Source organism: Schistosoma haematobium, chromosome 2 (genome assembly GCF_000699445.3).
Source record: "Schistosoma haematobium chromosome 2, whole genome shotgun sequence".
Taxonomy (NCBI): Eukaryota; Metazoa; Platyhelminthes; class Trematoda; order Strigeidida; family Schistosomatidae; genus Schistosoma; species Schistosoma haematobium.
The window spans coordinates 40137072-40198019 of NC_067197.1; the positions used below are offsets into that span (position 1 = coordinate 40137072).

The following is a 60948-nucleotide window of genomic DNA, read 5'->3' on the forward strand; positions in this document are numbered from 1 at the left end:
AAATTAGCAAATCAATGACAAAATAAACATCATCATCTTCAGCAACACCAACAACAATGCTATCAATAAAATCAATTCAATTCAACTCAACAACATGAACAAGACTATCTAGTTTATTGTCATGATGGAACATTGAAAAAGGTTAACACATTACAATCATTATTCAATTGGTATAAATTGAAAGCATCAGAAAAATAGAAAGATTGAGAGAAGAAGCTAAAGTCAGATGCAAGACTCACTCAATTGTTATTATCATTATTGGTATAATAGGTGGTTGGATCAATGATTTCCTTCATCTCCTCTCTTCTGAATTTCTCTCCGTTTTCATTTCTGTTTTTCAACTTCACTTATTTACACTTCATGGAAATGAGTGGTTTCATATAGATAATAGTAAATTGCAATAGTAACAGAAAATACTACTCACGTACTTATTTACTTACTCAATTAATTATTTTCTCAATTACGTTTTCACCTTCTTGTGTCTACCACCGACAATCGAACAACGGTGATCGACCAGAATTCTCCAATCCACTCAGTCCTCATTCTTTATTTTCCACATCCAACACACAATTACTTGAACTTGCGATGACCTCGTGGGACATGCAACATCATCAACGTTCGACTGGTTGTCTGAAACAAATAAAATTAGCAAATCAATGACAAAATAAACATCATCATCTTCAGCAACACCAACAACAATGCTATCAATAAAATCAATTCAATTCAACTCAACAACATGAACAAGACTATCTAGTTTATTGTCATGATGGAACATTGAAAAAGGTTAACACATTACAATCATTATTCAATTGGTATAAATTGAAAGCATCAGAAAAATAGAAAGATTGAGAGAAGAAGCTAAAGTCAGATGCAAGACTCACTCAATTGTTATTATCATTATTGGTATAATAGGTGGTTGGATCAATGATTTCCTTCATCTCCTCTCTTCTGAATTTCTCTCCGTTTTCATTTCTGTTTTTCAACTTCACTTATTTACACTTCATGGAAATGAGTGGTTTCATATAGATAATAGTAAATTGCAATAGTAACAGAAAATACTACTCACGTACTTATTTACTTACTCAATTAATTATTTTCTCAATTACGTTTTCACCTTCTTGTGTCTACCACCGACAATCGAACAACGGTGATCGACCAGAATTCTCCAATCCACTCAGTCCTCATTCTTTATTTTCCACATCCAACACACAATTACTTGAACTTGCGATGACCTCGTGGGACATGCAACATCATCAACGTTCGACTGGTTGTCTGAAACAAATAAAATTAGCAAATCAATGACAAAATAAACATCATCATCTTCAGCAACACCAACAACAATGCTATCAATAAAATCAATTCAATTCAACTCAACAACATGAACAAGACTATCTAGTTTATTGTCATGATGGAACATTGAAAAAGGTTAACACATTACAATCATTATTCAATTGGTATAAATTGAAAGCATCAGAAAAATAGAAAGATTGAGAGAAGAAGCTAAAGTCAGATGCAAGACTCACTCAATTGTTATTATCATTATTGGTATAATAGGTGGTTGGATCAATGATTTCCTTCATCTCCTCTCTTCTGAATTTCTCTCCGTTTTCATTTCTGTTTTTCAACTTCACTTATTTACACTTCATGGAAATGAGTGGTTTCATATAGATAATAGTAAATTGCAATAGTAACAGAAAATACTACTCACGTACTTATTTACTTACTCAATTAATTATTTTCTCAATTACGTTTTCACCTTCTTGTGTCTACCACCGACAATCGAACAACGGTGATCGACCAGAATTCTCCAATCCACTCAGTCCTCATTCTTTATTTTCCACATCCAACACACAATTACTTGAACTTGCGATGACCTCGTGGGACATGCAACATCATCAACGTTCGACTGGTTGTCTGAAACAAATAAAATTAGCAAATCAATGACAAAATAAACATCATCATCTTCAGCAACACCAACAACAATGCTATCAATAAAATCAATTCAATTCAACTCAACAACATGAACAAGACTATCTAGTTTATTGTCATGATGGAACATTGAAAAAGGTTAACACATTACAATCATTATTCAATTGGTATAAATTGAAAGCATCAGAAAAATAGAAAGATTGAGAGAAGAAGCTAAAGTCAGATGCAAGACTCACTCAATTGTTATTATCATTATTGGTATAATAGGTGGTTGGATCAATGATTTCCTTCATCTCCTCTCTTCTGAATTTCTCTCCGTTTTCATTTCTGTTTTTCAACTTCACTTATTTACACTTCATGGAAATGAGTGGTTTCATATAGATAATAGTAAATTGCAATAGTAACAGAAAATACTACTCACGTACTTATTTACTTACTCAATTAATTATTTTCTCAATTACGTTTTCACCTTCTTGTGTCTACCACCGACAATCGAACAACGGTGATCGACCAGAATTCTCCAATCCACTCAGTCCTCATTCTTTATTTTCCACATCCAACACACAATTACTTGAACTTGCGATGACCTCGTGGGACATGCAACATCATCAACGTTCGACTGGTTGTCTGAAACAAATAAAATTAGCAAATCAATGACAAAATAAACATCATCATCTTCAGCAACACCAACAACAATGCTATCAATAAAATCAATTCAATTCAACTCAACAACATGAACAAGACTATCTAGTTTATTGTCATGATGGAACATTGAAAAAGGTTAACACATTACAATCATTATTCAATTGGTATAAATTGAAAGCATCAGAAAAATAGAAAGATTGAGAGAAGAAGCTAAAGTCAGATGCAAGACTCACTCAATTGTTATTATCATTATTGGTATAATAGGTGGTTGGATCAATGATTTCCTTCATCTCCTCTCTTCTGAATTTCTCTCCGTTTTCATTTCTGTTTTTCAACTTCACTTATTTACACTTCATGGAAATGAGTGGTTTCATATAGATAATAGTAAATTGCAATAGTAACAGAAAATACTACTCACGTACTTATTTACTTACTCAATTAATTATTTTCTCAATTACGTTTTCACCTTCTTGTGTCTACCACCGACAATCGAACAACGGTGATCGACCAGAATTCTCCAATCCACTCAGTCCTCATTCTTTATTTTCCACATCCAACACACAATTACTTGAACTTGCGATGACCTCGTGGGACATGCAACATCATCAACGTTCGACTGGTTGTCTGAAACAAATAAAATTAGCAAATCAATGACAAAATAAACATCATCATCTTCAGCAACACCAACAACAATGCTATCAATAAAATCAATTCAATTCAACTCAACAACATGAACAAGACTATCTAGTTTATTGTCATGATGGAACATTGAAAAAGGTTAACACATTACAATCATTATTCAATTGGTATAAATTGAAAGCATCAGAAAAATAGAAAGATTGAGAGAAGAAGCTAAAGTCAGATGCAAGACTCACTCAATTGTTATTATCATTATTGGTATAATAGGTGGTTGGATCAATGATTTCCTTCATCTCCTCTCTTCTGAATTTCTCTCCGTTTTCATTTCTGTTTTTCAACTTCACTTATTTACACTTCATGGAAATGAGTGGTTTCATATAGATAATAGTAAATTGCAATAGTAACAGAAAATACTACTCACGTACTTATTTACTTACTCAATTAATTATTTTCTCAATTACGTTTTCACCTTCTTGTGTCTACCACCGACAATCGAACAACGGTGATCGACCAGAATTCTCCAATCCACTCAGTCCTCATTCTTTATTTTCCACATCCAACACACAATTACTTGAACTTGCGATGACCTCGTGGGACATGCAACATCATCAACGTTCGACTGGTTGTCTGAAACAAATAAAATTAGCAAATCAATGACAAAATAAACATCATCATCTTCAGCAACACCAACAACAATGCTATCAATAAAATCAATTCAATTCAACTCAACAACATGAACAAGACTATCTAGTTTATTGTCATGATGGAACATTGAAAAAGGTTAACACATTACAATCATTATTCAATTGGTATAAATTGAAAGCATCAGAAAAATAGAAAGATTGAGAGAAGAAGCTAAAGTCAGATGCAAGACTCACTCAATTGTTATTATCATTATTGGTATAATAGGTGGTTGGATCAATGATTTCCTTCATCTCCTCTCTTCTGAATTTCTCTCCGTTTTCATTTCTGTTTTTCAACTTCACTTATTTACACTTCATGGAAATGAGTGGTTTCATATAGATAATAGTAAATTGCAATAGTAACAGAAAATACTACTCACGTACTTATTTACTTACTCAATTAATTATTTTCTCAATTACGTTTTCACCTTCTTGTGTCTACCACCGACAATCGAACAACGGTGATCGACCAGAATTCTCCAATCCACTCAGTCCTCATTCTTTATTTTCCACATCCAACACACAATTACTTGAACTTGCGATGACCTCGTGGGACATGCAACATCATCAACGTTCGACTGGTTGTCTGAAACAAATAAAATTAGCAAATCAATGACAAAATAAACATCATCATCTTCAGCAACACCAACAACAATGCTATCAATAAAATCAATTCAATTCAACTCAACAACATGAACAAGACTATCTAGTTTATTGTCATGATGGAACATTGAAAAAGGTTAACACATTACAATCATTATTCAATTGGTATAAATTGAAAGCATCAGAAAAATAGAAAGATTGAGAGAAGAAGCTAAAGTCAGATGCAAGACTCACTCAATTGTTATTATCATTATTGGTATAATAGGTGGTTGGATCAATGATTTCCTTCATCTCCTCTCTTCTGAATTTCTCTCCGTTTTCATTTCTGTTTTTCAACTTCACTTATTTACACTTCATGGAAATGAGTGGTTTCATATAGATAATAGTAAATTGCAATAGTAACAGAAAATACTACTCACGTACTTATTTACTTACTCAATTAATTATTTTCTCAATTACGTTTTCACCTTCTTGTGTCTACCACCGACAATCGAACAACGGTGATCGACCAGAATTCTCCAATCCACTCAGTCCTCATTCTTTATTTTCCACATCCAACACACAATTACTTGAACTTGCGATGACCTCGTGGGACATGCAACATCATCAACGTTCGACTGGTTGTCTGAAACAAATAAAATTAGCAAATCAATGACAAAATAAACATCATCATCTTCAGCAACACCAACAACAATGCTATCAATAAAATCAATTCAATTCAACTCAACAACATGAACAAGACTATCTAGTTTATTGTCATGATGGAACATTGAAAAAGGTTAACACATTACAATCATTATTCAATTGGTATAAATTGAAAGCATCAGAAAAATAGAAAGATTGAGAGAAGAAGCTAAAGTCAGATGCAAGACTCACTCAATTGTTATTATCATTATTGGTATAATAGGTGGTTGGATCAATGATTTCCTTCATCTCCTCTCTTCTGAATTTCTCTCCGTTTTCATTTCTGTTTTTCAACTTCACTTATTTACACTTCATGGAAATGAGTGGTTTCATATAGATAATAGTAAATTGCAATAGTAACAGAAAATACTACTCACGTACTTATTTACTTACTCAATTAATTATTTTCTCAATTACGTTTTCACCTTCTTGTGTCTACCACCGACAATCGAACAACGGTGATCGACCAGAATTCTCCAATCCACTCAGTCCTCATTCTTTATTTTCCACATCCAACACACAATTACTTGAACTTGCGATGACCTCGTGGGACATGCAACATCATCAACGTTCGACTGGTTGTCTGAAACAAATAAAATTAGCAAATCAATGACAAAATAAACATCATCATCTTCAGCAACACCAACAACAATGCTATCAATAAAATCAATTCAATTCAACTCAACAACATGAACAAGACTATCTAGTTTATTGTCATGATGGAACATTGAAAAAGGTTAACACATTACAATCATTATTCAATTGGTATAAATTGAAAGCATCAGAAAAATAGAAAGATTGAGAGAAGAAGCTAAAGTCAGATGCAAGACTCACTCAATTGTTATTATCATTATTGGTATAATAGGTGGTTGGATCAATGATTTCCTTCATCTCCTCTCTTCTGAATTTCTCTCCGTTTTCATTTCTGTTTTTCAACTTCACTTATTTACACTTCATGGAAATGAGTGGTTTCATATAGATAATAGTAAATTGCAATAGTAACAGAAAATACTACTCACGTACTTATTTACTTACTCAATTAATTATTTTCTCAATTACGTTTTCACCTTCTTGTGTCTACCACCGACAATCGAACAACGGTGATCGACCAGAATTCTCCAATCCACTCAGTCCTCATTCTTTATTTTCCACATCCAACACACAATTACTTGAACTTGCGATGACCTCGTGGGACATGCAACATCATCAACGTTCGACTGGTTGTCTGAAACAAATAAAATTAGCAAATCAATGACAAAATAAACATCATCATCTTCAGCAACACCAACAACAATGCTATCAATAAAATCAATTCAATTCAACTCAACAACATGAACAAGACTATCTAGTTTATTGTCATGATGGAACATTGAAAAAGGTTAACACATTACAATCATTATTCAATTGGTATAAATTGAAAGCATCAGAAAAATAGAAAGATTGAGAGAAGAAGCTAAAGTCAGATGCAAGACTCACTCAATTGTTATTATCATTATTGGTATAATAGGTGGTTGGATCAATGATTTCCTTCATCTCCTCTCTTCTGAATTTCTCTCCGTTTTCATTTCTGTTTTTCAACTTCACTTATTTACACTTCATGGAAATGAGTGGTTTCATATAGATAATAGTAAATTGCAATAGTAACAGAAAATACTACTCACGTACTTATTTACTTACTCAATTAATTATTTTCTCAATTACGTTTTCACCTTCTTGTGTCTACCACCGACAATCGAACAACGGTGATCGACCAGAATTCTCCAATCCACTCAGTCCTCATTCTTTATTTTCCACATCCAACACACAATTACTTGAACTTGCGATGACCTCGTGGGACATGCAACATCATCAACGTTCGACTGGTTGTCTGAAACAAATAAAATTAGCAAATCAATGACAAAATAAACATCATCATCTTCAGCAACACCAACAACAATGCTATCAATAAAATCAATTCAATTCAACTCAACAACATGAACAAGACTATCTAGTTTATTGTCATGATGGAACATTGAAAAAGGTTAACACATTACAATCATTATTCAATTGGTATAAATTGAAAGCATCAGAAAAATAGAAAGATTGAGAGAAGAAGCTAAAGTCAGATGCAAGACTCACTCAATTGTTATTATCATTATTGGTATAATAGGTGGTTGGATCAATGATTTCCTTCATCTCCTCTCTTCTGAATTTCTCTCCGTTTTCATTTCTGTTTTTCAACTTCACTTATTTACACTTCATGGAAATGAGTGGTTTCATATAGATAATAGTAAATTGCAATAGTAACAGAAAATACTACTCACGTACTTATTTACTTACTCAATTAATTATTTTCTCAATTACGTTTTCACCTTCTTGTGTCTACCACCGACAATCGAACAACGGTGATCGACCAGAATTCTCCAATCCACTCAGTCCTCATTCTTTATTTTCCACATCCAACACACAATTACTTGAACTTGCGATGACCTCGTGGGACATGCAACATCATCAACGTTCGACTGGTTGTCTGAAACAAATAAAATTAGCAAATCAATGACAAAATAAACATCATCATCTTCAGCAACACCAACAACAATGCTATCAATAAAATCAATTCAATTCAACTCAACAACATGAACAAGACTATCTAGTTTATTGTCATGATGGAACATTGAAAAAGGTTAACACATTACAATCATTATTCAATTGGTATAAATTGAAAGCATCAGAAAAATAGAAAGATTGAGAGAAGAAGCTAAAGTCAGATGCAAGACTCACTCAATTGTTATTATCATTATTGGTATAATAGGTGGTTGGATCAATGATTTCCTTCATCTCCTCTCTTCTGAATTTCTCTCCGTTTTCATTTCTGTTTTTCAACTTCACTTATTTACACTTCATGGAAATGAGTGGTTTCATATAGATAATAGTAAATTGCAATAGTAACAGAAAATACTACTCACGTACTTATTTACTTACTCAATTAATTATTTTCTCAATTACGTTTTCACCTTCTTGTGTCTACCACCGACAATCGAACAACGGTGATCGACCAGAATTCTCCAATCCACTCAGTCCTCATTCTTTATTTTCCACATCCAACACACAATTACTTGAACTTGCGATGACCTCGTGGGACATGCAACATCATCAACGTTCGACTGGTTGTCTGAAACAAATAAAATTAGCAAATCAATGACAAAATAAACATCATCATCTTCAGCAACACCAACAACAATGCTATCAATAAAATCAATTCAATTCAACTCAACAACATGAACAAGACTATCTAGTTTATTGTCATGATGGAACATTGAAAAAGGTTAACACATTACAATCATTATTCAATTGGTATAAATTGAAAGCATCAGAAAAATAGAAAGATTGAGAGAAGAAGCTAAAGTCAGATGCAAGACTCACTCAATTGTTATTATCATTATTGGTATAATAGGTGGTTGGATCAATGATTTCCTTCATCTCCTCTCTTCTGAATTTCTCTCCGTTTTCATTTCTGTTTTTCAACTTCACTTATTTACACTTCATGGAAATGAGTGGTTTCATATAGATAATAGTAAATTGCAATAGTAACAGAAAATACTACTCACGTACTTATTTACTTACTCAATTAATTATTTTCTCAATTACGTTTTCACCTTCTTGTGTCTACCACCGACAATCGAACAACGGTGATCGACCAGAATTCTCCAATCCACTCAGTCCTCATTCTTTATTTTCCACATCCAACACACAATTACTTGAACTTGCGATGACCTCGTGGGACATGCAACATCATCAACGTTCGACTGGTTGTCTGAAACAAATAAAATTAGCAAATCAATGACAAAATAAACATCATCATCTTCAGCAACACCAACAACAATGCTATCAATAAAATCAATTCAATTCAACTCAACAACATGAACAAGACTATCTAGTTTATTGTCATGATGGAACATTGAAAAAGGTTAACACATTACAATCATTATTCAATTGGTATAAATTGAAAGCATCAGAAAAATAGAAAGATTGAGAGAAGAAGCTAAAGTCAGATGCAAGACTCACTCAATTGTTATTATCATTATTGGTATAATAGGTGGTTGGATCAATGATTTCCTTCATCTCCTCTCTTCTGAATTTCTCTCCGTTTTCATTTCTGTTTTTCAACTTCACTTATTTACACTTCATGGAAATGAGTGGTTTCATATAGATAATAGTAAATTGCAATAGTAACAGAAAATACTACTCACGTACTTATTTACTTACTCAATTAATTATTTTCTCAATTACGTTTTCACCTTCTTGTGTCTACCACCGACAATCGAACAACGGTGATCGACCAGAATTCTCCAATCCACTCAGTCCTCATTCTTTATTTTCCACATCCAACACACAATTACTTGAACTTGCGATGACCTCGTGGGACATGCAACATCATCAACGTTCGACTGGTTGTCTGAAACAAATAAAATTAGCAAATCAATGACAAAATAAACATCATCATCTTCAGCAACACCAACAACAATGCTATCAATAAAATCAATTCAATTCAACTCAACAACATGAACAAGACTATCTAGTTTATTGTCATGATGGAACATTGAAAAAGGTTAACACATTACAATCATTATTCAATTGGTATAAATTGAAAGCATCAGAAAAATAGAAAGATTGAGAGAAGAAGCTAAAGTCAGATGCAAGACTCACTCAATTGTTATTATCATTATTGGTATAATAGGTGGTTGGATCAATGATTTCCTTCATCTCCTCTCTTCTGAATTTCTCTCCGTTTTCATTTCTGTTTTTCAACTTCACTTATTTACACTTCATGGAAATGAGTGGTTTCATATAGATAATAGTAAATTGCAATAGTAACAGAAAATACTACTCACGTACTTATTTACTTACTCAATTAATTATTTTCTCAATTACGTTTTCACCTTCTTGTGTCTACCACCGACAATCGAACAACGGTGATCGACCAGAATTCTCCAATCCACTCAGTCCTCATTCTTTATTTTCCACATCCAACACACAATTACTTGAACTTGCGATGACCTCGTGGGACATGCAACATCATCAACGTTCGACTGGTTGTCTGAAACAAATAAAATTAGCAAATCAATGACAAAATAAACATCATCATCTTCAGCAACACCAACAACAATGCTATCAATAAAATCAATTCAATTCAACTCAACAACATGAACAAGACTATCTAGTTTATTGTCATGATGGAACATTGAAAAAGGTTAACACATTACAATCATTATTCAATTGGTATAAATTGAAAGCATCAGAAAAATAGAAAGATTGAGAGAAGAAGCTAAAGTCAGATGCAAGACTCACTCAATTGTTATTATCATTATTGGTATAATAGGTGGTTGGATCAATGATTTCCTTCATCTCCTCTCTTCTGAATTTCTCTCCGTTTTCATTTCTGTTTTTCAACTTCACTTATTTACACTTCATGGAAATGAGTGGTTTCATATAGATAATAGTAAATTGCAATAGTAACAGAAAATACTACTCACGTACTTATTTACTTACTCAATTAATTATTTTCTCAATTACGTTTTCACCTTCTTGTGTCTACCACCGACAATCGAACAACGGTGATCGACCAGAATTCTCCAATCCACTCAGTCCTCATTCTTTATTTTCCACATCCAACACACAATTACTTGAACTTGCGATGACCTCGTGGGACATGCAACATCATCAACGTTCGACTGGTTGTCTGAAACAAATAAAATTAGCAAATCAATGACAAAATAAACATCATCATCTTCAGCAACACCAACAACAATGCTATCAATAAAATCAATTCAATTCAACTCAACAACATGAACAAGACTATCTAGTTTATTGTCATGATGGAACATTGAAAAAGGTTAACACATTACAATCATTATTCAATTGGTATAAATTGAAAGCATCAGAAAAATAGAAAGATTGAGAGAAGAAGCTAAAGTCAGATGCAAGACTCACTCAATTGTTATTATCATTATTGGTATAATAGGTGGTTGGATCAATGATTTCCTTCATCTCCTCTCTTCTGAATTTCTCTCCGTTTTCATTTCTGTTTTTCAACTTCACTTATTTACACTTCATGGAAATGAGTGGTTTCATATAGATAATAGTAAATTGCAATAGTAACAGAAAATACTACTCACGTACTTATTTACTTACTCAATTAATTATTTTCTCAATTACGTTTTCACCTTCTTGTGTCTACCACCGACAATCGAACAACGGTGATCGACCAGAATTCTCCAATCCACTCAGTCCTCATTCTTTATTTTCCACATCCAACACACAATTACTTGAACTTGCGATGACCTCGTGGGACATGCAACATCATCAACGTTCGACTGGTTGTCTGAAACAAATAAAATTAGCAAATCAATGACAAAATAAACATCATCATCTTCAGCAACACCAACAACAATGCTATCAATAAAATCAATTCAATTCAACTCAACAACATGAACAAGACTATCTAGTTTATTGTCATGATGGAACATTGAAAAAGGTTAACACATTACAATCATTATTCAATTGGTATAAATTGAAAGCATCAGAAAAATAGAAAGATTGAGAGAAGAAGCTAAAGTCAGATGCAAGACTCACTCAATTGTTATTATCATTATTGGTATAATAGGTGGTTGGATCAATGATTTCCTTCATCTCCTCTCTTCTGAATTTCTCTCCGTTTTCATTTCTGTTTTTCAACTTCACTTATTTACACTTCATGGAAATGAGTGGTTTCATATAGATAATAGTAAATTGCAATAGTAACAGAAAATACTACTCACGTACTTATTTACTTACTCAATTAATTATTTTCTCAATTACGTTTTCACCTTCTTGTGTCTACCACCGACAATCGAACAACGGTGATCGACCAGAATTCTCCAATCCACTCAGTCCTCATTCTTTATTTTCCACATCCAACACACAATTACTTGAACTTGCGATGACCTCGTGGGACATGCAACATCATCAACGTTCGACTGGTTGTCTGAAACAAATAAAATTAGCAAATCAATGACAAAATAAACATCATCATCTTCAGCAACACCAACAACAATGCTATCAATAAAATCAATTCAATTCAACTCAACAACATGAACAAGACTATCTAGTTTATTGTCATGATGGAACATTGAAAAAGGTTAACACATTACAATCATTATTCAATTGGTATAAATTGAAAGCATCAGAAAAATAGAAAGATTGAGAGAAGAAGCTAAAGTCAGATGCAAGACTCACTCAATTGTTATTATCATTATTGGTATAATAGGTGGTTGGATCAATGATTTCCTTCATCTCCTCTCTTCTGAATTTCTCTCCGTTTTCATTTCTGTTTTTCAACTTCACTTATTTACACTTCATGGAAATGAGTGGTTTCATATAGATAATAGTAAATTGCAATAGTAACAGAAAATACTACTCACGTACTTATTTACTTACTCAATTAATTATTTTCTCAATTACGTTTTCACCTTCTTGTGTCTACCACCGACAATCGAACAACGGTGATCGACCAGAATTCTCCAATCCACTCAGTCCTCATTCTTTATTTTCCACATCCAACACACAATTACTTGAACTTGCGATGACCTCGTGGGACATGCAACATCATCAACGTTCGACTGGTTGTCTGAAACAAATAAAATTAGCAAATCAATGACAAAATAAACATCATCATCTTCAGCAACACCAACAACAATGCTATCAATAAAATCAATTCAATTCAACTCAACAACATGAACAAGACTATCTAGTTTATTGTCATGATGGAACATTGAAAAAGGTTAACACATTACAATCATTATTCAATTGGTATAAATTGAAAGCATCAGAAAAATAGAAAGATTGAGAGAAGAAGCTAAAGTCAGATGCAAGACTCACTCAATTGTTATTATCATTATTGGTATAATAGGTGGTTGGATCAATGATTTCCTTCATCTCCTCTCTTCTGAATTTCTCTCCGTTTTCATTTCTGTTTTTCAACTTCACTTATTTACACTTCATGGAAATGAGTGGTTTCATATAGATAATAGTAAATTGCAATAGTAACAGAAAATACTACTCACGTACTTATTTACTTACTCAATTAATTATTTTCTCAATTACGTTTTCACCTTCTTGTGTCTACCACCGACAATCGAACAACGGTGATCGACCAGAATTCTCCAATCCACTCAGTCCTCATTCTTTATTTTCCACATCCAACACACAATTACTTGAACTTGCGATGACCTCGTGGGACATGCAACATCATCAACGTTCGACTGGTTGTCTGAAACAAATAAAATTAGCAAATCAATGACAAAATAAACATCATCATCTTCAGCAACACCAACAACAATGCTATCAATAAAATCAATTCAATTCAACTCAACAACATGAACAAGACTATCTAGTTTATTGTCATGATGGAACATTGAAAAAGGTTAACACATTACAATCATTATTCAATTGGTATAAATTGAAAGCATCAGAAAAATAGAAAGATTGAGAGAAGAAGCTAAAGTCAGATGCAAGACTCACTCAATTGTTATTATCATTATTGGTATAATAGGTGGTTGGATCAATGATTTCCTTCATCTCCTCTCTTCTGAATTTCTCTCCGTTTTCATTTCTGTTTTTCAACTTCACTTATTTACACTTCATGGAAATGAGTGGTTTCATATAGATAATAGTAAATTGCAATAGTAACAGAAAATACTACTCACGTACTTATTTACTTACTCAATTAATTATTTTCTCAATTACGTTTTCACCTTCTTGTGTCTACCACCGACAATCGAACAACGGTGATCGACCAGAATTCTCCAATCCACTCAGTCCTCATTCTTTATTTTCCACATCCAACACACAATTACTTGAACTTGCGATGACCTCGTGGGACATGCAACATCATCAACGTTCGACTGGTTGTCTGAAACAAATAAAATTAGCAAATCAATGACAAAATAAACATCATCATCTTCAGCAACACCAACAACAATGCTATCAATAAAATCAATTCAATTCAACTCAACAACATGAACAAGACTATCTAGTTTATTGTCATGATGGAACATTGAAAAAGGTTAACACATTACAATCATTATTCAATTGGTATAAATTGAAAGCATCAGAAAAATAGAAAGATTGAGAGAAGAAGCTAAAGTCAGATGCAAGACTCACTCAATTGTTATTATCATTATTGGTATAATAGGTGGTTGGATCAATGATTTCCTTCATCTCCTCTCTTCTGAATTTCTCTCCGTTTTCATTTCTGTTTTTCAACTTCACTTATTTACACTTCATGGAAATGAGTGGTTTCATATAGATAATAGTAAATTGCAATAGTAACAGAAAATACTACTCACGTACTTATTTACTTACTCAATTAATTATTTTCTCAATTACGTTTTCACCTTCTTGTGTCTACCACCGACAATCGAACAACGGTGATCGACCAGAATTCTCCAATCCACTCAGTCCTCATTCTTTATTTTCCACATCCAACACACAATTACTTGAACTTGCGATGACCTCGTGGGACATGCAACATCATCAACGTTCGACTGGTTGTCTGAAACAAATAAAATTAGCAAATCAATGACAAAATAAACATCATCATCTTCAGCAACACCAACAACAATGCTATCAATAAAATCAATTCAATTCAACTCAACAACATGAACAAGACTATCTAGTTTATTGTCATGATGGAACATTGAAAAAGGTTAACACATTACAATCATTATTCAATTGGTATAAATTGAAAGCATCAGAAAAATAGAAAGATTGAGAGAAGAAGCTAAAGTCAGATGCAAGACTCACTCAATTGTTATTATCATTATTGGTATAATAGGTGGTTGGATCAATGATTTCCTTCATCTCCTCTCTTCTGAATTTCTCTCCGTTTTCATTTCTGTTTTTCAACTTCACTTATTTACACTTCATGGAAATGAGTGGTTTCATATAGATAATAGTAAATTGCAATAGTAACAGAAAATACTACTCACGTACTTATTTACTTACTCAATTAATTATTTTCTCAATTACGTTTTCACCTTCTTGTGTCTACCACCGACAATCGAACAACGGTGATCGACCAGAATTCTCCAATCCACTCAGTCCTCATTCTTTATTTTCCACATCCAACACACAATTACTTGAACTTGCGATGACCTCGTGGGACATGCAACATCATCAACGTTCGACTGGTTGTCTGAAACAAATAAAATTAGCAAATCAATGACAAAATAAACATCATCATCTTCAGCAACACCAACAACAATGCTATCAATAAAATCAATTCAATTCAACTCAACAACATGAACAAGACTATCTAGTTTATTGTCATGATGGAACATTGAAAAAGGTTAACACATTACAATCATTATTCAATTGGTATAAATTGAAAGCATCAGAAAAATAGAAAGATTGAGAGAAGAAGCTAAAGTCAGATGCAAGACTCACTCAATTGTTATTATCATTATTGGTATAATAGGTGGTTGGATCAATGATTTCCTTCATCTCCTCTCTTCTGAATTTCTCTCCGTTTTCATTTCTGTTTTTCAACTTCACTTATTTACACTTCATGGAAATGAGTGGTTTCATATAGATAATAGTAAATTGCAATAGTAACAGAAAATACTACTCACGTACTTATTTACTTACTCAATTAATTATTTTCTCAATTACGTTTTCACCTTCTTGTGTCTACCACCGACAATCGAACAACGGTGATCGACCAGAATTCTCCAATCCACTCAGTCCTCATTCTTTATTTTCCACATCCAACACACAATTACTTGAACTTGCGATGACCTCGTGGGACATGCAACATCATCAACGTTCGACTGGTTGTCTGAAACAAATAAAATTAGCAAATCAATGACAAAATAAACATCATCATCTTCAGCAACACCAACAACAATGCTATCAATAAAATCAATTCAATTCAACTCAACAACATGAACAAGACTATCTAGTTTATTGTCATGATGGAACATTGAAAAAGGTTAACACATTACAATCATTATTCAATTGGTATAAATTGAAAGCATCAGAAAAATAGAAAGATTGAGAGAAGAAGCTAAAGTCAGATGCAAGACTCACTCAATTGTTATTATCATTATTGGTATAATAGGTGGTTGGATCAATGATTTCCTTCATCTCCTCTCTTCTGAATTTCTCTCCGTTTTCATTTCTGTTTTTCAACTTCACTTATTTACACTTCATGGAAATGAGTGGTTTCATATAGATAATAGTAAATTGCAATAGTAACAGAAAATACTACTCACGTACTTATTTACTTACTCAATTAATTATTTTCTCAATTACGTTTTCACCTTCTTGTGTCTACCACCGACAATCGAACAACGGTGATCGACCAGAATTCTCCAATCCACTCAGTCCTCATTCTTTATTTTCCACATCCAACACACAATTACTTGAACTTGCGATGACCTCGTGGGACATGCAACATCATCAACGTTCGACTGGTTGTCTGAAACAAATAAAATTAGCAAATCAATGACAAAATAAACATCATCATCTTCAGCAACACCAACAACAATGCTATCAATAAAATCAATTCAATTCAACTCAACAACATGAACAAGACTATCTAGTTTATTGTCATGATGGAACATTGAAAAAGGTTAACACATTACAATCATTATTCAATTGGTATAAATTGAAAGCATCAGAAAAATAGAAAGATTGAGAGAAGAAGCTAAAGTCAGATGCAAGACTCACTCAATTGTTATTATCATTATTGGTATAATAGGTGGTTGGATCAATGATTTCCTTCATCTCCTCTCTTCTGAATTTCTCTCCGTTTTCATTTCTGTTTTTCAACTTCACTTATTTACACTTCATGGAAATGAGTGGTTTCATATAGATAATAGTAAATTGCAATAGTAACAGAAAATACTACTCACGTACTTATTTACTTACTCAATTAATTATTTTCTCAATTACGTTTTCACCTTCTTGTGTCTACCACCGACAATCGAACAACGGTGATCGACCAGAATTCTCCAATCCACTCAGTCCTCATTCTTTATTTTCCACATCCAACACACAATTACTTGAACTTGCGATGACCTCGTGGGACATGCAACATCATCAACGTTCGACTGGTTGTCTGAAACAAATAAAATTAGCAAATCAATGACAAAATAAACATCATCATCTTCAGCAACACCAACAACAATGCTATCAATAAAATCAATTCAATTCAACTCAACAACATGAACAAGACTATCTAGTTTATTGTCATGATGGAACATTGAAAAAGGTTAACACATTACAATCATTATTCAATTGGTATAAATTGAAAGCATCAGAAAAATAGAAAGATTGAGAGAAGAAGCTAAAGTCAGATGCAAGACTCACTCAATTGTTATTATCATTATTGGTATAATAGGTGGTTGGATCAATGATTTCCTTCATCTCCTCTCTTCTGAATTTCTCTCCGTTTTCATTTCTGTTTTTCAACTTCACTTATTTACACTTCATGGAAATGAGTGGTTTCATATAGATAATAGTAAATTGCAATAGTAACAGAAAATACTACTCACGTACTTATTTACTTACTCAATTAATTATTTTCTCAATTACGTTTTCACCTTCTTGTGTCTACCACCGACAATCGAACAACGGTGATCGACCAGAATTCTCCAATCCACTCAGTCCTCATTCTTTATTTTCCACATCCAACACACAATTACTTGAACTTGCGATGACCTCGTGGGACATGCAACATCATCAACGTTCGACTGGTTGTCTGAAACAAATAAAATTAGCAAATCAATGACAAAATAAACATCATCATCTTCAGCAACACCAACAACAATGCTATCAATAAAATCAATTCAATTCAACTCAACAACATGAACAAGACTATCTAGTTTATTGTCATGATGGAACATTGAAAAAGGTTAACACATTACAATCATTATTCAATTGGTATAAATTGAAAGCATCAGAAAAATAGAAAGATTGAGAGAAGAAGCTAAAGTCAGATGCAAGACTCACTCAATTGTTATTATCATTATTGGTATAATAGGTGGTTGGATCAATGATTTCCTTCATCTCCTCTCTTCTGAATTTCTCTCCGTTTTCATTTCTGTTTTTCAACTTCACTTATTTACACTTCATGGAAATGAGTGGTTTCATATAGATAATAGTAAATTGCAATAGTAACAGAAAATACTACTCACGTACTTATTTACTTACTCAATTAATTATTTTCTCAATTACGTTTTCACCTTCTTGTATCTTCCACCTCTATTCCTTCATCTTTGATCTTCCATATCACCGACTTTCGTCGTGAGTGGAATTGCGCGAATACTCTTGTGCTTGTTGGATGCTAGTTTTTGTGTGTGGTTTTCGGATTTTTTTGTTGCTGACGATTTTTTTCTATTCGATTAGATGTACCTCGGATTTTCACGCAACTCTACATTATTAACAGAATGTTTGATATAAATGAATCTTTGTTAACACCATTACCCGACGACGACGAAGACTATTCTAATAGAAATGCACTCATTCTTATATTGATTGTACACACACACACACATTGATTAATAATTAAGATGAAATCACATATATGAAAAATACTTAGTTTTATAACTAATCACATGTATGATCATAATTCATATCAATGGAATACAAGAATATCGTATATTATATAGAATAAAGTATTTGACGAGAAAAGATTTTAAATACTTCATTGAGTAATCATTACGTTTAATCAAAACGGAATGAAAGTTTTACAAAACTATTAATGAGTAAATCAATCGAATTTTGACTTTTCTTTCCATTATATCACTTACTATGCCTGTTAATGACAATCTGGCATAGATGACTGACTACAATTCTCCATTTCACTCTACAATAGGCCTTTATTTTCCAGTTCTAAGGTGGGACTATTTTAACACCGCCTCTCCTTGTAGGACACAGACTGGATCGCTGTTCTACTGGTTGCCTGAATGTAAAGAAATAAATAATTACTTATTTAATTTCGAAGATTAGTATCATTTGAGCGTAGGTGACAGACCAGAATTCTCCAATGCACTCTGTCCTGGGCTTTTCCATAGTGCTCTAAGGTGAAACTATCATAAAATATTCACATCTTTTAAGAAGGCAGAATCGCTGTTCTACTGGTTTTCTGAAGGTAAAGAATCAATATTACTTCCTTACTTATTTCCCTGTATATACCGGTTAATGTAAATGCAGAATAGGTCAACGACCAGAATTCTTCGATCCACACTATCCCAGAACTTTCTTTCCAGTTCTAACATGGAACTTGTATAACATCGCCTCTCTTTGTGGGAAGGCAATACCGAGTCCCTCCCAGTTTTCTAAAGATAATGAGATAATATTACTCAGTTACTTACTTACTTATGCCTGCTACTGTCATTGAAGCATAGTTCAATCCACTCACTCCTAGACATTTCTTCCTATTTCTAAAGTGGAACTTTTGTAACCCTGGCTCTCCTTATTGGAAGGCAGCTTCGCTGTTCTTTTCATTTATTTCTTCTCATGTTCTACAATTATAAATCCAAATTAATATTTCGTATAATTGACCAAGTTTAAGGCAAAGTAGATCATTTAAATTTGTCCATGTTTGTCATATAAAATTAAATAAAATCATTAACGTTTGAAACTAACTAATATGATGTGTTCACTTGATTCAGTTTATAAGCGAAATGATGAAATTGCAGGATAAATGATCATAATAAATATGGTCAACATGAGGTGTAAGAGAGAAAATAATGGAATAAAAATCGGAAATTACGTAATATGTAGAATAATATGAATTAGGTTAGATATAGTAGATTTAGGGGTGGATACTGAATAGATTTCTCAAAAAGTTATCAAGTGTAATAATAATAATAATAATAATAATAATAATAATTTTAGGATATTAAATGAACATGAATCAAATTACGTCACCATATTGTAATATTGATTAATAACTAGTTGGCCTCAAAGTTGGCTAGAGTAAAAGAAGTAGCTGAACATAAATTACTTTTGGATGCAAAGCTTTGGCTTTTTGACCCTAATAGCAATTTCTTCAGCCGTCTGTAGGATTTTCAGTCTGACGTAATTAGGTAGACTGCTGTTAACACAATATATTATCGCGAAAGATTGCTCCATGCTGGGTGTATGTCTCATCTGAACTAGATGGTCTAAAATGGAGCTGTTAACTGTTTTAACTACACCTTTGCTTAACCACGCGAAGAGGTGCTCACGAGCCCGAAAGTACAAAGTCATAGAACATCTGCCAATAGAACTTGCTCCACAAGAGCTGAAGAATTGATAGGTACAGGAAAAGGTGGCTAGTCTAGGTAATTTATCTTTCAACCTCAGAGTGATTATTGGACGTGTGGGAAACATTAGTTGTAGTTTACCTACATCAAATGTCCTTTGAATTGATCTGCTTATCTTCAGTCTTAGCATTTGACTCGGTGCATCGCCGATGAATTGTAAGCGTATATGCAGAGGCATTTTATTTATAGTTGGGCATTCTCTATGCTGTCTTTTATTGTCTATGTTTTATTTATAAATATCTAGGGCTATCCATTTTCTCTCAGGGTTGTGCATAATGCCTTTGTTTCATCTTCAATCGTATCCACAGAGCATATAGTCTTGATTCTATGATGCAGTGTCTTAATAAGCTTCCTTTTGTATTACAGAGGAACGAAACTAATAATAATTATTATAGATGGATGAATGCTTTTTCTTTTTCTCTTTTTTTGTTGTTTTTGTTTTATTTCTCGTTGTGGATAGTTAGTTATTTGTACTACATGTAAATAAATGTTTTCATGAAGATATTAGTAAAGTGAAATGGTAAAGAGATAATATCATTTACTTACTTATCCCTGTTATTCTCAATGGAGCATAAGTCTCCTACCAGAATTCTCTAATCCACCCTACCCTAGACCTTTTCTTTCTAGTTCTAGTCAGTTTTTGTTCATTCTTTTCATGTCTGTCTCCATTTCTCGGTTAATGTGTTTTTTGATCTTCCTCTTCTCCGTTGAGCTTGAGTATTTCAAGTAAGGGCTTGCTTTGTGACACATTTGAGTGCCTCCATCAATGTGTGTTCTATCCACTTCCAGCTCTTCTTACTGATTTCTTACTCCACTGGAATCTGGTTTGTTCTCTCACACAGTAGGTTGCTGCTAATAGTGTGTCCAACGGATCCGAAGTATTTTGCGTAGAAAACTGTAAATAAACACTTGTATCTTCTGGATGATGACTTTTGTTTCAGTAAAGTAAAATGGTTTATTAAAATATACTACTTTGTCTGTACCACTAATAATAACCATCTGGAAGATTTTGCATTGTCTAATCACATGAATAATAATTCATAAGAATTCTCACTTTCAAGATGGAACAATATAATGACATATGAGTGGTTACAAATAGTTTTCACTATTCTGATTCATATCACATAAGGTGATATACTTAAAATTCAGAAATAAAATAACGTATTACAATTAATAAACTTCGTAGGTACATATTTATCTGACTGTTATTTTTGATCAGTGTAAGATATAACGATGAATAATGATTCAAAAGGATATCGACAATTGAAATTAAAAAATAATAATAAAACATATGTCTGGAAAGTACTCTTTGCAAATACGCAAATTAATTTACATGGATGCTAAATGCTGAAAAGTGTCGTACGGGGACGAAACGGCCATCCGGTACTTCCAGGTTTTATATGATGGTATGACTTTAATTGACTCATGAATTCATATATTACATTATTTAATGCATACTGTGGTGAACAAGAACACGAGTGGGGACAACCAACTGCAATTGATCACGAAATTACAGAAAATCTCAATAAAATATGAGGACAATACAGTAAATACTTAATTTGCAAAATATCAATCCCTTGTCTCAAACCTGACTGTTTCTTTTGCAAATATTAGTCCATCGTCTCAGATTTCATTGTTCCTGCATTTTCATACCAATCACTTTCCGTTCCCACTTCTTTTCTTCTCGATCTTCTACTGAAAAACATTATATTCCTGACAATCGTTATATACCACTCATGTATATATAAGTAATGCACACCACAATACCATAAAAAATGTTGTGTATAATTTTTGACTGCAACTTTTCCGATTACAAAACTAAGGTTTTTATCTTAGCACATTAAACAATCTCACACTATTTTTTCCTCTACCGAAGTCTTTCTTTGAATTCATTCATACAATGAAACAGAGTGGTTTACATGAAGTACAAATTAAAATTTGTATACCGTAGAAGCTTTAGCAGTTCAACAGTTTCAACCTAACCTCTAAGTACAAAACGATACGTTTAATCTCATACCTTACCAAGGTATAAACCACAATTTTAGTTAACACTCCTTTATTATGAAGAAGGAAATGCTCCTCACACCCAAGGAGTTGCTTTGATGCTGTCCAAAGAAGCCCGAAGAGCACTTATGGGATGAGAATCTCATAGATTCAGAATCATCATCCTATGGTGAACTTGAGAAAATCGTCAATATCATACGTAATTCATATGACGGACTACCCTTCAATTTCGTGTAAGGATGAAAGCTGACAGCCGCATTTCAAATGATTACTCGTGTCAGACGAGGTTGTTTACTCTCTCCATTTATTTTTCTCCTGATGGTCGACTGGATTATGAATACCTCCACATCTCAGTGGGATCACTGGATAGAGTGGACAGATTTCATATGATTAAACGATTCAAAATTCGCAGATGACCGAGTTTTTCTATCCCATATACATCAGCAAATGCGAGTCCACAAAAACAGTGTGACAGCAGCCTCTGCATCAGTAGGTCTCAACGTGCACATGAGGTAAAGCAAGACCCTCAGGTAGAACACAAAGAATTCATAGAAATAGTTAATTCAATGGCGGTAATATACAAAAGATATAGTACAAGAAGAAATAGTGCTGTTAGTTGTATGCAAGCGGTTATCACTTTTCGGTTGCCCACACCATGGAAAGGTTCTCCTGGAGGTACCTGAAAAGGAAATCGGATTAGAAGTGATCTTGGTGACTGAGAGCGTAACCGCAGTGCCCAAGAGACAACTACTTGAGGCCGATCACATACAACCTTTCTGTGAGTAATCTTCAAGTTAGCTCCATACATGTTAAGACTTTACCCCTGGAGACGAAGATTCCCGAGGTGTGCATTTTTAGGGTTGACCTTTTCTAACACCGTCCTTTCTTGTGAGAAGGCAGCATCGCTATTATGCTGGTCGTCTGAAGGAAACACATTACTGCCATCACAGCTCCGTACAGTCAGCAGTACGACTTCACCTTCGGACTTTGGGTTTGCTGCTTTTAGTCTTAAAGTTCTTCAACCAATCTGTATGGCATGGTAGGACCTTGAGAAACGACTATTCCAGCCAGTATAGCTGGATTGGTTCATAAAGATATGCCAGAAGCTCAATATCATGTGAGATCATTTGTATCCGTCACTGGAGAGTTTCAAACTAGGATGAAACGGCCGTCGAATTACATTCGGCCTTTACCAGTGTTAATAGTTTACTCGCTGATGTATAGAGTTATACAAACAATATGAATTAGAGTGTAATATCATTCATTGTAGCTGTGATCAACTTGATTACTAAACATTCGTATTTTATCACAAAACCTTGGAATGATTTAACTCTTTGAGTTCAGTTTTAAAACCTATGTACTGCTTTTGACAATAAATATCTCATCATATACATAGAAATTTCAGCTCACGAAATTAAATAGTTCAAGTGTTGTGTTTTTCCTTGATAATCTAGTTTGTTAATGCTTTCACTATGATGGACTCTCCTTAAAAATGATCTTGTCTAGAAGATAATCAATAATTTTTTTATGTATTTTTTTTCTCTAAAGAAGCTTTTCTATATATACAGCACCTAACATCCTTGTATATCCTACTACTCCTAAACTTTTAATGATCCTATCCAGTACCTATAATCATGTATTTGTTTACTATGTACTGAGTTACATATAATCTATGAGAAAGTTATAAATGTTTGTATTGAGTAAAGTGAAATGAATTTGAATATATAATCTACTGGTGTTAGCGGGACATAGACTAGATTAAAGCATGCTCAATGCATGATTGCTTTGGTGCACGCTGATTGGCTAATTCTTATCCAATCAGCACTAGTCGATAGTTGGAGAATACTCTGGAATCTTCTTATGTAAAAACTATAAATGTACTGACGTTTTCCCTATTGTGCTTCTGACTTGCTTCTGACTTCCTTCTGACTTCCATCTAACCTTGTTATTTGGAATATAATCTCTTCCTGTTCAACCGTGTTTTGATTTGGGGACTTGTCGAGTGAATCACTTACTACTCACTTACACCTGTTACTCCTCGTGAAGGAGCATAGGTCGCTCACCAGCATTCTCCATCCAACCCTGTCCTGGGCAATCCTTTCCAGCTCCTTCCAGTTGTAATTCATCCTTTTCATATCTGCTTCTATTATCCGACGTAACGTGTTCTTTGGCCTTCCTCTTTTCCGCTTCCCTTCAGGATTCCAAGTTAGAGCTTGCCTCGTGATGCAGTTTGACGATTTGCGTAATGTATGTCCTATCCATTTCCATCGTCTTTTCCTAATTTCCTCTTCAGCTGGAAGTTGGTTTGTTCTCTCCCACAGAAGGCTATTGCTGATGGTATCCGGCCAATGGATGTTGAGTATCTTGCGTAGACAGCTATTTATAAATACTTGTACTTTCTTGATTGTGGTTGTTGTAGTTCTCCAAGTTTCAGCTCCATACAGTAGAATTGCCTTGACGTTCGTATTGAAGATTCTCACTTTGATATTGGTTGAAAGTTGTTTTGAGTTCCATATGTTCTTCAATTGTAGGAATGCGGCCCTTGCTTTGCCAATCCTCGCCTTTACGTCTGCATCTGAACCTCCATGTCTATCGACGATGCTTCCCAGATATGTGAAGGATTCTACATCTTCCAGAGTTTCGCCATCAAGGGTGATTGGATTGCTGTTCTCCGCTTTGAATTTGAGGACCTTGGTTTTCCCTTTGTGTATACTGAGGCCTACTGATGCAGAGACTGCTGCTACATTGGCTGTCTTTATCTGAATCTGTTCACGTGTACGTGATAGGAGGGCTAGGTCATCTGCGAAGTCCAGATCGTCTAATTGGTTCTGAGCTGTCCATTGTATTCCGTGTTTTCCTTCAGATGTCGAGGTCTTCATAATCCAGTCGACCACCAGAAGAAAGAGGAAGGGAGAGAGTAAACAGCCTTGTCTGACTCCGGTCCTTACTTGGAATGCATCTGTCAGCTGTCCTCCATGCACTACTTTGCACTGTAGTCCGTCGTATGAGTTCCGGATAATATTGACAATCTTCTCAGGAACTCCGTAGTGTCATGTCGAGTGAATCGGTGTCCGAGAATACTAAGCAATAGGAATAGCTGGGTCATTACCGTAAGAAAAGAGCGATTTATAACAACTGGTTAACTAACAAATGTTCATTTAACAGATCTAACATTAAGTGAATTAAAAGAGATTATTCTAATAGATTACCAGTATTCAGGAAAATTTCTCATCATTAGATCTAAATAATAATGGAAACTAGAAGTGAACATCAGTTTCTGGGTTTAATCAATCTCATAAATCTTCATTTCTAACACATAAACCTATCATTATTCATAAATATCTCTATATATACTCCTTAGTACTGACTCGTCAAATGTTCCTTCTTATGTGATTATTAATGTAGAAGACTGACAAAGCAATAGAAAGGCATTATGTTGTCGATAGTTTTAAAACGTGGATTTTCCCTGCTTTTTTTTCTAAGACCTTGTCTAATCTACCCTATTAATTATTGTACATAAGAAACAAGTATCAAGTATTGAATAAATCTACGTTAGACAATTGAAGTCTTAATGCATAAAGTGCACTAACTAACTAAGAAAGTTTGCACACTGTTACGTTATCTAAATAATTCCACTTCTAAAAATATTGGTTATAAGTTATTCATAAAAACAGGTCTAGTTTTTGACTAACCTTCAAATTACCAGGACAAATACCCAGCTCTCTATGGTGAAGTACTGTTCATAAAGTATTTTGTTTCAATCTGATCATCTTGTATATGGTAATATGATCAATTAGAACTGTAAAGCTCTATTTCCTATGCTAAACATTTTATTAAATAGTCTGTTATCAACCAGTAACTATTTTGATACTGTGATATTTCTTAGTATATCTTCATATATGATTATGTTCGAAATGGAATTAAATAGAAATCAAGTCTTTTCATCTATTAGTTATTCGTCATCAATGTCATTCATTATTTACCTAGACAATCTGACTGTACATTTTGATATTAAGAGCTTGTAGTGTAGACATTAGTTTTAGCCCATAATATATCTTATTCTAGTTTTCGGACATTTCATTCTATTCATTCTAATTGAGTCATATTTTGACCTTGTCAATTGTTCGCTTATCAGTCTTGATTGTTTTTTATATGAGCGTATATGTGTGTGCTCTTCTTATTCCATTAATCACATGTCTGTAGCTTTATTTTGTCTGACTATAAATATTGAGTAAGGCTTGACTAAAATGGAGTTGGCTTACCAGCCATCTCCACTCCGTCGCTTCTCTTCCTTCTATTCCATTCACCTCATATACAAAATATATGTATTCAAAATCCCATTCTCGTTATTTGACTTATTTAATTCCGTTATTGACTAACGTGATTAAAGTCGATGATGATATACGAGAATAAGCGATAGCAAACATTTGTACGATCTTGGAGTCAGATCCACGGGCCACAAAAAGCTCTTACATAATTCTTTTGGTTAACATTTCATCAGACGTTTACAACATTAGCTTAATATTATTGGAACACAATATGCTCTTTACAATGATGGGAAATGTAACAGGTTTTAAGCTGGAAAGTATACTTTGTTTTTCAAATAGAGTGATGTTAAAACTGATTCTGAAATTTATACGACCAGCACCAAATGATGAACATGAAGACGTTCGAACTAAGTATATGTAACTGAAAATGTGATAACATTAAGACTCTAACGGTGGATTTTACGTAACTTTTAAATCAGTTTTAATTACTCCGAAACTCATTTTTATTTTACAAGTCATTATATGTTTATCTCATATTATGTACAAATAATATCAATAATGAGTCCCTATAGTTTTTACAATTTTTCATTGCGAACTCTCTTAAATGTCAACAAAATGATGTTATCATGTGAATGAAATCTGTAATATTGCAAGTAACTTGAACAACCTAAGCGTTCCCATTATTCGAAATACCCTTAGCGTTATGATTTCGAGTTAAATCATAGTGAATGAATTATATTTCGTATAGAATTCGCATAAGGTGTACATTTGGCAGTATTTGCCCCCAAATGCCCTGGTACTGCCGAAAGTATGAATAGTTTACTCTCCCTCCTTTGTTTACAATAACTTGACAGTTTGATGTGCGTAGAAGCTTCATTTTAGTTAGTTCCAAGCTCTAGAAAAGCCACCAACATTTTGGTGAGACGATACCTCGACTATCTTGATTGTTCTTCAGAAAGTTTAATGGGCTGGCTTCATTATCACATTTCAGGATTTCCGAGGTGATGGAGTTTTGAAGGCTTTCAAAAACAAGATTCGAGGGCTGTAAATTGTTCACTTTATCTTGACTTTGAATCAAAGCCTAGAAACACATTATTCATAGCACACGAAGGTGTTTGGCTCGTAGTCTTCATTTCAGAAAGTACTTTTAAAAGTCCGAAAAATCCAAAGGAAGTTTCGTGTATGCTTTAAGGATACCTTGCCAGTCATAACGTGAATTTTAAATGTAACAATTAAACATCTCAGGGTAGTTGTGAGTTTTGAATGCATGGACGATGTTGCGTAAGATCATTTATGTTTACGGATCAGTATATAACCGCGGCTGGATTCCTATGGATCATCTGGAACAGGAACGACTGTTGAAAAGAAGTTTCTCAAACTTGAATCATGAACGAATTCTTTACTCGCTTGTAGGGAACTACTCACTGTGCTTTCTGGAACACATGTTGTTCTGTAGTAGATAGGATTCGTCTTTCATCAGTAAAATTTGGGAGTTAATTTGACTTTCGAATAGATGTAATTCGCTACCATACACCTGAATCTCACTAGACAAAAGCCAAAACTTACAGCTTGATGTTTTCTTCGATAAGCCTCTCACTATCTGAAAAGACGAATACCCAGTAGTGAATAAGCTTTCGAATGATGTTGTGTATTAGTTGATACAAAGCACATACAATAGCCATGGAAATGTGCTTCGAGTTGTCGCCTCAGAGGGTAATCTCGGGCTCGTGGCCACAGAGAACTAAGACACCGCGTCAGCTGCACGTCTCAACGCAACCTCTATAAAGCACACTGACTGTCATATTGACAATACCAATCTTACTGGTATTATTTACATTCATATGTAAGAAATGTTATTCACCAACATTTTGTAAAAAATGTACCTTACAAAACATCAATCTAACTGAGCAACCAACTACGGTGAAGACTGTATCCTCTGCAATAACTTAATCTTTCCTGAAAACTGGCATGCCTAATGTAGGGCTGTTATCTGAGAATAAATAATAATATTATTGAAGATGCCATAGGTATTCGGAGTTTGACAACACTTTAACCAGTAACACCTGTATGAAGCGTACCCACCAAGTGAAATCAAAAGACAGAAGCGAGGAGGTTGGAATATATATTTGATAGGCTATCAATATATCGAGGATCGTTTGATCTAATCTGGCTAGCGATTGCAGGGGTTGTTGAGCACGGCATTACCACTCGTGATCTGGTGCGGATGCATGACCGAGCGCCTTCACCTAGGTGAGTCCATTAAAACTAATGTGGTCAGCATGCAATATCGAAAACTTACAGAGCTGTTTATTTTGGGCATTTATTTACCGCTACAGATCCCTACCGCCTAGTAGGGTAGTGATGACCCTAAGACGTGGCCAGTCAGAAGTTTAAACCCAACGAGTTTGTCCTTGGTAAACACTCTTCTGATGGCTTGCTAGGTTTAGCAGCGTCTGGTCGTTCTTCCTTACTATAAGGGATCATTAAGTACAATATAGTAAAAAAAGAAAAAATTACAATGAAATGTATCACTATCAAGGTTTGATTTGATAATTCCGAATAAATTTATTTACACTAAGTCACGAAACGTCAGAAAATCTAATCTTCTACTCATTGGGATATTACAAATATATTATTTATTTATAATCGCAATGAAAGTTTCGGTTCCTCGTACGCGCGTAAAAACACAAAGCAGACGAAAAATGGAAAACAAACTCATGCACACGTAATAGCACAAAGTAGTACAAAGAAAAATCGAGATGGTATGAAATGTCAACTAGTATCTTACGTGCAGTAATCGTTCAGATGTTCTGGAAGTCTTATTCATCTTCCAGAAAGCGTTGTTTTAAGTTTGTTTTCTAATACTGCCGAAGTATCGTCGTATGTGTTGGCTGTCGGTTGAGGTATTATAAATGTGAGAGTCGTGTAGTACAATTGTACCAAAGAAAAATCGACGTGAATAGGATTCCCTTCTAAATATGCAGCTTTGAGGCGATCAATGCTGTTGATACCGTTGGTTCCGTTCTTATCGACTATATAGTACTTGGGTTCGCGTTGGACAACTTTGAAGGGTCCTTCGTATGCTGATTCGAGAGGTCATCGATGTGAATCTCGACGAACGAAGACGTGTGTACTATACTTCTTAAGTCCGAATGAACGAAAACATCCGTTGATTGAGGTGAAGTGGAAAGAGGTTCAACTGAACGCATTGCGTTTGTAAGCCTGTTCGTGTAGGAGGTTAGATCAATATTCATTGAAGATGAAGGATCCGAGGATTCTCCTGGGAGTCGAAATGTCGTTCCATAGACGATTTGGGCCGCAGTGTATCCAATGCCAGCTTTCACTGCATTGCGAATACCTTGTAAGACTAGTGGGAGAGCGTCAGTCCATTGACAAATGCTTGCAGCTGATAATGAAGCCTTTAGTTGTCGATGAAAGCGCTCTACTAACCCGTTTTCTTGTGGGTGGTAGGTGGTCTTTTGGAAGCTAGTGGTTTCTAAAAGTGTGGTCACACAACGGAAAAGTTCAGATTCCGCGGTCTGTAGTGATAGTTGAAGAACAGCCGAAGTTTGCTACCCATTGTTCGACGAAGGCACGGGCCACTGTTTCAGCAGCGATGTCTTTGATAGGTACTGCTTCTGGCCATCGAGTGAAACGGTCAACGCAGGTTAAGAGGTTAGAGTATCCGTTTGAATCTGGTAGAGGTCCCACAAAATCCAGATGAGCGTCGAGAGTTTTGAAAGGGCCTAAGGGACATTTGTTTTGTCTGATAACCTTAGATTTTTGGCAGCTTACACAGGAGCGTGCCCACTCTCTCACGTCTTTATTCATACCAGGCCAGCAAAGCCGTTCTGCTTCAAGCTTGATGGTTGCACGAACACCTGAATGAGAAAGTTTGTGCAACGTACTGAGGACGTTGTTTCATCACGATTGGGTGATCCCTAACTGTAGGTGTGTCACAAAGTAAGGTTTCCTTACCTGTTTCCATCTGTTTGATGCGTAGCTTGAGGGTTGCAGACGATAACTCGTGCCGAAGATCAGTGTATTCTTTTTGTAGCTGAGCGAGTTTAAGAAGGTCGATTCCTGGAGAACTGTTCAAGGAAGTCATTCGAGACAAGGCGTCTGCAACTACATTGTTTGCTCCAGAAATGTGTTGGATGTCTGAGGTAAACTGCGAAATGTAGTCCAGTTGTCGAGACTCACGAGGTGAGTAGTTGTCTGAAGAAGAGCTTAAGGAGAAGGTAATCGGTTTATGGTCAGTGAAAAGGGTAAATTCACGGCCTTCGATGTAGTGTTGAAAATGTCGTACAGCACAATACATAGCTAGGAGTTCCCTACCGAATGTGCTGTACCTTGATTCAGTGTCTAGCGAACGTCCAGGGAAAAATGCCAATGTTTGCCAAGAGTTGTTAACCTATTGTTGTGAGACTCTTCCGGTTGCCGGGTCGGATGCGTCTACTGCTACGCTAATGGGTGCTTCAGTGTCCTGATGAGCAAGCATTGTCTCTTTAGCGATAAGTCCCTTGACTAGGGAGAATGCTTTTCGTGCGGTGTCGTCCAGATTGCTGGATTTCGCATTTGCACGAAGATGGTTGGTAAGAGGCTTCATAAATAATGCGCATTTCGGTATGAGCCGTCTACAGAGACTTACAAGGCCGTTAAAAGTTCGTAATCGCTTGATGGTGGTCGGTCATGGGTAAACCAGAATGGCCGCCACTTTTGTTCTAAGGGGTCGAATGCATTGCGCATCTATAATATGTCCTAGGAAGTCCAATGAGCCAGTTCCGATTTGGCATTTCTGAACGTTTACAGTAATGCCATGTTTTTGTAGTCGTTCGAAAACAAGATCCAGATGCAGGAGATGTAATTCTCTCTCCGGACTTGCTATTAGGCAGTCGTCAACCTACGCATGAACGAAGTTGAGACCTCGAAAAACGTTGTCTATGAACCTTTGGAATGTCCTTGCAGCGTTTCTTAGACCGAAAAGCATTCGCAAAAATTCGTAGAGTCCGAAGGGAGTTATGATAGTGGTTTTCGGAATATCGCGAGTAGCCATAGGGATTTGGTTATAAGCTACAACCAAGTGGATTTTCGAAAAGACAGTTGTACCTTTCAAGGTAGCTGTCAAGTCGTGAATGTGAGGCAGTGAGTGACGATCGGGAATAGTTTTTGCATTCAATCACCTATAGTCACCAGTTGGACGCTAATCATTGCTGTCCTTCTTAGGAACCGTGTGAAACGGAAATGTCCGTGGGCTGTTTGACGGTCTTATGATACCCAGGTTTATCATGTTGTCGAATTCGTTTTTCGCCAACCTTAGCTTTTTGGGGGCCACTCGGCGTGCTTAAGAGAATACAGGTGGTCCTGTAGTCGTGATGTGATGTGTAACGTTGCTTGTTACACACTGTAATTTCGGTTGCGTTTGGTATATCCCAGAACACTTATCGAGTGGTGGTTGATAGAATGGGTCTATGGTGTGCTTAATCGTGACTGGAGATAATCTGCAACCAGAACAAGAAATTACGCAAACAGATAAATTAGTGTTTTTGTCTACTAGCCTCCGTTTGCGCGTATCGATGACTAAATTGTGGTGCTGTAGTAGGTCTGTAGAACTATGGTCTACTATGATATTAGTACTGCTCTGATAATAGACCTAATCCTAAAATTATAGACTTGTCATGATATAACTGCCTAATCTATAAGATCTTACGTGGAAGTTACATCAACGTCTACACCAACTCATTGCATCATAGCAATTACCAATACATGATGGAGAACAAGCTTAGGCTAGAGATAGGACAATATATTTAATATGGTTAAAAGATATAAGATAACAGGGATCACGCCTGCATGCCCGGGCCATGCCATTCGATCAACTGCAACTCATTCAATTCCTTGTTCGCGCCCTCTCCATCGTTAGGTATTTCTCCGCGTTAAATATTGAATATCTATTTTCCGAGCAATCCCGTATTCAGCTTTGAAGATTGTGTGGTTATTGTCCAATGCCACTACAGATCCATACCAATGATTGGCATAGAAACATCTGCAACAACGAAGATCCAGTGAATGGGTTTGCGTTAACTCACGTTAAGGTAAACGTACGTTTTACTGTGTGGGGCGATAGGCTTTCCGTTTGCCGTCTGTAAGTGTAAAACTGATTCGCGAAGCCGGTCGTTAGAATTCGTCGGAAGAACGCTAACTTATGCTCCAGTATCGACGAGGTAGCGAACTATCGTTATCAAATCTGTGACGGATAACACATGGCTATGTTCGCCGGCTACGGTTGCCGTTAACGCTTGTCGGCTTGGAAGTTTCCCGGATTTTTTCCTTGTCGGTCCATTTTGAGTTGGGAAAATTGCAGAATTTTCTGCAACTTCTGGAGGACTTTCCATACTGGTCAGGATACCAGCACCAGTCGGAGTTATCCATATGCCGTGGTCCAGAGACAGATTGCGTACGTGAAGTGCTTCTTCGTGAGGTGTCTGGCCGTTTACGGTCGTTGTGAAATTTAAGATAACGAGTAAGTGTATGGCATAACTCTGTGATATCACTCTGGGTCGTTCGGGGCTTTTCATTGACTGAAAAAACCTCGGCATTAGAAGATTTCGTGGTTTCTGAAATGCGATCGCAGATGCAACCAGTTCGTCTAAGGTGTTGTTTTGAAACGAGACCAGCACAGCTTGCACCTGTTGAGGAAGTTTGGATAAGAAAAGTTGTTTGAATAGGCCATCATCGAAGGTTCTTTGGCCGATAACCTCTCATTCTTTGCAACCTGTCTGTCTCAGAACCGTGTTGCAGGTCGATGTTATTAAGGAGTTGGTCTAACCTTTGTCGATCGGCTAGGTCTCCGCGTCTAAGGATAGGTCGTTTAACTGTCTCCTAGGGTTTCGAAACATCAATAGCAAACATGCTAGGTGTTATGTACCTGTTGAATTCGCGCGGTAGTGCCTTGACTACTGTGAGAAATTGTGCATGTGTATCGTTCACGACGTGCTCGTAGAAGTCGGTTTCGATAATTTCTGGCCAGAAGGACATTAGCTGGAACGAAGGTGGGGACATAGTCTTCAGCTTAAATACCTTGGGTGTCTGTTCGGTCGTGGTGTAATATCAAGTACGAGAATGAACGAGTGAAAAAATATATATATCGAAAACACGGAAAAAAGCTATCACAAAATGTAAAAAAATATTATAAGGCAATAATATGCAAAATTCCAAAAAGGAACAGACTCATAGTTTACAATTTGGTGTACCTGATCACGTTAGGCTCACCAATGAAGATGCCACAGGTATTCGGAGTTTGACAACACTTTAACCAGTAACACCTGTATGAAGCGTACCCACCAAGTGAAATCAAAAGACAGAAGCGAGGAGGTTGGAATATATATTTGATAGGCTATCAATATATCGAGGATCGTTTGATCTAATCTGGCTAGCGATTGCAGGGGTTGTTGAGCACGGCATTACCACTCGTGATCTGGTGCGGATGCATGACCGAGCGCCTTCACCTAGGTGAGTCCATTAAAACTAATGTGGTCAGCATGCAATATCGAAAACTTACAGAGCTGTTTATTTTGGGCATTTATTTACCCCTACATTATTATTGGTCATGACAAACACATATATCCATATTATACTTAGAAAACCTAGCGCAATCACCTCCGAGTTGTTCATAACGAGATTTTTCACTATATTGGAAGCTTCTTGTGTTCCTTTCAGAACCATTTGACCAACGTTCTGTCGTTGCTCATCAAGGGTAACGTCCTACCTTGAAGGATTGAAACTGAGTCCACGCAACTTAGTTAGTGACCTTGGGTATCCTCAGAATGACTCAAACAGCTTCCAAACCTTTTCTGATTGGTATTAGTGGAGGAGCCGCTTCAGGAAAAGTAATTTTAAGTTCAACAAACAGTGCTTGTAGGCAGAGGCATGCAAGAAGATAAAGGATGTCTTATACAGAAAGGCAAAAGGGAAGAAAGTTGAAGTTCTTTCCTTGTCATCGTTTTATCGTGAACTTTCCGATGAGGAACTCAAATTAGCCCTGAATAGTGAGTTTGACTTCGACCATCCAAGTGAGTTCTTCATTGTTGGTTTGCATTTATATGTGATTCAAATTTGTGTAATAATAACTACTACTCCCCTTTCTTCGCCCTTCTTTTCCATTTATTGGTTGCCTGGGAAGGACAAAACCCCTCTGGGTGGTAAGGGAAAGTTCTCCACAGACTTAAAAGTATGCTACACAAATGCTCACAGCCTACTAAATAAAATGGCGGAGCTCAAGTCAATGGTGGATAAAGAAAAACCGGATGTTATTGCTGTCTCAGAAACTTGGTTAACGTCAGAAGTATTAGAAAATGAAATTCAGTTGACTGGTTTTTTAAGCAATAGGGCTGATAGATTAAATCGTAGGGAGGGCGGGGTTATCCTACACACGAAAAGTACCCTAACCATAAGAGTAGTTGAGACAGTGGCACATGTTTCAGGGACATGTGAACTGGTGCGATATAAGCTGAAATGTAGACGGCAGGATATTGAATTAGTTGTAATATATCGCAGTCCAGAATGTGTAGCAGATGATTTTCTCCTAAGTAAACTTAAGCCCTGGTGTAACAAGGGTAAAAGCCTTTGTAGTAGGCGACTTTAATGCACCGTATATAAACTGGGTTAACTTAGAAGTAGGGTCACCGATAACGTCGTTCGATTGCAAACTGTTAGAAACCTCGATTGGATTAGCTTTATTCCAACACATTAGAAACTCCACAAGATATGACTTAAGAAACTCTTCTTCTCTTTTAGATTTAATCTTCATACACGGTGATGACGTTGGTCAGATGAATTTCCTCCTACCACTAGGGAGAAGTGACCATACAGTCATATTATTCAAATTCATGGCTGAGATTGTCTGTCAAACAGTTGCGCCGGCCCGTCCTAATATATGAAGGAAATCAACTCCGCAGCATCAGCTGAAGACTGGGAAATTGACTCAAGGGCATCAGTACAAAAGGCATGGACCCTTTTCAGACAGTTATACAATCGGGTAACTCAACCATACATACCCTGGACAGTTCCAAAGAAGAAGAAGAAGCATGGCCATCCCTGGATAGGCCGGGATATTCGACGTTTACTAAGACAAAAGAAGAAATGTTGCCATCCGCCTTGGCACAGCAGGTACGATGGGACGCTACAGATCGTTAAGAAGCAAGTGTATAACAAAAATTCGGGAAGCTCAAAGAAAATATGAGATGCACTTGGCCGTTCTACTTAAGAGTTTTATATACCAATTATCGTAGTCTAAGAAAAAGGTTCTATGAACTAAAAGCATTAGTGGACAGATTAAAGCCACTCATCGTAGCAGTGACAGAAACTTGGTTAGTCCATGACTTAGACATTACACCAGAATTATTCGGATACCATTACCTCAGGAGTGATAGACATAGATGTAGAAAAGGAGGTGGCGTCTTGTTATATGTAGCCAATAATATGAATATCCGCTCCTCTGCTAGCGAATCCCATGATAGCGGTACTTGTGAAGTCACTAGCTGTAAATTGGCTATCGGATGTAGTACATTTATGCTCATGATACTAAGGATATTGTCGACCTACAGGCATTTTTAATCTTAAAATAACTGGTCATCTCATTCCAACTAATATCAGGTGCATTAAAGTCTCCTATTATCAAGCATCTGGTATTTGCACTCCAAAGATGAATGTGCTCTAAAATAAAGTCATCAGCTAAGCAGATCGGGCTGCGATAGATGACACCGAGCATAAATGTACTACATCCGATAGCCAATTTACAGCTAATGACTTCACAAGTACCGCTATCATGGGATTCGCTAGCAGAGGAGCGGATATTCATATTATTGGCTACATATAACAAGACGCCACCTCCTTTTCTACATCTATGTCTATCACTCCTGAGGTAATGGTATCCGAATAATTCTGGTGTAATGTCTAAGTCATGGACTAACCAAGTTTCTGTCACTGCTACGATGAGTGGCTTTAATCTGTCCACTAATGCTTTTAGTTCATAGAACCTTTTTCTTAGACTACGATAATTGGTATATAAAACTCTTAAGTAGAACGGCCAAGTGCATCTCATATTTTCTTTGAGCTTCCCGAATTTTTGTTATACACTTGCTTCTTAACGATCTGTAGCGTCCCATCGTACCTGCTGTGCCAAGGCGGATGGCAACATTTCTTCTTTTGTCTTAGTAAACGTCGAATATCCCGGCCTATCCAGGGATGGCCATGCTTCTTCTTCTTCTTCTTTGGAACTGTCCAGGGTATGTATGGTTGAGTTACCCGATTGTATAACTGTCTGAAAAGGGTCCATGCCTTTTGTACTGATGCCCTTGAGTCAATTTCCCAGTCTTCAGCTGATGCTGCGGAGTTGATTTCCTTCATATATTAGGACGGGCCGGCGCAACTGTTTGACAGACAATCTCAGCCATGAATTTGAATAATATGACTGTATGGTCACTTCTCCCTAGTGGTAGGAGGAAATTCATCTGACCAACGTCATCACCGTGTATGAAGATTAAATCTAAAAGAGAAGAAGAGTTTCTTAAGTCATATCTTGTGGAGTTTCTAATGTGTTGGAATAAAGCTAATCCAATCGAGGTTTCTAACAGTTTGCAATCGAACGACGTTATCGATGACCCTACTTCTAAGTTAACCCAGTTTATATACGGTGCATTAAAGTCGCCTACTACAAAGGCTTTTACCCTTGTTACACCAGGGCTTAAGTTTACTTAGGAGAAAATCATCTGCTACACATTCTGGACTGCGATATATTACAACTAATTCAATATCCTGCCGTCTACATTTCAGCTTATATCGCACCAGTTCACATGTCCCTGAAACATGTGCCACTGTCTCAACTACTCTTATGGTTAGGGTACTTTTCGTGTATAGGATAACCCCGCCCTCCCTACGGTTTAATCTATCAGCCCTATTGCTTAAAAAACCAGTCAACTGAATTTCATTTTCTAATACTTCTGACGTTAACCAAGTTTCTGAGACAGCAATAACATCCGGTTTTTCTTTATCCACCATTGACTTGAGCTCCGCCATTTTATTTAGTAGGCTGTGAGCATTTGTGTAGCATACTTTTAAGTCTGTGGAGAACTTTCCCTTACCACCCAGAGTGGTTTAGGGATCGTTTGGCTCAGAAGCTTTACAATTTGAAAACCCTTATGAACGAGTTTTCTATCACCGTTTCGGCGACGCTCATTTATTTCCACTTCTGCAGCTCGTCTCTTAATACGATCAGCTAGGCTGAGATCCTCACGGACGTATATTCCGGATCCAATCAGTTTACGTGAGTTACCTAGAATCAGGTTCGTTTCTTCAACCGTGGCATATGTAATCTTCAAGAGGCGGTTTTTCTGAGGACTTTCAGAATCCACCTTTTGTCCTATTCTATAAAGCTTATAAATACTAACTTCTGAAACTGTATCCGGGAGTAGTTTGCTTATTAACGACTTAATATGACTGAGATCGTGTTCGAATCTAGCCTTTGGTTCCTTATCGGAATATTCTTTTAACTTACGGAAAATGACTGACCTCTCAGAGAGGCCTGCCTTAATAAGCAGTAGAGTTTTTGTTTCTGATACCGTCTCTTCCAATGACTTGTTAACCAGCTGCGTACTGCCTACAGCTTTTTCCTTCTCATTTCTTTTTCTCCGTACTGAAGTCCATTTATCATCACTCAGGACAGCCACACCGGGACTATTTAGAACGGTGACAGTCTTATCCGGGTCTTCAATTTCCACTAGAGGTGTATGATTACCGATGTCAATATCAAGCGGCACTTTACTCGTTATTATTAACGGGGATTTCACTTTCCCGTCAATCACAGTCGGATGTTTAGCGGGTCCGGTAGCCACACGTACTACACAGACACGTTCTTCACCGTCAGTGCTCGTGTTATCAGCGCAACCACCATCGTTTTTCTTACCGGCCAAAGCCAATAGGGTCATAGCCTCTTGAATTAGTAACTTCTTATTTGTACAGCAAAACATACAAAGCCAATGCGAGTTAGGCTTCACGCATCTTTTGTATGCCGTAGGACTTAGACGTGTACACATCTCGTACAACTTTTTACATTCATCACACTGCATTCCTTCCCCAACGGGGAACAAGTAGTTTGGTTGTCCACATTTATAAGCCTTACTAACCATTGTAATTTGATTCAAAAGTTTTAAAACACAATGTGAACACGAGTGTCAGTCAATGAGTAAAAAAGGTACCACAGGACAAAGTTTAGCAAAAATTTCAAACCTTAACCAAAGTACTTTTAGTTAAAGTAGACCAAGAATGCTTTTTGGTGCAACAAATACACAAAGCAAGGATAATCATGACAAGTACAAAAATCACTGCCCTTTTTAAAACGAGCGCTCAGTTTCAGCATGAGGATCGCCTCAGGGTAGCGTCGGACCATCTACCTTTGGGGTAACAGCCGAACGCGCTAACCGGTTGTGCCACGGAGACGTAACACATAGTTATTAGTTCAGAAATTAGATGTTGTTAGTTATGAGTTTGACTTTGAGCTTTTAGAGTAACTTATTCATAAAACTCACTTTGGAAAGTGAAGTGCAGCTCATACTGGGTTTCATTGCATTATTTCGATATCGAAAATTCGTTAGAATCGATACCTTAATGTTTCACAGTTGTCTGAGTTATATGTTTAGATCATTATTCTTTGGATCTCCAGGATTCTGTTATAATCTACATCAATGTTAGCTCAGGAGGTTTTGGACGTTTTTTATTTCTTGTTTTCGATCCGTCTTATTGCACAAAATCTCTAGTAATAATGGTTTCAATGCCTTTCAACAATATCTTGTTTATTATATATAACCAATTGCTTGGAAGTTTGTAGTTACATTGAAAGCTTTTTGCCAGGTTTATAAGTGAAGTCGATTGTGTGTAATATAACTTGATGAGATGTTTTTCCCAGAGGATATCTGCTTGGGTGCCCACTGCTAAATATTAAATCTAGTGGCTCCATTTAAATATAAATGTGTTGACAATATTATAGAATTTCTAAATGCTTTATATTCGCACGATTTTCTTGATTTAGTCTTATTTGGGTTTCTATTACATATTTTTAGATTCGTTCGACTTCAGATATTTGGCTGACGTTTTAAGGAAAATAAAACAAGGAGAACATGTGGTCCTTCACAAATATGACTGCTCTGCCTATTCGAGGTACAGAATTAACTTTTTAACTTCTAGTCTTTAGTACCCCGGATGTTCAGGAGGTCCCAGATGATGTAGATGTTGTCATCGTAGAAGGAATATTAACGTTCTATCAAAAAGAAGTCAGAGACATGTTCGACTTAAAAATCTTCATTGAATCAGATGCAGACACTAGACTTTGCAGAAAAGGTATTTTTAAGAAAAGATAACAGAATGTAAATTTTTTGTAGTCCTAAGAGATGTTTCTATGAAAGGTCGTTGCTTGGATTCCGTACTCGATAGTTACTTTAAATACGTTAAACCGGCGTTTGAGGAGTTTTGTCTTCCCGTGAGTATATTTTCGAAGTCAAGTTTTCATAGTAATAGTAAGAATTATAATAAATACTATTGCCATTGCTGCACTGTACGTTTCTATTACTGTAGTTTCTGATTTTACTGAGTCTTCTAGTACTGATCACGTTCTGTCGATCATGCTAGGTCCTGAGTTTCTTCACGACTACTGCAAACAGCCTAACATTATTGCTGCACCATTTTTTAGGTGATGCTTTATTCTACCAATGATATTCTTGCCTTATTCCCCTAAACAGTGTAATCGTGATCAGTCATATGTTACCACTTAAATTTCTATACGGAAGATTTAAGTTTTACAACACTCGTAAAATGACAACTGTGTATTTATGTTACTCATGATGACCCAACGATATAAGCACTGATAAATTCGTGCTCCAAAATAGTGCTAAACTAATTTCAAATAAATGCTGAGGTAATTTTCTAACTACTTGTGTCATCCACCTATATTTCACCCCTGCTAGTTTGCAATGCCTACATTCAAGACTGGATTAGTAATTCCAAATGTTTTTTTACTTATTCTTCGAGAAGATACTACTTGTACTGCAGTCCTGTCAAACTGACATAAGGCACATATTTTCTCCGCTGTTCGTTTTATTTAGTGTTTTCAGTGGGTTTTACTACCTCGTGCGAGCAAAGTTGAATTGTGAATATGTATCCTTTATCATACTGAATGTGGTTCGGATGTCGGTCACAATACTGCGTGGGCACTGACATTGAATCAAATGATTCCTTGGTGGGGTTTGAACTTACTGTCTAGTGCTTTAACTGAAAATCTGCTGTCAGCGTAGCTATTGATCGAGAGTATTAACCTTTATCTGGCTGTTAAATCACATGCTTTCATTGTTAATGAATCAATGTTTATTATGTGACACTTATCTTCATTTTCTCTTACTGTTTAAATTACTATTTAGACTAAAAAATATGCTGACGTCATCCTACCACGTGCACCAGACAATCATGTTGGTGTCGATTTAATCACCGAACACTTGTTACAACTTGTAAATGATTCACCTCTGATTCATAATGTTCAACATTATATACCACGTGCAAGAAACCAATCAGAATCTTGTGTAGGTTCTTTCAGACCTCATTAGTCACCTAGTGATAATGGTACTAACCTTATTTGTATATATTATCTGGTTTATTGAATTAGAATGTTACTATTTTGATATTTCCAATTGAACTTCATTTTTTTTCTTCCTCTCCTTAATTTTCATCTACTTGTTTTTAATTATTTAAAAAATTTTAAGTTTTCAAAAAATGATTTATTATCTATAAAGTGCTTACATTTATCAACTTGGAAATTGTTTTACTTGTTTACAGATAAATTATTCTTAACAATTCGTTTATCCTTGAAAAGATAGTATATACCTTCATAGCAACCTGATAATTGTTCCAATCTTATTTAAAGCGAATCTTTGAATAAAAGTTAGTTAAATATCAATACTTTTGATAACCGCATAAAATATACCTGTATCCCATGATTTCACATTGTTATAAATTTTGACTAATTTTACGATAAGGAAAAGATAACTACACTGATGTTTGCTGGTTCAACACTAAGATTATTCATTAAAATACTCCAGATCCTCAAATATGAATCAAGCAATATTAATTTAAACATTTGTTTCCCTATAGATAAAATAACTGTGTTCGGCATTAAACAATTTGTGGGGAGTTATAACCAGGTTTCTTAGTTCAATATTGTTATTCGCAAATATCATTTCGACGAAAAGTTCATGACTAATCCATATCATGTTCTCAAATGTGTGACAAGAAATATATTGCTAACCGAACGTACTTACACGGTTGGAGACTCTGGGTGAAATGACTCAAAACCGATCTCAATGGAGGTGCATGCCCTGTCTTCCCTTAAACCGTGAGATTAAAATCAATTTATACATTTCTACGAACTAGTTCTTTCTCCCTGTATCATGTCCTTATATGCATCCCTTTTTTATTTAATACTACCATTGAAGTAACTACTGTGAATCTGGTGTTCATCTTGTTGTGCTAATAAGGTGTGGCAACGTGGACCGATGCATTTATGTACCTGGTCCTACGTTGTAGCTGACTGACTGTCATTAAGTTTTGTGATATTAGTTATTTGTTGAATACGCGGACTTCTTCAAGTATTTCTGTTCTTAAACGTGTATCCATCTTTTTTTTCTTGGTGGTAAATTAGGCTACTTCTTTGCAAACATTAACTCAATGTATTTGTTACCTTATTCGAATTTCCCCTAATGGGTTTTTGACTAAGTTAGTTTGAAATGTGAATTAAGCGCGTCAATGTTCATAATTTGTTTTGTTTTTCAATACTACCCGGCTAAGTCTAATAAAACCAGCGGCCTAAAACAACAGGTCGGGGATAAATAAATATGGTGGCGAATATTAGGTAGAGGTGACCATCAACCCCCCTCAGAGTGCTTATGTTCATATGCATGTTAAGAAGTGCGAGGGCGAAAGCCTCTGTACTAATCGCATGCACAAGAAACAGTACGTTCAAAGGGAGCGGTGACCATCTCCAGTTTAGTGAATATACCTATACGTAGGCTGTAGAATGCGTGAGTGAAAACTTGCGTTACCGGTGTGCATGCAACGTATATTTGCTCCCAGAGCGAGTATACCTATGTGTATGCCAAGGGTTGCATAAGTGGAAAATTATGTATTGCCAGTATGCATGTAGCCCATACTTGCACTTTTGGTGCAACTCTCTCGTGCCAAGGCCCGGGTTTATCGATTCCCCCACACAATCATATGCACACAGTGGGTTTGTGAGCCTTGTAAAAGACAATTATTTGCGGAAAAGTCGGTCGGCTCCACCGGATAAGGCTTGACCAACCTTAATACGGCTGGAATACCAACATCTGGCTAGATTCCAATCTTAAATTATAGGTATGTTGATCTTCATAGTTGGGGATTGATTCTTGTTATACTACCCGATGTGTTAAACGCTTACATTCTTATAATTAATTGTGAAAATAGGTGGTACGGTGGTTAGTATTCGTTCCTGTCTTAGATTTTGAAAGAATATTTACATTGGCGGATATTTGCAGTTTTAACCATTTTTCTTGACGTGTTGGCGGGATGTAGGTGTAGCATGTTCCGCACAGGATTGTGTTGACCTCTGTTCGCGTACTCAATATACCAACAAATGCTGATCAAATCAACCATGGATATCAAGAATGCGTAGGAGGACCAAAACACTTACAAATAAAGGTAGCTTGAGCTCCAGATGAAAAACAAACAAGAACACAGTCAATTCGTTTGTGATCCGTATTTTCTTCCAATCTTAGTGCTAGAAATTACTTTTTCCAGTAATTATAATGATAATGTCTGGAAAAAACAAAAAAGCTTTACAACTAAAACACGCCACAGTGAACACGATTTACATAAAATCATCCTCCTGAGCTACAAATATCCACCGTCTCATAACCAGAATTCACTTTACATAAAGATGATGGGTGTTCCACTCAGTTTTAGGCGAATCGGTATTCTGTCACCACAAAGAAATACGTCCCAGTTAAGGTTAAATTCATGTATTAGTTTGAATTGGTGGACAACGTATGATAACATGTTGTTGGAATATTCAGAAAAATATCCCAAAAATTATTCTGTCAAGCCTAATGCTATCCTTGGACATGAAATGGTATCATCCCATTGGTCAATATTCATTTAACGTGTCATTTTCCTACTGGTCAATATTGTACAATGTTATTTTCTATTTTATGGTACGATGTGGTCTGCTTGATTAGTATATAAACAGAGTGTGTTTGAAATATAGCGATTCATATCTCCGAGGCTGAGACTTGTGTTCTGGACTTAACTGGCTGGGCTAGACAAGGAGGCGGGACCAATCAGAACCCTAGGCCGTTCTACGTGTTTGCGCGTCTTTGGTTCGATCAATAATTCGCTACCCTCTAATCTGCCGTCACAGTTATAGCACATGTTTACACAGAATATTAAAAAAATCGGGTTGAACGGCAACTAAGCATATGTAACATGTGTCCGAACCACCTCAATCAATAAGGATTCACATCTATATCAACTGTTTCGCCATCCTTCCTAGTATCATTTGCTTAACCTGGAAGTTATTCGGACCTTCAACGAAACGCGGGCAGGACTTTAAGGATAAAAAGTCCGGAACTTGCTACAGACTCATGTCTTCTACCCTTAAAAACTACTTTTTACGGCCAAAAAGCGATATTTAGCGGACTACTGCACAGTATTTATACCCTTTGGTTGGGAGGTGGACATCTCAACGTAAGTTAAGAGAGGCTAACTCTACAGTCGTTTATATAGGAGTAGGTTGGGAGAAAACCTGAAATGAGAAAGTGGAGATACGGTACTCACTTATGAGATCATCAACTGCTGGTCGTATTTATGTTGGAAGATGTAAACTTCTTGGTTGCATCCCACCCCATAGTTGTAACCAATGGTTGATGTTAGGTGCAGTCATATAGTAGATGCACTCACATTGTCGCCCTCTAAATACTTGGTTGTGTCATTTCTGGCTTTTTATTCTCTGAAACCATTTGTTTTTTTATTGATCGTATTTTAATTTCAACTGAAGTTGGAATTAACTTCACCCTTTTGCTTCTCATCTTAACTTATTCTCTGGCAGTGATGCTTAACTTCAACTAACAGAGAGTTATTACCCTGTTTGATGGGATTCATCTGTTACGATAAGAAAGATAAACCAAACAAAGAACTCAGAAATAAGACGACTACTCAGATTTCTTTCGGTAGATAGTATACTTTAGTTTAGTGGTTACGTTACTTCGGTGTTCTTTTTCAAGTAGATACCCCTTTCCATCACGAATCGATGTTATAAACGAGATGAAGTCATAAACCACACTAGCATCTATGAATTACGCTTAATGAAAGAAAAGCGCAATACGTTAATCACTACGAATTATAAAGCGTAGTTGGAAAATGTACTTGAATTATAACAACAAAAATAGTAAATTGAAAATTATCGTCTTAGTTTAGTGGAAAACGGATTGATTCACAAATTATTCTAAAAAGTGAGTGGAGTATCTGGATTGTATCAAAACTATGTATCGGGATATTGTCTTCAAAAAAGATGGAGAATATGAGGGGAAATATTACATTATTATGCGTGAGAACGGTGCACTACATTTCTAAAACTCAAATTGATATTCATTTCAATCATAATCCATAATTATAGACAGTTCAGTTCATCATTTGTGTGTGGGCTGTGATACTGCCCGGGTGCCCAAACCGAAGCAGGTGGTTTTCTTAGGGGGCCACACCCCAAGCCTTTGACCTAAAGGTCTAACCCACAAGACAGTGGAGCATCGTAAGGAGATGCAGTCCCATGGAAGCCGGTGACCAACAATTGGTTCATACGCCGTTTGTTCCCGCAGGATACTGGAGCCCATGTGCACCATTGATTTGGCTTGGAATCCGGTTAAATCGCCGGACATTCGCTTTTCGTCCTCTCATTTTCGTGAACAACACCCCCACCACGACAAGGCCTTGAGTAGAACTTCCCTGTTAAAGGCTGTATACGTGTGAAAGTATTTCGAGAGGGAGGGCAAACCCATCCCGCTTTCGGCCATACCAGGACATTTGGGGGCTGTGGTTGTGTACAAGACTGCCGCTCCTTTTGGAGTACCTATCTGGACTCTGACCATCTTCGGTCTGCGCCAATCTTACCTTACTTTTCAGTGGACAACGAAGTGACCCCCACCAACGGATTGATGTTAGCAAGCGGGTTGCAACTTCTGTTGATAGTAAGTATCGAACCGAGCTAGCTACCATTCCCCCGAAAAGTATAGATGAGCATTGGTTGCAATTGCATGACGCCATGAAAATGGCGGGTACAGTCAGTTGTGGGTTCGCGAAACGTCTCGCTTATAAGCACTGGGTTTCTTCAGGTTCCTTACAACTCATTGAAGCCCGTCGGTCTACTCCGGGTGACCGTGAGTTTGACCATAAACGAAGGATGTTACGTAAGGAAATTGGGCAAAGCTTGCGTAAGGACCGCGAAGGCTGGTGGTCGAAGCGTGCTAATGAGCTGGAAGCAGCAGCTGCATCTGGTAACTACCGGAAGCTCTTCCAGCTCATCCGAGCCACTGGCAGCAAGAAGTATGATGTGAGTGAAACAATCTGCGAGGATGATGGGATGCCAATCACTAACATCCATCGACGTCTTTGACGATGGGCAGAATTTTTCGAAGGGCAGTTCGACTGGCCTGCTGCTCCGGCAACATCGGTCAGACTGTCCCATCCTCCATGACCTGCGACGACTAATCCACCCAACGGGATGGAAGTACGCAATCAACTACAACTCTTGGAGCGCTACAAATAGCCAGACCCAGATGACTCAGTTCCGGCCCTTTTTAATACTGTTGGTGACTTTCCGGTTAACGAACTGACTACGTTGTTTACAAAGTTCTGGGGACTAGAGAGTGTTCCAATATCACGGAATGAGTCGATCGTTGTCCCTATCCTTAAAAAAGGTTCACATCGTTCCTGTAACAACTATCGGGGGATAAGTCTACTTCCAATTGCGTCCAAACTATTGACCTCCGTCACACTTCGTAGATTGTTCAAAACCCGAGAAAGATTGACTTGCGAGGAGCAGGCTGGTTTTCGTTCTCGTCGAGGATGTATTGATCATATCTTCGCCCTCCACCAGATGTTAGAACACCGTCATACTTATCACAGGCCAACAATCATAATGTTTCTTGACATCAGGGCTGCCTTCAATTCGTTGGACAGGACTGTTCTCTATGACTGTCTGTTGAAAAAGGGTGTGCCTGAGAAGTTTATTAACATCCTAAAAGCCCTATATAAAAACACCTCAAGCAGAGTGAGGGCATACAACCACCTTTTTTTCATTGTTCCATTCAAGCACTGGGGTTAGGGTTGCCCAATCTCACTATTCCTCTCTAACCTTGCCATCGATGACATTGTGGAAACAACTCTGATGGATGTAAGTAATGGTGGTGTGGATCTGTTGCCTGGAGAAAGACTTCTCAACCTTGAGTATGCGGATGATATTGTTTTACTGTGTGATAATGCCCAGGCCATGCAATCCGCACTTAATCAGTTGTCAATCAGTGTCCGTAGGTATGGTATGTGCTTTGCACTTTCGAAGTGCAAAGTACTTCAACAAGACTGGCAGGATTCTAATCCTGTACTCACCCTGGGTGGTGAGCAGATAGAAGTAGTCGAAAAGTTCGTGTATCTAAGTAGCTGCATAAGTGCTGGTGGTGGCGTGAGTGATGAGATCAATACACGTATAGTGAAAACCAGAGCGGCTTATGACAATCTGAGCCATCTTTGGTGCCTTCGTGATGTCAGTCTGGATGTAAAAGGTCGGATCTACAACGCGTCGGTGAGAGCAGTTCTGCTCTATGCTTGTGAAACCTGGCCTCTCCGAGTTGAAGATGTTAGACGACTCTCTGTGTTTGATCACCGTTGTCTCCGAAGGATTGCTGACATCCAGTGGCAACACCATGTCAGTAATGCAGAGGCTCGGCATCGTGTGTTCGGGAACAGAGACGATAATCCAATTGGTGCTACCATCTTGAAACATCGACTTCGGTGAATTGGACATGTTCTCCGAATGTCGTCCCAGAGAATTACACGCCGTGCATTATTTGCCGACGCTGGGACTGGTTGGTAAAAGCGCAGAGGTGGTCAGTGTATGACATGGTGTCGTGATATGAAAGAAAGCTGTAAAGGACTGGCTTGTGTTGGTCCTTCTTGACTCCTGGTTGGGGTCCGAGAGATGGTGCAACACAGTAGCTAGAGACGTTATCATATATGGCTCAGAATAGAACCCAGTGGCGATCCTGCTGTAACTTTATTTTACGTTCTTCATAAAAAGTTGTTGTAACTTCCTTAACTGAAAGATTTCTTCTGATTGTGCCTTTCCGTTCCGCCATTATTAACATTATTATTATTACACTACCTTACACCAATCTCTTCGTTATCGTTCTTTTTTACGCTCCTTACCTTTTTTCTTTTTACTTCTCTTTAAATTCTCATTGTTTTGTGTGGCGCATATATATTTGTCGCACTCTTGTACCAATATTTATGTGTTCAATTAAATAAATAAATAATAACAATTATAATCCGATAACCAGAATAGTGTGCCAAAGGTTAATAAAAAATGTTTACTTTGGATGCGAATGAAATCGAAATAAAACCTGCTCTTCTTTCCTAATAGGGAATTCATTGGATATTCGGTAAAGTTGTTTCTGTTGAGCTTTCAAAGTTCAACAAGTTATGTGACTCTTGTGTTGTGACAATGCCATGCAATCTGGTTATTTTTACTTGTTTCTTGTACAGTATTAAATGTATTGCAATATTCACCGATCAAGTTGCGGTGAGTTCGGTTTCTCATGTCTTAATCGTTCTTATTTTGAAAATAATCCTCAATACACTTATTATAGGGAAGATGATGAGATCTTTCGAAAACATGAAGTAACCAAAACCTATAAAACGAAGAAATCAATATACCTATAACTATGCAGTACAGAGCTATCTTTTATTAGGCAAAGAGTGAAAGGTGAACGATAATTAGCTAGTGAATTTTTAAACACTCGTCAGCTGAAATGGTCATAACCTGTGTTACATACATCCGTTCACCATATGCTTCAGGTTACTGACCCTAATTCGATCATCTAGGTTAGTCCGTGTACATCGCTGATGGAAAATGCACTAACTACAAAGCACATCTCCAGAAAAAAGGAACTGACAAGCTTTCCACTCCCTACATGATATTGTTATAATCACACTGGTGAAGAAGCTTTCACCCCAATTCCAAGTGACTTTCGGGATGTGATAAGAGTGAAACATAGATACAGTCTAGCCAATAATGAAAAGTGAATTAGAGCACCTATAGGAATGATGTAAAAATTCAATTCTGCTAAGAAATGCATAATACTGAGCAACTAAAATTGAACTAACTTTGAAAAAGTAACTATGATACTAATATCCGTCTGTATGTGATGTAGTTACTGTTGATTCTTCTTACAAATACATAATTTTTGAATGGTTAAAATATTCTCATCTTTTTTCAAGTCAAGATGATGCTTTTTTTACTATGTAATGAAGAACAGTTTACCGATAATATAATTATTTTAAGTTGACGAAAAACGGAGATGCATACTCATTACATTAACACTTATACAGAAGCACAGACATATATCAATATATACACGTCTATATATATAACAGCAAAAAATGCCACCATAACATCATAAATAACGTTAGTTTAATAAATCATTTAAACGAAAACGAATGAACTATAGTTATATTCATTTATGAAACCAACAAATTAGCGTTTCCCAAGAATATTTAAAAATTTCCCGCGGGTCATTTCTTTTGCTGAAACAAATCTGTATTATTTTTTTAATCTTAAACAAACCTTCTTCCAATCCAACTTGATAAGCTAAATTCTGTAAATGTTTAATTTTATCCATTAGCTGTTGAGTCGATAGGCTCCCAAAATCTAACGTATGAATATAACTATCACAACAACACAAATTTACCATGAATAAGTTCCAGATCTTCTTTATCCAAATCAGTAGCATATTTCGGAGGGGTGTGTAAGTTTATTTCATTTTGCCGGGACGTAAGGAATTCGGTGACACCAGAAACTATATGAAAGTAGAAATAGGACAATTACTTTGTTCTGGCCATAAATCAGGTGAAGCTCTATCGAGATTATCATGACTCAACAGGACTTGATCGCCTTTTTCCTCCATGATATAGGTTTAGACGCTTTTCAAAGCTACAAAGTGGAAGAAATAAAGGGAGAGTATAAAAATAATCATTTTAAGATCTTTGTGTAAAATTCCAGAAAATAAAACTTTACCAAAACTCCATACTTTTTGTTTGGATAGTTTGAAACCTGTTATCTGACAGGACTTGTCACCTCTCATATTAGCATAGTGAATGGAATTAACAATATGGAAGAGTTGAAATAGTAGTGTGTCAATGATAGTAAAAACTAATTATGAAGGGTTTTTTCAGAAATAATGGAATAAAATAGAGAAAATATAATGGCCTGAGTTATTTAACCATTGATTGGAGCTATCGGACGGACTCTAACCAAGAAGATGAACTTTTTATACAAATCCGATCAAAAGTAAATGATTTCATAAACTTTTTTCATGTCTCATTCTGGTCGATAGAGGTTTTCTTGGAACCGATTATTATGCTACTATTATACTGCCGAACGGAGGCATAATAAACAAGGAAAGATAATATAAGTTCAGGACAATCAAACTGTCATTCGTGTTAGCTATTTTTATTTATTTTGAAAATAAAATCATTAGAACGGCTGCCTATCGAATGATTTATTAACCCACCACAAACTTAAAATTTTGTGTGTCATGATTGAATTCCATGATTTTGTTTAAAATTTGCTTAGGATAAATGAGGATAGAGAATTTAGTACTGAATATGGAAGTTTTTATAAATAGAGAAGTAGCAGGCAGTGAATACACATATAATAGTGATAGGATTCAAGCAACTCTATGGGATCCTCAACAACAGGTTTCTTTCCAGTGCGTATTTCTGCGGAAAGCGTAGAATGATTACAGATACAGCTATATTACAAATAATGCTGACCCAAATAACTTTATTGTCTGCATTAAATATTAACATCAACAAATAGCAATCTTTTTATACATCCATCATTGTGAAAATTCTGTCAACTAATATGTGGTGGCAATAGACAGTCAAAGACCGACTCGGAATTAAATCAATTATGTAACCCAAAAACGGTAAAGTACTGAAACATAGGAGCAGATAAATCAGGTGAAGTCAGTAAAGAGATGTAGGATAATACACTTGAGGACCACATAAAAGAAAATAGATGGACAAATCCCGAACATTAATGTCAATTCCGAATAAAGAAATTAATTATAATATTTGTGCTTGGGCTGACTTTGACTTGTCGGACTGTTGAGCAATTATAAATATCTCTTGTGTTTGGTATAAATGATCGAAATGGTGAGAAGCAGAGTTATGAACCGCATAGAATTTACCGGGAGTTAATAAAAGGAAGACTTAACTTGCTAGTATACTGCTACTCACAACTGGGAGGAACCGTAGCTTCTATAACAATGTCCTTGAAGATTCCATACATGCCAACAGACAAAACCAGTTTACTTTAAAACGTTGATTAAAAAAACATTACACAACGTTCTCAGAGGCATCGGTTTATGGAATCACAACTTATCACTAACCTTATTACTCTTGATAAATGGAAGAATGATCTACTTAAGGCTCACTTTGAATAAGCATTAGTCAGCATAATGTAGCCAACCTATTGAACCAAGCTATTATTTTACACTGGATTTAAATTGGAGCTATGAGTCAATTCTCTTGATTTTTAAAAGACAACTGCTAATCATTTAGAGGTATTGTTCAGGACTGGCCCGACTAATGAGAATGTATCTATCCACTTTTATTTTTTAAAACTTGAGGAATAGGCTGCAAATATTTGAATTTGATGTGACTAAAATATGTGCTACTTATGCTCATTTACAACCTACCTTCATGAGGAATATTGGGTACGATAAGAATACATTAGAAGACAAGTCAGTCAGCTACGAGGTAGGACCAGACACATATATGCATCAATCCAAGTTGCCACAGCTCATTAGCACAGCAAGATGAACACTGTATTCACAGTAGTTAATACAGTGGTGGTAATATATAAAAGATTGCATACAAGGACATAGTACAGGAAGAAAGAATTAGTTCGTAGAAAGAAAGATATGAAGCAATTTTAATCTCTTAGTTTAAGGGAAGACAGGGGGTGTACACACCTACGCCATTGTGGTCGATTCTGAGCCATGTCACCAAGAGTCTCCAACCATTTGTTACGATAGTAACGCGGACCCCAATCAAGTAGTCTGCATCTTCCAACATGGCTCAGACTAGAAGTTAGTGACTTCAAGCACTGATGCCACATTTTGGTTTGGCCGCCCCTAACTTTCTTCCAACTATCTCCAACACCGGTTAGCATTGCACGTCGTGGTAATCGGTGTTCAGGCATACGTAACACGTGGCCTAACCATATCAGTCAATGAAGGTTTACAACCTCATCAACTGATCCACCATCATCCCTGATACCCTGCGTCTAACCTCGCTATTACTTACCAAGTGGTCTCAGTGGATACGAGCAATATTGATTAGAAAACAAAGGGGTGACAAAACCAAACTGTAACACTAGTCCACGAAATCACTGAATGTTAAGTGCAGATTAAGTGAACCTTGAAAAGATCACTACTGTACACTTTTTCTCCTACAACTTCACTTCATTTATGTGTCTTGATATCAAAGTAGTTTATTGCTGATGGTAGTATTATTTTCACCTCCTTGAATTTTGTTTCGTTTGTCTGTCAATGTCCTGATGTCAAACATGAACTGTGGTGACGCAGACTGGTACACTTAGTCCTTACTTGCTACCCAAAAGAATATAGAACGTCAGTGAGTTCAGCACAGCTGTGGTGTTTTTGCTAGTTTGAGTATCAACTTATTAAATTACGACAAGAGAAAGCTTTACAAACTGGTGTATCGGAAATCGCTGCGTAAAGTACCTAGTAAACAGTCATAGAAAACTATGAAAAAAATCGGTAAATGGGTAGGACAAATTACTGAAATCCCTATATTTTCCATGTAATTGGCTACTTTGTTTTACATACTGTTTGGTCCAATAACTTGTCACTTAGTGACATCACTTTTTAACTAGTTATCCAACGTATTCAATCTTTTTGTTAGGTGACTACGTGTAGACAATGAGTTTATTGTATTATCTACAGCCTCAAAATGCCCTGGTACGGCCGAGAGTGGGGAGAGTCCTCTCTCCCTCTCGAAATGCTCTCACACGGCCACGCGTATATAGCCTCTAACAGGGAAGTCCTACTCACTGCATTCTCGTGGCGGGGGTGTTGTTTACGAAAATGAGAGGACGAAAAGCGAATGTCCGGCGATTTAACCGGATTCCAAGCCAAATCAATGGTGCACATGGGCTCCAGTATCCTGCGGGAACAAATGGCGTATGAACCAATTGTTGGTCACCGGCTTCCATGGGACTGCATCTCCTTACGATGCTCCACTGCCTTGTGGGTTAGACCTTTAGGTCAAAGGCTTGGGGTGTGGCCCCCTAAGAAAACCACCTGCTTCGGTTTGGGCACCCGGGCAGTATCACAGCCCTCACACATATCGAATGAGATTTGTGTGGCGCATATGTATTCGGTGCCTCTTTGTACCATTATCTATGTGTTGAAATAAATAAATAAAGAGAATGTCCGACGCCTTAACCGGGTTAGTGGATATGAAGGACCTACCTAGGGGGGTTGGAAAACTTTCATTCCAAACCAATGGTGCGCACGAGATCCAGAATCCTAAAAGAACAAAAGGCGTATGAACCTTTTGTTGGTCACTGGCTACCATGGGACTGCATCTCTTTAGGATGCTCCACTGCCTTGTGGATCAGACCTTTAGATCGAAGGCTCCGGGCGTGGCCCTCTATGAAAGTCACCTGCTTCGGTCTGGGCAGTATCCCAGCTCTCACATAAATCGAATGATTTATGTGGCGTATATCTATATGGTGTCTCCTTGTACCAATTTTCATGTGTTTAAATAAATAAATAATGTTGTTGGAGAATTTTCGTAATTTAAGTCATTTAGGATATGAAGGAATAACAGTTCCACGTCGTTCTACGCAATTGTTTACTGCGTACATAGTTATGGGCATTCAATGGAAATGAAACACTTACACAGATATGGGGTCGGATGGATTCAGAGGAAGGTTTAACGTTTCTTAAATCCAAGGTGGTGTAGTAATGTGGTATACTGTGATCACATTATTCATACAGGAGACCTGTATGTTGGCATTGAGTTGTATTCATCGATGGAATGTTTTTTCAATCTCAGCACGAAGGTGAACCTGAATGACACACTTCCATATTAATCCAAGAGACCGAAAAGGTGAATTTGTAGTCTTAATTAGTTAACACAACTCTCAGAGAACCGAAAACAACTATCATATACTACGTTTGCACCTCCGAGGAAATGGAGGCGACAGAAGTGGGTGCTGGCTGTGGTTCAGTAAACTATTTTAAAGTCATCGACTTACTGATTGTCAGGAATATCTTGATTTACTTAATTATTACATACCACCTCTTAAAAAATCGAATTTGTGTCATCAGTTGACACGTCAACTACAAAACCAATACTACAGATTGCTTCAAACGAGCAAGTGGAATCAACATTTATATGTATTCTTGCAGTATCGACGGTTATGAAGATATCATAGGACGACATAGACTAGGAGAAAGGAACGAGAATGGCGAGAGATTTTCAAATCTCTGTATATTCAACAAACTGGTTGTAGACGGCACAATATTACCACACAAACTCATACACAAAGTTACATAGATCACACCATGGAGAACCAGATAGATCATATTTGCATCAGTAAAAAATTCACAAGGTTAATGGAAGACGTGAGGACCAAGAGAAGAGCTGACATAGCCTCAGATTATCACCTTGTGTTTGCCAAGATGAAATTGATGCTAAAGAAGCATCGGACAACTGGAAAAACAGCATTACAAAGGTTCAATACAGCCTTCCTTCGTCATACTGACAAACTCAACGAATTCAAGATAACTCTCAACAACAGGTCCCAAGTCTTACAGGATCTACTCAAAGAAGAAACTACTGTGGAAGACAACTGGAAAGAGATCAAAGAAGCATTAACTTCAACGTGTCAGGAGGTTCTGTGTCGCAAGAAGCATCATCGTAAGGAATGGATCTCCATCGAAACCATGGACAAGATTCAAGAAAGGAACGACAAGAAAACAGCAATTAACAACAACCGAACAAGAACAGATAAGGTCAAGGCACAAGCTGAATACACAGAGCGAAGTGGAGCATTAAAGCTGACAATCAGAAATACGTGGAAGAGCTAGCAACAAAAGCGGAAAAAGCTGCAAGAAAAGAAAATATGAAACAACTATGTGACACGACGAAGAAACTAGCAGGGAAATATAGTAAACCAAAGAGGGTGGTCAGTGAAAAAGAAGCAAGCCAATCACCGAAACTGAAGGACAGAGGGACAGATAGTTGGAACACTTCGAGGAACTCTTGAATAGTCCAGCTCCATTGAATCCACTAGACATCGAAGCAGCTATTACAGACCTTCCTATAGATGTTACTACACCAACGACGGGAGAAATCAGGATGGCCATCAGACGAATCAAGAGTGAGAAAGCAGCAGGGTCTGACAATATGCGACCTGAAGCACTGAAGTCAGACATAGAAGTCACTGCAATCATGCTCCACGTTCTATATAAGATTTGGGAGGAAGAACAAGTGCCGACAGACTAGAAAGAAGAACACCCCATCAAAAACCAAAGAAAGGAGATCTGAGAAAATGCGAGAACCACAAAGGCATCACACCACCGTCAGTATCGCGAGAAGTTTTCAACAGTGTTGCTGAACCGGATGAAAGTCTCAGTAGACACTCAACTTCGGGACCAACAGGCTGGATTCTGTAAAGATCGGTTGCGCACAGACCAAATTGCAACACTAGGGATCATCGCTGAACAATCAGTTGGATGGAACTCGTCACTACATTAAATTCCTTGATTATGAGTAAGCATTTGACAGTATGGATAGAACATTAAGGAAACTTCCTTAACACTACGGTGTACCTCAGAAAATCGTCAACATCACATGGAATTCATACGACGGGCTACACCGCAACGTCGTAAATGGAGGACAGATGACAGACGCACTCGAGGTGAGGACCGGAGTGAGACAAGGCTGGTTACTCTCCTGGACTGGATTATGAAGACCTCCATATCTGGTGAGATGCACGGAATGAAGTAGACAGGTTGGATGCAACTAGATGATTTGGACCTGGCAGATGAACTATCTCTCCTATCCCATACACATCAACAAATACAGATCAAGACAGTCAGTGTGGCAGAAGCCTCTGCATCAGTAGGCCTTAACATACACAAGGGAAGGGCAAGATTTTAAATAAAATTTCTACATCTAGGAACATTTTGGAGAAAATTCCAGGTGTAGTTAAATCTGGGGTTATTTAGTCCCATTTTCCCAAAATCCACCCATTATTTTTAATGGGAGTGTCCCGAAATTTACCTAAGGTTGATCAATTTTTTGTCCTACATTTGCTCTCATGAGAGCTCGAGTCAACTGGAAGTCGTTTAAGTGATGGGTTTTTGAAGTTTCTGGATTACGCTTTTAAAGCCAAGGTTTACACACTAATATGAAAAGTAAAAGCGGCAAACAATTGGTAAGAGTCGCAAATACGTTAGAATTACACAATGTACAATTTAAAACAACAACATGAATTTATAGAGTTCAACTCAATTAATGTCGTAAAATGTGAATATCTTGAGTTTATTAGTAAAATACTTTTGGATGCACAATCGAATTACATTTCTATAAAATAGCCAAAACCCTCCGATTTGGTTTAAAGACCTTGAGAGTCAAATGGCACATATGACCTCGAGGATTCACCTGGTTAGCCACTTTTAACACAAGAGATACAGATTTGTGTAGTAAGGACAAAAGGCCAATGGCTCATGTTGTTCCTTTTCTAGTATGGTTCTGTGATTGTCCAGTCTTCTCTTGAATAAGTCAATTAAAGGTGCGGACATCACTGCTTCGGGCAGCAGGTTCCAAGTACTGATGACTCAGTGTGAAAACCTGTATGCCACGGGTGGTTTGTTCGTTCTTGGTTTTTCCACTCACTTGCTACGTCCTCCGGGATGTCACGATCTAGTGGGAAGAAAAAGAGAGAATAAGTTAGGTACGAAATCATTTCTCAGTATTCTGTACATCAAGATTAGATCTCCCCTTAATCTACGATAGGACAGACTAAAGATGTCCAGCTTTTCAAGCCGCCCTTCGTATGGTAAACAACGGAGTTCTGGAACTGCACGGGTAGCTGCCCTCTGTACTTCTTCTAGGATATCTGAGTCACCTTTTGAACAGGGGCTTGCGGCCTGGATGCAGTTCTCAAGCTTAGTTCTCACCAACGTTGTGTACACTGTAACGAACATGGTAGTATCTAACTTGGAGAATGTCCGTATTAAAGCCCAGAGGGTTCTAAGCCTCTTAGTTACAACCACCCGGTAATGTGCCGTCGTCTTAAGATCATGACTCACTGTAACCAAAAGATCCCTATGAGACCAAAGCTCGGGTACAGGCACTTTCCCTATGTTGTACCTATTAATCTTTGCATCACCATGTGCATTTAGACACATTTTGTCGTGTTGATAGACATCATCTACTCTTTAGACCAGTTAATCATATTATTTAAGTCTGCCTGAAGAGAACATGCGTCTGTGTCTCCAGTTATTACTCGCCAGATCTTTACATCGTCAGCGTATAATAACATTGGAGACTGTAATATACTTGGAAGATCACTAACATACATTATAAAAAGTAAAGGACCTAGGACGGAACCTTGAGGTACTCCACTAAGTACTAGTCTCCAGATGGAGCACTTGGAATTTATTCTTACTTTCTGTCCACGACCTACTAGGAAATCCTTAATCCATTTGAAAAAAGTCCGGCAATACCGAGATTTTCTAACTCCATTAGCAGTCTGTTAGTTGGCACCTTGTCGAAAGCCTTACTGAAGTCTATGTAGACTGAGTTTCTGTTGCTGTTTCGTGGGCTTTTATTTGACATAAAACGAAATTCACCCAATAGTTAAAATTGCCACTCTTTTGGTGAAAGAAGTAGACACGTTAGCAAAATCATTTTTATTTTTGTTGATTTCATTTACTTAAGATCTTTGATCTGCGATATCTTCGTCAGGAGCTTGTATAAACCAAGTGGGTTCTTTACGCGGTATCGGGCATTTCGCAATATTCAATGGGTGGTTTGCTAGCCACTCGACTGTACTAATTTTTAATCATTTAGGCAGTTATTCGTGGATTTGTATGTCTTGTAGCTTGAGTGTGTACATTTTTTTCAGGACAATAAGAATCCTGAATACTGGCATCGATCACATTAACATACAGGAGGTTGGTTGGTTACCATTTGATGATAATTCCAGTGTGGATACAAGACGATTGTTCCATGAATAACAAACAAGTTAATTAATTGTTAATGTTTGAGAAGACGGAACTTGAAGGATAATAATAGGGGAAATGAAGACGATAACAAGAGGCATAGGAAGTAGTTACTGATATATGGGAAGGATAACCGTAGTAACTTATGAAAAGTGCATCAGACACGGTTGGTCCGAGGAGATGGCGATATATGAATGAGCATATGTTTGCCAAGTCTTCCTGCAAAGCTACCCACTAATATAGCTGTGATCACTTTGACTGGACGGGAATTTCAAATAGGCGCGGCTCTTAATAAAAAAAGTGGGAGCTTGACCGGGCGTTCGCTCTGTGACGTGCAATCTTTCAAGGGTTGCCTTGGGGAGCGTGATGACGATGTTCTGATAAAATGTTCGTGTCGGTGTGGCTTGGCGTAGCTAAGACGTTGCTAAGTTAATAAGCGGCTAAAATGAAACATGGGGGGGATGTTGATCTGTCCGACTTTCTTCTAAGGCGGCAGACTTCGCAGTTGACATTCCGCATACTGCGTAACCTAAGGCAAATATCCCTCAAATTATTTGGGTGTGTGCGATCAGATAGATTGTATATAACTGCATTGTAAGAAGAGATAACCATTTTCGTCCCTTCTTCAGCCACAAACTCTAGAATACGGTCAGTTTTTGTGAGTCACTCAAGACTTTAATCAGTATTAAGGCCTCATATGTGTGAGAAGGGTGCTAATTGGTTAAGTCTACCGTTAATTTCGGTTAGAGGGTTTTGCAGCTGACGGATATCAGTACTATTTCCATCAGTATTTTCATATGTGTGAGATAAACCATTAAACCTTTCGGTTTTTGAAATTTTGGATTAAGGCTTTAGTAATATTTCCTGTCTGGTTGACTGTGTTGACTTTTTGATGTACGCGGATAATGTGTCTTTTACATCAACCAGTCCTACCGTTAGCATACTGAAAGAAGAGATCTAGGGTTTGTTACATGGAGAACCAAGTAGTGATAGTGATATTTGTGGATAAGACTTATAGGGTTCAGAAGATAAAGGTTTAGCATTGTCAGGTACTGAATCGTCAGACATAGGGGTTATAGATTTTGACTTTTTAGTTAGCTTAGAAGTTGGTAAAATTTCTCTTTTACTAGAGCTGTTTGCCATTATGTGCAGCTGAGTGATTAGAGAGCTCGTTTAACTAAATAAAATATCTGAGTATACATTTATTATTAAGTATTATCCAGGTTAATAATGGGATCAGAGACCATGAGTATATGATGCATTCCATATGTAATTGTTCAGTTATAACGTAAGAGAGTGACGGTCAATGGAATATCTATATTTCAATTGGTGTAATCCAAATATGAAAAGACGCATCGATGTAAATTGCTGGAGGCTTATATAAAATGTCCAGTCAACGAAGTCCGCGATATGTAGATATTAACTGTTAAGTTAGTTAGTTTAATTAGCCAATACTTTTAGGTTGATAATTTGAACGGAAATGCTCTTCACATTAAATAAATTGAGAATTGCATTGAGAGATTTTCAAATCTAATAAGAACATGATGCGTGCATGTTCATCGAGTTTCCGTCTATAATTATCAAAGTTATGAGCTCACCTGAGTTTTATCCTTTTTAATTTAAGATTCGTCGAGGTTTGCACCGCGAATTGCAATAGTGAGGTATCAGTAAAATAATTTTATTGGAGTAATCTGGAGTAACCTGTATCTTAAACTATCGTCAGGTCACATTATTTTTTGTAACCTACCGAGTGAGAGTCAATCTGTTGAGGGGTTGTTTCTGAGTTCTTATGACTGGTTTTGTTGAACACATCTGCGCTTGATTCAAGTCAGTCATATCTCTTTTCAAAGAGGGATCGCTAGTTCCAACTCAAAGTGGTTTAATATTAACGGTAACTGAAGGTTATTTCACATACTCGTTCTCTTACCCAGTTTTGAACAAAATGGTTGAAAGGAGAATGATTCTGTATAAAGTCATAAATTTCAATTCAAATTGTTACCTGAAGAAATGTCACCATCCAATAATCCTACCATTAATTGTTCAACAAATTCGAATAGTCTAATATAAGTTGCATTAAGCGGATAATTCGCTAAGAGACATAAAACATTTACCAGTTCCAAAAAATAAATGTTTCTATTATTCCACAAATATTATTCTATCCTTTCCGGACTGATTACTTAGTTTGTTCAAAAGGCCATATTTGATCTTGTCACAATAATGGGTGTTTCAACTACCGTAGTTATCTATCTTATAGCCTTTCTCCTAACGGCCACTTCCCATGAATTGAAATATCCGACGCCGCAACAACCACACGGCATTCCCTGAAATTGCAGTGTTCGATCAATCATTTTTGACGTGGCGGTAAGGACAGGGAATATTCTCCTGGCCAACTTTTTTAAAATACGTTGGTAAGGTCATGAACTTATTTTCAAAATCTGCCACGTGTATCGCTAGCGTTATCTTCTTCGACTATTCCATCACATTCCTTCAATAA

General features: G+C 36.9%; 2 protein-coding genes across 3 annotated transcripts; one reads left to right on the forward strand and one right to left on the reverse strand.

The window, feature by feature from the left end:
- The first annotated feature begins 34379 nt into the window (after window positions 1-34379).
- UCK2_1 (Uridine-cytidine kinase 2) lies at window positions 34380-41815 on the forward strand. Of its 2 annotated transcripts, XM_051215188.1 has the most exons (6): window positions 34380-34673; window positions 34706-34856; window positions 39900-39996; window positions 40031-40176; window positions 40218-40315; window positions 41250-41815. In XM_051215188.1, exons 1-6 carry the CDS (start codon window positions 34611-34613, stop codon window positions 41430-41432), a joined length of 738 nt encoding a protein of 245 aa, XP_051068381.1. In that variant the 5' UTR covers window positions 34380-34610; the 3' UTR covers window positions 41433-41815. The 2 variants fall into 2 exon arrangements, with proteins under 2 accessions (XP_051068381.1, XP_051068382.1); XM_051215189.1 differs by having other exon boundaries at window positions 34570-34673; window positions 40031-40315.
- Window positions 41816-49023: 7208 nt separating this feature from the next.
- Window positions 49024-56882, reverse strand: LIN52 (Protein lin-52). Its single transcript, XM_012945935.3, has 5 exons — window positions 56808-56882; window positions 50009-50113; window positions 49872-49979; window positions 49748-49831; window positions 49024-49707 (listed from the first exon to the last, which is right to left on the reverse strand). Exons 2-5 carry the CDS (start codon window positions 50085-50087, stop codon window positions 49658-49660), a joined length of 321 nt encoding a protein of 106 aa, XP_012801389.1. The 5' UTR covers window positions 50088-50113; window positions 56808-56882; the 3' UTR covers window positions 49024-49657.
- Between the last annotated feature and the right edge of the window lie 4066 nt (window positions 56883-60948).

Coding starts and splice junctions, on each gene's coding strand:
- UCK2_1 (XM_051215188.1), top strand. CDS start 34,611: ATGACTCAAACAGCTTCCAAACCTTTTCTGATTGGTATTAGTGGAGGA. Junction 34,857..39,899: donor GTTTGACTTCGACCATCCAA/GTGAGTTCTTCA, acceptor ACATATTTTTAG/ATTCGTTCGACTTCAGATAT. Junction 39,997..40,030: donor GACTGCTCTGCCTATTCGAG/GTACAGAATTAA, acceptor TCTAGTCTTTAG/TACCCCGGATGTTCAGGAGG.
- LIN52 (XM_012945935.3), bottom strand. CDS start 50,087: ATGGAGGAAAAAGGCGATCAAGTCCTGTTGAGTCATGATAATCTCGAT. Junction 49,980..50,008: donor TGATTTATGGCCAGAACAAA/GTAATTGTCCTA, acceptor ACTTTCATATAG/TTTCTGGTGTCACCGAATTC. Junction 49,708..49,747: donor TCAAGTTGGATTGGAAGAAG/GTTTGTTTAAGA, acceptor GATTTGTTTCAG/CAAAAGAAATGACCCGCGGG.